Genomic DNA, 72,089 nt, shown 5'->3' on the forward strand with positions numbered 1-72,089 from the left:
TCATATATCATTTTTATTATTGTTTTTAAAAAGATATAAACATTTCGTTGAATAACTTTCAATCTGTATAAAAGTGATTAGACACTAATTTTACCATATTCTCAACTATAAGAAACAATATCTTTAGCTAATTCTACATACAAAAGCATCAGAAACCTAACAAGCATCTTTTTAGAGAATGAAATTTCTCTAATAATAAACTTTCTTCAAAGTGATATATTTTTCATAGTATGAAGGCATGAATGGAAATTAGTTGGCGAAATGTTATTTTGAAACATACGCATATGACATGATGCTAATTTTCATATGCATATTAATTTTTATTTAAATATATGTATGTCTATATGTATGATACATATTTGAGATTTTACTTAGACATGTTGATTCATTTATGGAGTTACTCCAAAGTTGTTTGTAAATATTTTGACTGTTCGAGGAATAGTATTTTAATGAAAAACTATCCATCATATAAGAGCCCAGATATGAATATTCTATATTTCTGTATTAGTCTGTGTTCTCAATAAGTGTTCTTAATCAGTGTTTTTAATTGAAGTATAAATTATATTTAAGGTTGTTTTTCTTGCTTTTTGTTCCAAGAAGCCCCACTTTAGATTCTTCTAAGGTTATAACAGCCTCTATAGAAGGCACAGTTTATCATCTAGCTTTTATACAAATGTGACATGATTTTATTATATTTCTGCCACTGGATTTTATCACTTTAATAATCCATTGCAATATTTATCAAATGGCATGATGAATCATATTATATTTATCATATCGTACAACAAATAAGATGACATACCAATAAATCACTCCATTTTAGGAAGTGTTAAAATTATTCTGTCAACTTGCATTAAAATGGTGAATCAGCATATAGCCTCTTAATCAAATCTATAGTCTTGCACAAATTTATACCTTAGAATAATGGAGATTAAAACTCAATTTAATTGTTTTCTAATCTTTTGCCAAAATAAACTTGTTTAATTGTACAAAACATTAAGTTCCAAAATCAAGTAATTATTTCTTATAAGTAACTATGTTAAGAGTAATACAATTGATGTAAGACTAATAAAACCGTGCAAACTGAGATGTCTGGTGAACATTTTTCCTGTTGCAAGGCTGTATTGAAGGAAAACCTTTTAATAATTAGAATCTACAGGAAAATATATAGAAATATGGTTTGATACTTTTTAGACAAGAAAATGGGTTCGCATATGTTAAGGGATGTAATCAGACTAAGAAGTGGTGTTAGAAATTAGATTTTCGGACACTTATTTCAGTATTACTTTATGCAAAATTCTTCGTTTTTGCTTTCTTTAAAATTTACTTAATGAATTTTAAAGATTTAATATTTTATATAAACATCAAAAGGTGAACAAGCTGATATATACGATCAATCAAGTTAACCTAGATGGTAGCAGAATCTTTTGAAGTCCAACTGCTATTATTTTGGCTGCATATTTGAGGGTAATAATTCATTTTTCAACTCTCTTTTTTGCTTTAAATTGTATTTTTCATAAACTCTTGTGAATTAGAGACACTTCCTGTTTGAATTGAATGTTCATGTTCCCCCAAAATTTATATGTTAAAATTCAGCCAACCAATGTGATGATATTAGGAAGTGGGGCCTTTGGAAGGTAATTAGGTCATGAGGGTGGAGTCCTTTTTTTTTTTTTTTTATGACTGAGATTAGTATTTTTATAAAAGAGGCCACTGAGAGCTCTTTCTGCTCTGTGAAGATACAATAAGTCAGCAACTTGCAGCCCAGAAGAGGGCTCTCACCATAAAATAATCGTGCTGACACCCTGATCTTTCCATCCTCAAGAACTGTGAGAAATACACTTCTATTGTTTATAAGCCACTCAGTCCATGACAATTTGTTACAGCATCCCAAATGGATGAAGACACTTCCCATGGATATTTCCAATTTATAATATTATCATGAATCTAGGATACCCAAGGTGTATGACCAAACCAGGAACCCCAAGGCAGTAGCTGAGCACAGTGCTTAAGGGCATAGATCCTATACTCAGCCTTCTTGGTTTGAATCCCAGATGTGCCACAAATCAGAAGGCAACTTATCTGTTATATAGTCTCTTAATTAGTTCCCTACTGTTAAAAAAAGAAAGATAGTGAATACTTTAACACAACTCATAGATTTGTTTTGTGACTAAATTAATTATTCATATTAGAACCAGAGGACAATGCCGATGTAACAAATATCAATTAATAGTAGCTATTATTCATAATAATAATAGAGAGTAAGACATCTGTTTTACCAAATGTTTGGAAAACATGGTAGAATTTGACAACTGAACTTAAACAACTTTGGAATGCCTTAGTTTCTTTATTTTTCCTAGCTATGGTGCAAACCAGAGCCTTGGAGTTATTTAAAAACAAAACAAAAAACAAAACTGTGGTTTACCTTGAATACCCATAAATAGTTCAGGTAACATACAATTTACAAAAAATTTTTTTTTTTTATATTCACCCTTATTCTGTAATGTTTAATTGTATTTCGTGTTATAGAAAAGCATCTAGAAGACATGGTTTCTTCTAATTAAAAAAGTATGAAATGTGTCTTTCTGTTGTAGAGCTTTACAAATCTTCCAGTCTTCCAGTTACTAAAATTTCTTTTGTCCTTCTTGTCTTATGAGAAACAACTAAAAAAAAAAAAAAAAAACCCTCAAAAATGTACACTGCTGTATATTATTAAGCACATAGTATTTTAGGATTTTTATATTTAGGAAAGTTCGGAATTTTCAAAGGGGTGAAATGTCAGTGTTTGGGGTTAAGCCCTAAATTATTATTTTCTTTATTTATTTAACAAACTTAATGAGCTTCTATCGTGACAATAATTTAGATGCTGGAGCTACAGCATTGAACAATAGACAGAAATTCTTGTCTTCTTAGAAAGTAACTTTTTTATGGTAACATGGTCACAAAGAAAATAAAACACATAAAATGATAATAAATGCTAAGGGGAAAAATATATATGTTGGGTAGGAGGATACAGATTGCAGTTTTAAATAGTGTGGTCAGCGAAAGCTTCACTAAGCAGGTGACATTCAAGGAAAAACTAAAAGTGAAAGTGAGGACTGGCCATGCAGCATAGCATAGTGTTTAAGAGCACAGCGTTTGCAGGTGTTTGATGTGTTAGAGGAGGAGTAAAGAATTCTGTGTAACTGGGCTGTAGCGAGCCAAGACAGTGAGAACAGAAAGAGGTAGACAGTTAATAGGGCCAAATTATGCAGTTCTTTGTAACATCTAAGACTTTTACTTTGAATGAGATGGAAAGCCACTAACTAGGCATGCATCATGGCTTATATCATAAAGGATCACTCTGGCTGCTGTGAGAGGCCATGGTGTGTTCTAGAAACACCAAGCCTTCTACTTGTGGGCTAGACTCTATCGTCTCTTCCCTAACTCAGGAACGTTATTCCACCAACTTTCCCCTTTCTTCTGCATCATCATCTATCCTCTTTTTAATTAATAATTTTCTTCATATAAAAACATGCAACAATTATTCTTCTCTTAAACAGAGCACCTTTCCAAATCATACGACCCCCTCAAGTTACTATCACCAGAGCAAAACTGAGGTGGTGTAGTATACACCCATTGCTTCCACATCCTTTCTTTTGGAGATTCCACTCCAGTTTGTCTTCTCCTTTGCTACTTCAAGGAACTGGTTTTCGCCAAGGACAACCTTGCTTTTCATACATTTCAACTCTCAGATTTTTTCTTAACATTTGACGTGGGTAATCATTTACTTCTTCTTGAAACATTTTCTTCACTTGGATTCCAGGACAGTATACTCTTGGCTCTACTTACCTAATTAACTGGTGCTTCTTAGGCTCCTTTACTGATTCCCCACCTTCCTGATTTCTAAACTGCAGAACGACAGATCTAAATTCTGGCACTATTTCCACTATCCCATCTCATTCCCTTGTTGTTCTCATGTTTAACTCTCATTTGTGTATCGCTGACTTTTAAGTTTTTATCTCTACCCTTTATTTATCTGCTGAATTCCAGAATTGTATATTCAATAGCCTGGTTGATATTTCCACTTTAATTCTAATAAGTAACTCAACATTATTATTTGCAAAATTGATCCTCTGATCTTCCCCCAAACCTAGTACTCCCATGATTTTGACCATCTCATTAAATGAATTTCATATTTCAGTTATTTAAACCAAAACCCATGAAGTCATCTTTAACTGTTATTTTTATTTTGTCCCATATCAATTTATCAGGAAATCCTGAAGGTCTACTTTTAAATTAAATATAGAATCAAAGTATTTTACACTGACACTACACAGGTGCAAGGCACCCTCAGCTTTCAGTGGAATATTGCCATAATCTCCTATCATCTGAGTCTCTTAATTAAGAGCAGATGAACCTAAATAACAGGTTTATTGCTAGCTTTTTCTTTCTGAAAGATTATTATTATTTTGTTGGTCTTATGTAATTAACTTAGAAATTATGCTATCTCATTAAAAGTACCTGTATTGTTTTTTATGATCATTAAAAACATCCTAAAATCTTGGGAGAAATTTCTTCTTGTGAATAATTTTCAATGGTGAGATCTTACTGAAGAACAAAGGACAAATTCAGAAATGTTTGCTAAAAGAAAGTCTAAGCTGAATTTACAGAGAAGAGGGCTACTGCCTTATTGGGATTTAGAATTCTTTGAGAATCTTGATGTCACAAAAACAAGTGGATTCTGCATAAAGGAAACCTTATATGTATTTTAGCCACCCAGTTTTTATAATCCACTTAGTTAAATGTTGCATTCCCTGAGTCAATGGTAGGATAATGGTTCATAATTTCTATCTACATTGCTAAAATTTTAATTTTGTCATAACATTTGACTAGTTTTTATTTATAATTACATTTTAGGACATCTGATTTATCTGAGTTGATAATTTAATCTATTCAAAATCTTCAGTTAAATATCAACTGATTCTAATAATTGACTATTATTATTTATTTTAAGTTGCTTCATCATAAATGCTTCTTAAGATCTCACATTTGTGAAAATTGTTCTTTAGATTCTCATAAAACACTTTCGTAGTTGGAACTCCTCCATTATTTTTAAAGATGAATGGAGAACTTTGAAGTTGATTTGACCTCTTTGCTGCTTTGGCATCCTCCTGAATTACTACTGAGTTTCCTGTAAAAGCCATTATCTATCTCATCAGTAACTATCTCATTTATAATGTATTAAATATAAAATATTATGAACTAGTAAAGTTATTTGGCTTCATACTGTGTAATTGCCCTTTTAAATTTATATTTCAATTGAGTTTATGTGCTTTGTGACATTTAGGATATATTTATATTTTTAAATATTTCTTATTTTAGTCAAAATTTGATATTTTTAAAATGCAAGCTCCTGCTTTGATTTATGTCTGCCTTGTGAGCAATTTGCTAATTTTCTAATGGAATTTTTGAGATCATGGATAAGTTAAGGAATGATGTTGCCATTTAAATTCCCTAAGAGAGTTGGAAGATACTGATAGTGACACTAGTAATGATTTACAAGTTTTAGGGAACAAAACAAAATCCTTTAATAAAAATGGAACACAGTGTATTTTTATTATTATTAATTAAAAGCTAATTTTTTAAAATGAAAATAACTGTAGATTTTTAAATTCTTGATGTCAAGTTGTTACTTCATTCTGGTAAGTTCAGTTTAGCTTTATCCATTTTTTTTCCGTGCTGGAAAAAAAGAAAAAAACAATTTTAGGTAACACACTTTAATGTCAAAGAAAGCCTGCTAATAGTCATCTATACAGTATATATTCTCAAATCCATATGAGATCGCATCCTTTTTTACTTTATAAGCCAATGGTTTAGGACATAAAATAAAAAAGAAAATGATATTTCTCAAGCCACTTGTGATTTTGTTCACATAGATTATCTTTTAGAATTCTAGGGGTGTCTTGGTAGATTTAAAGATTGGTTTGTTCTGTAACACCACAATCTAAAAAAGTTTTTCTTGTCTTTTAAATCTAATCTCTGAGGCTGGATAATAGTCATTCTTTTCAAGAAAAATCTTTCTTGGATTTTTTTTTCCCTTGCGGCACATTAAATATAACGGAAAAGAAATTCAAAACATTGTGTAAAAACTCTTTAATTTTCTTTCCCTATTTGTAGAACAATGCTGGTGTGAACTAGTGCCACTTCCTGGTGGCTCAGCTAGTATCAAAAATGTGTAGCTTCCATGGCTGAAAGTAACCAGTGTAGACAGAAGAATGTGGGTTTATTATCAGGGACCCTGGGGAAGGTGGTCATATATGCAGACCGGATGCACAAAGACTGGGGGCAGAGAATGTCTGAGCATCATTTACACAACTAGGAATTTCTGAATGCTGTCCCTCTACTTTTAAATCCTGTCCAGAGTTAAGTGAAGAAGAGTAAATACAGATTTCTCGAGGACAGTTTCTATTTTCTTGCTAGGGTTGCCCCCTATATAACAAGCATTGAAGAGCCTATATGTGATACTTCTAAAACAATTTATACTTTCTTACTATTTATAACTGAAATTAACATTTTATGTAATTTAATTCAATTTTTAAACCAGGTTCCACTCCCCTCATCTCAGTGATTCTCTAAATTAGCCCGATAACGTTGACAAACAAAAGAGCATGTAAAATTCGATCACTACTCTACTAGTGACTCTTCATGAGTCCATGGAAAGAAAGTAAAATTAGAAGAAAAATAAAAATTTATTTCATACTTATAAAGGCCAGACTTAGTGCCAGAAATTTTGTATCATTATTATGTTTAATAATGCTATGAGGCAAATGCTCTTATTTTTATTTAAGAGAAAATGATAAAACAGGATCAGAACAGTTAAAAAACTTACCCTGGATATTACATAACTACTTGATGGAAGAGCTAGAGATTCAAATTCAAAGCTGTCCAATTTTAAATTCTATGCCAATCCCAAATCATTTACCATTAGGAAATAATTTTAAGAAACCTCTCATAATGAAAAACTTTCAAAAATAGGTTATTGAATTAATTCTTAACATGCATATTTTACCAATATGTTGTCTTTTATGACTGCAATTTTACCTACATTGGGATGTTTTTCCAGTATTGTTTGTAAGTGTGGTTTGCATATCCTTTACTCTTATTCAGCACCTGCTTGAGATCAAACGTATCCATTTGCTGAATGATTAACTTGGGAAATATAGATTGATACCTATGTATCAGATTTTTTTTGTCTGAATTGCTATCCAAAAATAACTGACCTATAAGGTAATTGCATGGGGCCTTTACTGGCACAACTGTTTTTAACCTTAACATGCCAGCAAGTAAATCCTCTGTCCCTGTGACTAAAAAAAAAAAAAAAAAAAAAAAAAAAAAAGCCATATTAGCCCACAGTTGACTATGGCTGGCATTTTAGCATAACACAGAAAATTGAAATTAGAATCCTATTGACATTTTCTAGTATATGTATTCTTTTTATAGAGGGTGGAGCTGCTTCACTTATACATTCTAAGGAACAAAATTTAGTTTGTAATTAAAAGTATTTAACCCACATTAAGTCTTTTATGCAGGCTATAAAATTAATTTTATTACAGAAATTGCATTACACATAACAGCTGATGACCTTATCTTACTGAAGTAATGTATTTTTCATTAAAATGAAACATTGTGTTTCAGAAGCAGGAGCCAAGAATCAGGCCTTGAATTGAAAGGGCCACATGTATTATGTACAATAACCGTCTTTCCAAAGAGCACATAACCTGGCATTCTCAGTTTATTACTGCATCGAGATGAGCAGATTTAAACTCTAATTAAAGAGATGCCATACATTGTCTGTTTACAGCTTGGGTGACTTTAACTGTTGTACTGTCAAACTAGCCTTGGTAAATTATAACTGTTTGGTCTTTTGTGCAGCTCTGATGTCTAGGTTGAATTTATCACAAAGTTGGAGTATTAACTATATATCTACTAACCAATATTTCTCTGTTTAATTCTGGTCATACCTAGGTACTACAATGTTTTATTTACTGGCGGTGCAAAACAAATTTTGTTTGTTTTTATTTTAGTATTGCCGATCACCCAAAAGTCATAATTTTCTGCAGTATGCGCTAAGCATGGTATGAATGTCAACTTAAATAATTAAGTTCATGAATGGAGTGATTATATTTTAAATAGTTTCTGTTACGTATAGAAAGCAAAACATGTTTTTTAGTGCTTAGGGTACTTTTAATTTGTATGTAAGTTTAATAAACTGTTTTAAAACAGTAATAAATTTTCAATATTAAGATCCTTTTTGAAAGACTAAATTGAATCACTTCATATGGTTTGGGTAGTATTTTCCCTGAGTTATTATTTAAAAAATAGAAATATTATACAAGTGACTGAGTAGGAAAATCATATGATTATGAAACACTAAAATTTAAAAAGACTTTTAGATGAAAGAACAAAAAAAAGGTAAATATTAAAACAACCTTCGATTTTGAGATGTGATAAATAAAAGGTAGGACAAAAAAGAAGTAATCAAGAAAGTAGATTGGCAGGAGATAAATGTAAATAGAGTTTTTATTTGAAATCAAAGAAAAACACTAGTTACCGATTTTCATTGATAATCATACTTGCCTCCCCCCAAAATAAAACAAAAGATTATAATTTCTCCATTTCTTAGAATGAATAACCAATGCAGATTTACTGCTCATATCTCTGTTTTCCATCTTCACTCTCTTCTCTTGGAACACTGCTTTATTTTTCAAAATTGAACAATACTGGAAAATATTTTTCCTTTTAGCAGAGATAGGAAAAAAAGTAGAAAATTAATGCAATATTCATATGGCAGAGTTTATAGAGACAGTATCATAACAACCTATATTTTCATTTTGGGTTCTGAGTTGGGTCATTTTCTTCTGTTAAGAGTCTGAGTTGATATTTTTAAATTGTCCCATTTCTTAAACAATAAAGTTATTTTAAAGAAATAAATTTGGATATCTTTGGAGGATTTAAGACACCTTTTGCATGATGGGATCTTAGTGTTTGATTTAGTAGTAAAATTATTGGTTTGTTTAATATCTTAGCTAGTGTAGTACAGCATTAAAGAGTTAGAAACACAAAGATCTTGAAATACGTAATTGGAGTAGACAATATATTCTGAAATTAACTTTCAGTGTACTATTTTAGAGATAAGTGAACTATTTTCACATTTCATATTTAAATTAGAGCTTTATTCATTCTATTTTAAATAATTTTATCCTGCAAGTGAATTTTTTTTCCCCTTAAAAATCATAATTGATGATGCTCTAGTGTCATTAGAAATTTAGTTTTGAGAATTATGTTTGATAAAATGAAACCATGAAGAGTTTATGGTAAAATATTAGTTGATCTCAATTGTTTTAAAATAAAGTCTGACCAGGAGTGCTCAAATTATAAAGAAGGGGCTAACCACAAAAGAAAATTTCTATAAAAAGTCCTAAAAATCGGCTTCACCAAAAACATTGCCATCAGGAAAATGCAAGAATGGAAATAGGACCAATATATGCCTGATTGTTGCCCTTAAACATTTCACATCAGGGATGCACTAGAATGAGGTCATATAGCCTAATCTTCATATTGACATTGTAAATGGTTTTTCTTTGATATAGAAACATGAAACATTTTGATTTCTCATGTTTAGGGTGAAAAAAATTATAGCTAGAGGAAGCAAGTGACCCAGCTCTTAGCTCACAAACAATGTAATGAAGTCCAGCTGTTCTTATTGGGATTTTTATGGCTTTGGCCAGAATACTGATGAAAACAGCCCATTTTAGCCATCAGGCTTATGCCCAGTTTATACCAACCATCAGAAAACAGTATCTACTTTTGGTATCAACACTATTTCTAGTGGCTATCAGTTTTCCTAACGTAGCAAAACTAGACATTTACCACACAGTCCTGATACAAGATTCGAGCATGATTGTATCTAATGCCTTCTACAAGCAGCTTGTGCAAGGCCTTCCGAGAGAAGGGAGAATTGGAGGCTGGATTATATCGCAAAAAACAGTATCTCGGCCTTTGTGGTGGAGCTTATTTTCCTTAGAATATATTACATTACCTTTTTTCATATCTGCAAAAGTTGCTAATTTCTGCCATAATTGGGGTTCAGATCTATTCCATTTGCTAATCGAATTACGTAAAACTGCTTTGAGTACTTGTTTACAGAGTTTTTGGTCACATATGTCTACTTACTGTCTATTCAGAGGTCACATTTATAAGTGAAAGTGTTTTAAGATGAGATGTCAGTCTGTATTTTCATCACTTTCACCTATTTGAGGGACAAGTCATCTGTTAAATTTTGGTTTTAACCATCTAGAATAGATCTAAATAGGCCAAGGATGTGTAGGTATGACCTATAGCCCTTTATGCAAATAAAGCAGAGAAAACAAGTCATTTGTTTTCTTTGGAGTACTAGATTTGCCATATTTAAAGAATCCTTAGAGAATATTTCTAATCTTTTGCTTTTGTCAATATTATATGCAATTATCCTATAGTTCATTCTATTACTATTTCTTTTTAAAAATATTCTTTAGTGCTGGAGAGACTGGTTTGCTTATGAAAAAAGTAGCAATTCATTGAAATTTATATATTTTTTTTAAAAAAGCCTTTTTAGAACAATGTAGCAGAGAACAAGGAGCGTTAACAGTCCCTTTCAAAATACTTTAAGTGAAAATTCATGAGAATTATTAAAATTTTATTTCTACTTTTTATAAAATGAAATATGTTCATATATAACTCCTCTATAATATATGCAAACTTCATTCTTTCTTAAGCAGACGTTACTCAGATGCTTACTTGATGGAAATTAACAATCAATATTTCCAAAACATAATATAGATACTTAAATTTTTTCCCAGCTCTGCTACTTAATAGATACATGAATGGTCATGTAACTGAATCTATCTGAACCTGTTTTTTTCTTTAATTGGAGAAAATAATACCTCAATAAAGAGATATTGGAAAGAGTAATATTTGATACTATGAATTTAGTACAGTCTCACAAATTTAAATGACCAATGAATGGTGGTAGTAATAGTAATAATAGTAATAATTATTATTACTATTATAGTAATAATTATCATCATTACTATTATTATTATTATTATTATTATTATACAAAACTATTCATTTGAGTACTTTCCTATTCCTAAATATCTACCAGAGAATTGAATGAAAATGAGAAATTTATTTACATTGCAGAAGCAGAAACTAATTGAACTCTTCAGGTATGCCTTATTCCATTCAGCTGAAACAGAAATACACCAACAGAAAACATGTCAAATCTGAGGCTGCTGGAACTTTAGATTCTCTTTTTTATGGGTTTTATTCTCTCCAAATTTTGCTATCACAGAATAGAAAATGGTACACACACGCACACATGCACGTGTGCGCACACACACACGACCAGAAAACTAAAAAGAGAAAACCTCAAGAATAGCAACAACAAAAAACTCAAATGGAGAGGAATGCACATGCATGTAGAACATACTTTCTTTTCCCAATAAAATTAGAATCAAATCATTAATATTTGTGACCAACAAAAATAACTGATCTCACAGTCATTAGTTTCCTTTCTTTACCTAAAGTTAATTGATTCAGTGAACAAACATTTATCAATTGTCATAGTCTACAAAGCCTGTGCTATATGGTCAGATAAGTAAGAGCCACTCTCTACTCTAAAATAGACTGATATAAAAGATAAAGAATTCTAATTTATTGTGTTACATGCCATGCCAAAGTAGGTATACGAGATGGTGTGACTACTGTTACTACCAGAAGTTAGGGAAGGCTAACAAGAGAAGGTGGAGTGAGTCCTTAAATATTAAGAAGTTCAATGGTTAGAAAGCTCCTTTTAGATTTTTTTTTTTAAAAAAGCAGCTTGTGCAAAGGCATAAAATGGCATAATGTGTCCAGAGAAGAATAGGAAGGTTAGGGGATGAGAGTATCAGATGCCTAGTGAGGACTGAGGAGCAGAGACAAGAGTGTAAGTGGCCATGGTAAAAGAGGATGAGATCTATGCTACCAGTGAGAGAGCTCTTAAATAGAAGAGCTACCTGATTGAATCTCACCCTTTAAAAAATAACCTTTATGTTACTATGGAAGAGATTGTTCAAGAGGCAGTGACAAGTTGACAGATACTAATTAGAGTTGGAAGAAGTGACAAGGCTTTTGTCCTTGCCTCCTTCAGTTCACTGTTTAAATACTGCCACTCTACATAGATATACCCTGATCATCTTATTTATATAACAGCCCTGGCTACTATTTATTCCCATTTCATATTTTATTTTTCTTTTAAAAAATATCATTACATAACAGTTGAATTAAGATTTTCCCAGCAGAATATAGATTTTTATATGTGTTGAGTTCATTAGCATAACTTCTGTGACCAGAATATCATCTGGGACATAGTAGTTATTCAGTAGATACTTTTTTGAATAAATGAATAAGTTTTCTAAATTTGAGTTTATGAAGACCTGAACTATGGCAATCACTATAGGCATGGAGTACACAGAAGAGACTCAAGAAGCTTTTCTAAATTAAAATCTGCAAAACAAGCTTGGTGATATGGTAGATCTGATAAGGGAAAAAAGAATAAAGGATAAGATTTATTCAGTCCAAGCATGACAGACAGGATGAGTTATGATTACTAAGATGGACTGTAGTAGTAGGAACAGGTTTGGGATAGAGATAATGAATTCGGTATAGAACATGTTGAACAACAGTTGTCTGTGGGCCAATAGAATTATAGTATTGAGATTTGGGAGAAAGATCTGAGATTAAGGTAAAGACATAAATAATCAAAAATTGATAGAGATAGAAGACACTAAGGTGAAAGTCATGCAAAGAGCATAGATAGATAATATAAATTCTGCAAATTTTAGAGCATTGGGAAAATATTAAGAGTAGGAAAAAACTGATGATAATTTTTTTTATTAAAATTATTGGGGTGACAAGATAGATTTCAAATGTACAATTCAATAATATGTCACATGTATGTTACATTGTGTGTTCACCACCCAAAGTTAAATTTTCTTCTCTCACCAAATATTTGACCCTTTTTACCCCTATCTACTTTCTCTCATTCCCCCTTCCCTCTGGTAACCATTAATCCACTGTCCATGTCCATGAGTCTCTGTTTGTTTGCCATGTTCGTTTGTTGTTTTCAGTTTATATCCCATATGTGAGTGAAATCATATGGTTCTCAACTTCTTCTGTCTGACTTAGTTTAGCGTGATAATCTCAAGATCCATCCATGTTGTCACAAATGGCAATAGTATTCTAAAATAAGAGTTCTTTTCATATGGCTGAGTAATATTTCATGGTATATATGTACCAAATCTTTATTCAACACTTCAGTTGTTTCCATGACTTGGCCACAGTGAACAATGCTGCTACGAACATTGGGTGCATGTATCTTTACAACTAAATGTTTTCAAGTTTTAGGGTAAGGGATTGCTGGATTATATGGTCATTCTATTCTTAATATTTTGAGTAACCTCCGTACTGTTTTCCACAGTGGCTGTGTGAATTTACATTTCTACCAGCAGTGTGTAAGGGTTCCTTTTTCCCCACAACCTCTCCAACACTTATTATTACTCATCCTGTTGCTAGCCATTCTAACAGGTGTGAGGTGGTATCTCATTTTGGTTTTGATTTGCATTTCTCTAATAGCTAGTGAAGTTGAGAATCTTTTCATATGTCTATTGGCCATTTGTATGTCTTCTTGGGAGAAGTGTCTATTCAGGTCCTCTGCCCATTAATTGGATTGTTAGTTTGTTTTTATTATTATTATTATTATTATTATTGTTGTTGTTGTTGTTGTTGTTGTTGAGTTGTATTAGTTCTTTATACATTTTGGATATTAGCCCATTATCAGAGATGTTTGCAAATATCTTCTCCCATTTGGATGGTTGCCTCTTTGTCTTATCCACAGTTTTTTTTTTTTTTGTTATGTAGAAGCTTTTTAGTTTGATATAGTTTCATTCACTTATTTTTGCTTTTACTCCCCTTGCCTTTCAGGTCAAATTCATAAACTTCTACATCCGAGGTCCATGAGTTTAGTACCTATGTTTTCTTCTATGTGACTTATTGTTTTCTGCAGTCTATATTCAGTCTTGCATACATTTTGAGTTAATTTTGTATGTGGTAACAGTGTATTTTACTTCTTTTGCATTTGGCTTTTCAATTTTCCCAGCACCATTTATTGAAGAGGTTTTTCTTTCATTGTATGTTTTGGTTCCTTTGTTAAAAATTATTTGCCCATATATATAGGTTTATTTCTGACCTCAATGCTGTTTCATTGGTCTGTGTATTTTTTTTTTTCTGCCAATAGCATGCTGTTTTGATTATTGTTGCTTTGTAGTGTAATTTGAAGTTAGGTAGAGTGATATCTCCATACTTTTCTTTTTTTCTCAGGATTGCTTTGGCTACGTTCTTTTTTTTTTTGTGCTTCCATACAAATCTGATGATTTTTGTTCATTTCTTTAAAAATGCCTTTGGGATTTTAATTGGGATGCATTAAATATGTATAATGCTTTAGGGTAATGAGGTCATTTTAACTATGTTGATTCTTCTAGTTCATGAACATGGAATATCTTTCCATTTCTTTGAGTCTTCTTCAGTTTCTTTTAATAATGTCTTACAGTTTTCAGTGTATAAATCCTTCACATGCTTCATGAGGTTTATTGCTGTTTTTGTTTTTTGTTTTTGGTGTTTTTTTTTGAATTGTTTTTTTTTTTTTTTTTTTCATTTTTTTCCTGAAAATTCATTGTTAGAGTATAGGAATGCTATGGATTTTTGTACATTGATTTTGTATCCTGAAACTTTACTGTATTTGTTGTCTTTTATTTCCTTCTCTCACCTGATTACTCTAGCTAGGACTTCCAATACTATATTGAATAATAGTGATAAGTGACAGCCTTGTCTTGTTCCTGATCTTAGAGGAAAGGTGTTCAGTTTTTTACCATTAAGTATGATGTTAGCTGGGGATTTGTCATATATGGCCTTTATTATGTTGAGATACTTTCCTTCTATACCCATTTTATTAAGTGTTTTAATTATAAATGAATGGTGTATTTTGTTAAATGCTTTTTCTGCATCTATTGATATGTTCATTTGATTTTTATCCCTTATTTTGTTTATGTGGTGTATCATATTAATCAATTTGCATATGTTAAATCATCCCTGTGCCCCTAGGATAAAGCCCACTTGATCATGGCATATAATCTTTTTAATCTTTTGTTGTATTCGATTTGCCAGTATTTTGTTTAGGTTTTTTGCATCTGTGTTTATAAGTGATATTGGTCTATAGTTTTCTGTTTTTGTGTTGTCTTTACCAGGTTTTGGTATCAGGGTAATGTTGGCCTCATAAAATGAATTAGGAAGTATTACCTCTTCAATGTTTTGGAAAAGTTCGAGAAGAACAGGTATTAAATCTTCTTTGAATGTTGATAGAATTCCCTAATGAAGCCATCTGGTCCTGGACTTTTACTTTTTTGGGAGGTTTTTAATGACTGTTTCTATTTCTTTACTGTTGATTGGTCTGTTTAGCTTTTCCAGTTCTTCATGATTCACTCTAGGAAGATTGTATATTTCTAATAACTTGTCCATTTATTCTAGTTATTAAAAACTGATGATAAGTTTTAAATGGGTATTAAAATTCCATCATTTCAAGCCAAGGCTTTTGTAGATTCGAAATTGAAGGAAACATTGAAAGTCTTTGAGACTGACCACAGTTCATTATGGGGACATAACCGTTTTCTTTAAAGCAACAGTATGAGAAGGAAAAACATTACTTTTTTTCCTGACATGTTTTGTGTGTGTTTTTTTTTTTTTTTTTGCATCTTACAGTGAGTAAAGTTATTAAGTATTTAGATCTCAAAAATGTGTAGAGTGACAACTAAGCTCAGTCTCTTTGGTGTGACAATAAGAAAATGATGGTATCTATATAGTGCTTGTATGTCTCTCACCGGTGACCTGTTAGGGCCAGCATCTGAAGGGGTTCTCTCCTGTTTCTGAAGCCTATCCTTCCTATGATTTGCTCTCTACATACTTATTTCCTGTTTAAAGACTGCCCTTTGTTCTATATTTTACAACATAGAAATAATTGAACTTTTAATCTCTCTTTAACTCATGTTAACAGGTTGCCTTTCTCAAGTGTACACTTCTTTTCTCTTCTCTAAATCAGCCATGAACATTCCATTAACAGCAATATGATGGTTACTACTACTGAATGCTTATTAAATGAACATTTAGAAGCCATCCACTTATTGGGAAGCTTATTCCAACTTACACTCTGAAAATATCTCTTCCCTTAATCCCTTCTCTTATTCCATTATTAGTGAGGGGACTAAGAGTGATTACTATAGTGATGGGAAACACGTACACACACAATAATATGCAAGAATTTGTTAGATTTTCTGAGAAATATGCAATAATAAGCCAATAATATGTAATAATAAGCCAATAATATGCAAGAATTTGTTAGATTTTCTGAGAAAAAGACAGACACTTTTTCTAATTCTTTGCTGAGGAATGTGGGAAAGCTGCTGCCATCTTGTAATCATGAAAGTAAGAACCTAAGTATGAAGCTAAGAAGACTGAGAGCTTCTAATAAAGCCTTCATTAAGCCACATGTAGATTTTTCAGTTATATGAACTAAAAATTGTCATGTTACTTAAGCCAGCTTGTATGGTCTTTGTTTTTTCTACAGCCAGCAGAACACTAATCATTATGAAGTCTGATAACCCTTTTTCTCTTTAATAGCTATGTAGTTTGATATTTTAGATCAAAACTAATGGCTACTGGCATAGTTTATATGCCATACATTAAAGAATTAGGAAATCTGTGGTTTGTACCCTCATTACATCTAGCCCTTTTCACTAGGGTTTATCAGGGTGCCACAGGTAGTTACCCGGTCCACTACTCAGATGAATACCATTTGAACTTCTTTCTATTGGGATCATTCTCTTTGTTCTTAGTAGATCTAGTCTCTTCAGCTACCTACTTTATAAAATTTCATCTTAGCGATCATCCTTTGTTTAAGAATGGTTATCAGCTCATATTTAATCTGTGAGGCTATTTACAAAAGAACTGGTATTAAGAGTTCTTTACTCATTTTGAGAATGAGTCGAAACATGCAAACATATTCAGCAATTCAGGCGACCTTGACAAAAGAGCAATTTAAAGTATTTTTTTTTTGATAGAAATCACTGAAGACTTTCATTTTTGCATTCATAAAAACATCTTTCTCAAATCACTTTTTATTTAGTATGCTACTTATGAAGGTATTTTGCATTACAGCCCAAATGTAGAAAGCTTATTTCTCCTTTTCTGTTGAGTAAAACATGGTTGATTATGTCTGTTTTGGGACACTTTTTAGATGTAAATTTGATTTGAACAAAGGAAGTTGATTTGAGTTTTCTAGTCTTTATATTTGTCTCCTTGTGTAATCATCATTGTGTTACTATTGCCTTTATGTAAATGACATTCTGTCCATCATGAAATTTAGTACATGAAAAGTCCCTGATGCCATCAGTCTGCATCCTCATTTACTCTTATATGTGAACAATCTTGGATTTACCTGCTCTATGTCCTGTGTGCCCTTTCTTCTCTATAATAAATGGATGTTAAAATAGTATTCTAAAATAAGTTATCTTTATCACATAAGAACAGATTTTGGCATTGGTTATTCATAGGATTTCATTCTTGTCAGACATTTATATGGCAAATATTTATTAAACACTCACAGAGGTCTGCTTGAAAAATAATATTTATAATGCATTATGCACACTATATTATAATATATAACATATGTATAATATATTCTGATATATATCATTAATATATAGATATATGTATGTATATATATGCTTCTAGGAGTATTTTTTTAAAAGATAAACGTCTTTCAACCTATTCTTCTTAAGAACTCAGATAAGACTTTTTTCAACTGTTAATGTCCTAAAATATCCAGTTGTGCTTTATTTCATGGTGGCTTCTCTATTTTAGTTAAAGAAGGGAATTCCATAATGTGAACTTTCATGTGTACAAATGTTTACATTAGAAACATAAGTGACCGTATAGAATAAAAACATAGTAGAAACAGTGATAGTGATAATTTTGGAGAAAATTTATTACATTTTATGCTATTTTTATTTTATCAATTTTTAAGATTAATATCTTTTTCATAGACTCTCTTGGTCAGTTTCATGTGTGTAAGTATTTATAATAACAATAAGAAATATGAATAGGACTTTCTGGTTATGTTATATGAAATCTGCTTTCACTTCTCAGATTTGTGAAAAAATTAAAAGTTATTGATCGAATGTACGCCAGATGCTTCCAAAAAATTTATAGTATCCACAAGCATGTGAAACCCTGAGGAAGAATGGTAGAAATGTGCTGGAAAATGTAAAACACACACAATCTAAAGAAAGAAATAAACAAATGGATCTCTCAAAAAAATCAGAAGGTGATTTCCTCAAAGTCATTAATTCTGTATATCTACCTGCCTTATAGGCATGTGCCTTTCAGTGACCAGATGGATAAAGCAAAACAGTCATAATCTTCAATAGCAGGCAACCCTCATTAATAAGTCTCTGGATCAAGTACCTAACAACACAATGCCACTAAATTAGAAATATGTTGAAGATTTAGTTTTATTTCTAGAGATGCAAAGTCAATAGTGAAAAAGAACTGGGCTTAAAACAACTTGTGGATGAAGGATGCCTTAAGTTTCTATGTAGCAAGAGAAGAATTAAGTCTGTTCTGGACAATCCAAAGATAAAATATACTGTTTATTGTAAAGTAATACCCTGCTCTCTCAAGCCAGCATTTACACAGTGAAATGAAGCCTATGAAATTCCAGGAAGGAGAATCCATTTACCTTCTGTCATCAAACAATAAAATTATATAAGCATTGCTCATTTCATTGAATAAACAGGGGAGAAAGGAAAACTATAAAATCAACCAGCATGTTTAAAACATAGAATATAGCCTTTAAGATATTGAAGAAAATCCTTCTGTTGAAAATAAAAGTAAATTATAGGTGCTTTGTAATATCAATAAAATTCAAATAAGTTGAGGTTCATGGAAGAGAATAAGTGAGATAAGACAACAGACTGATATAAAAAGTGGGCTGTCTATGATTTAGGTGGCAATAAAGATTATAAAGATTATACAATATAAGCAATAATTATAGAATTAACGCCAGCATCAGAAGCAATAATAGGTGGAATTAAATTGTAGGAAGAGGTGATGTAGAAAGCATACTTAAAGAGGTCTCCTATAATTTTAAGAGAGTGGGGATGAAACTAAAGTGCAAAATATCCACCAATAGAAGATAACAAGGTAGACAGAGAAGGAAGATCCATATATGTAACTCTGTTGAGTTGACATTAGAACACATGGAATATAAGCAATAATAAAGACATGATGGAAGAAAACTTGAGCTTAGGCACACTATTAGTTGTGAATTAGAAAGGCCTTTTGTGTAACAGGAAACAATAATAAAGTCTTGGAGAGAAACAAACAACTTTTATTTCTAATAATAAAGAAAAATTGTTATAGCTGAGGCAAAAATGAAAGAATAAAAAGAAAAGAATTAAGATTTTTGTAAATGTCTCTTCAATACTAAGTAAGAGAAGTGTATACTGAACTGACTACTAACATTTTAACTTAGATGATTACCCAAATAATAAAAAATTAAAACTCAATATTTGTTTATGTATGAATGAAGCAATAATCTAGCCTTAGCTGTTCAGGGTCTCAGATAATGGGTCCATTGAGTATCAAAATTTATTGGATAAAAACAAAACTCCACTCAGAGTATAGTGTATACTATTTATGCCATAATCTCTATATGAATATGACACATAGACTATGAATGAGACGCAAGACATATAGTAGGCTTATCTTATATAAACGCACACACACTCAGAGATTCTCTCTCACATACACATAGACAAGATAATCATCTGTTAAATTTAATGAGGAAAAACACAAAAAAAGCAAAATTAGGAATAAAGACCACATAAACAAAAATAGAGAAAATAAAAAAGTGTCCATGTATATAACTAAACTAACAAATTTGAAGATACTGATGGCATTATTTGCTAGAACAAAAATTTACCATACATTGAGCTGAACAAATATTGAATTATAATAATTAACTGAAAGTTTAAAAGGTGTTAAAGAATGTTCTCATTTGATATAGTATAATAAATGATCTTTATTTCCAAGAAACTAAAAATAATCCTTACTGACTGGCCTCCAACTTTGATTATTTCCCCATGTGTACCACATAATGGCTGAATTATTCATAGACAGTCCTAAGGTTCTGATAGCCTTGTGATTCTGAGCCATCTTCTATTACAGACTTTAGGTTTACTTGGCCCACCTTATGATCAATTAAGTTTTAAGAAGACCCTCCTGACCTGAATTTTTAGGATGATTGACTCATGAATATCTTTAGGATCATAAACTAGCAAACATAACTTGGATGAGAAAAATATCCAACAGAAAAGCACTTTAAAAATAAAATGTTTATTTTATTTAAAAAAACTACCCAAAAGAAATGCATTTTATGGCAAAATTATTTTATTATTCCAGAAGCTGATCATATCATCTTGTTTAAATTACCAGCAAAAAAGTTAGTAACATATCTGAGAATTTTTAACATAACTCAAGAATCGAAATGAATGTATTGGGGCATATTTATTTATTTATTTTTGGTTTGGTTTATTGATGTGTTTTAGATTTTTGTCTATTTGAATTTCCATAGATTACTGACGATAATAGTAAAAATAATAACATCTAGCACTTATTGAACATTGACAATATGCTAGGCTCTGTGATAAGTGTCTTATAAGTATTGTCTCATTTAATACTTGATAGATAGGTATTGCTATTATCTTCATCTTATAGAAAAGAAAATTGAGACTTTTTCATTTATATGACAATTCAGCTATGTCTCAGGCTTATTTCAGAGACTAGTTAATCAGCATTCAGCATAAACAGAACAGATGACCATTGTACTTGTGTGATACTTCCAGTCTAAGTGAGAAACTCATTAGAAAAAAGTAGTTGTGGGCAGACAATTAATAAAACTTTTTTGCTACATGAGCATCTGATCTTCGGTTAACACTCTAGTTCTGCCCTATTGGAAACCTAATAAGCATAGATTGTCAACTGTATAATTCAAACATTACTTATGATAAAAATAAATAATGACCTCAAGTTTGGTAATTGTGTCTGGACTGGTAAGAAATGTAAAGAAACTATAAACTATATCATGGAGATGCCATACTTTGGTTTTTCCCAAGTGTAATGACTCTTGTAAAGGATCATGTACCTTGTGGGAATACTATGTTCTTCAGCCACAGAGTTGTTAAAAGAAGTCCCTGCTTCTATGGGATATAAGGCTATTAGGGAAGACCCCATAACTCAGCTCCTATACCCGAAAAGCCCTGGACAGCTGTGTGGCCTGTTCTAGGAAATGCTGCAAGGACTCTTACTGAGAAGAGCTCTTGATGAGGCCTTGCTGGACAGCTGTGGTTCTTCAATATCTTTCTGCATAGATGGGTTCCTAGTGTGTCATGTGGTAGTCTGAATATTGAGTTGAATCTAAGAAGACTGTCTAATGGGAATTATAATAGGTGAGATGTATGTATGGCAGATGGAGATAAGTGTTTTGATTATAAAAGAAAGATAGGAAATATTCTATAGTGGTAGAAATTAAAACAAAAAAGATAATTTAATAGTGTGTCAGAGAGGATCTCATAAAGAAGGTGACATTTTATAAAATATTTGAAAAGGGTAGGGAGTAAATCAAATGCAGGACACAGGGAAGAGTGAATACAAAGTACATGGACTGTGAGCTTGATGAATGCTGGAACTGTTTTGTTTCCCCACTTTTTCTCCAGAATGTATTTCAATACTTGATAAATATTAGCTTAAAAATATTAATGATTTTTTTTCCCCAAGTCAAATAGCTAATAAGAGGGAAGCTGGGTTTAGAAATCTAGAAGATATGACTTAAGCCTGTCTTTTTGTCAGACATTTCATTTGGGAAATTTGAATAATAGAAATAAAATCTTTTTGTCAGACATTTCATTTGGGAAATTTGAATAATAGAAATAAAATCTCCAAAGTTCAATGAGAACAAGCATTTGTCGGTACATAGAAGAACAAAACGCTGTTTGACACATTGACAGTTACCCATTTGTTTCCCAGGGTTAGGTCATGGTTCAGTTAAGTGTAAACAATTTTTACATCCAAGAGGATGGTTCACTACCTTCAGATATATGTGGCTGGCTCACTATCATCATATACATATATATGATTAATATTATCACATTTGGTTCATTATAAATATTTATGTTTAAAAAGAAATAGTCTCCAATTTCACATTGTTTTATCAATTTGAAATTGAATATCTGCTGTAATGAATTTGAATTGAATTTCAAATTCTGTTTTAAGAAATAAATATGTACTTCTATGAAAAATATTATTGATAAACCAGATACATTTTCAAAAATAAAAATTCACAAGAAGGAAAACTATGTTTTTAGATTTTTACATTATAAATGTGATTTTGCTATTTAGAACTTGCAATTTTTTATTTAATAATGCAATTGCTTTGCATTATTTTTAAGTGGAAGTCTGTTTTATAGTAACCACTAGTGAAATATTAAATTAAGTCATTCTACAAGCCAACTTATATAGAACCATATATATTAAAAGATTTATGCTTGGCCCAATATAGGTATCCTACGAAGACTAGTAAGATCATTAGTCTTTTTGGTAAAAATAGAAGTCATATAAATATAAACAAATAATAATATCTGACATGACTAATTCATAGTTTTTATACTTTTTGATTGATATGTATCTACAAGAAATTATCACTTAAGACAAATAATGTAGATGAAAGAAAGGCATACTTTTAATTTGAGAAATACTGGTTTTTATGAACTTAAACTTTATGATCTAAGAGGTAATGACTACAAATGGCTGCTTTAAATGCCATGGCATTGGATTCATTATTTTTTGTGCATTAAATAATGATTTTAATAAAAGTCTAGAGTTCATGTTCTGAAAGCTATTACCTCTCAGCTGTTGCACATACCTCTTTGTCTAGATGGCAGAGTGAACAGAATTTCATATTTTTCTTAGGCTCATATGAAAGCATTAATTTTCTTCTGCCGCTTTGATGGAATGCAGTGCTCTGGGGCAAGTCAATGCAAAATGATCACATTTTCACTCATAATCAATATAGCTGGCTGACAGTATGCATCTAATTTTTTATTCCAGCATCCAGTAAAGTAAAATGACATGTGGATTTATTTCAAAAGAGGTACTTTTAGAAAACACAGATGAAAATAGCATTTTCTGGAAGCCACTGAGAAAGTTGGTTATTACTGCCACTCCTTCGTTGCAGAGACAGATGTGAGTCTGGCCTTTCCTTTTTTCCTCTTCTATCTCTCTCAATGGGATAATTTGAAAATCTGTAACTTTACTTAAGGAGCTGGCTGTGAATCATAAATGACATAATTAGTTTTTAAGGATAATATATTTAGTCCCCGTAGTGTCTCTGTGGACTCTTTGACTTCTAAACACCCATTTTATGTTTTAAGCAAAGACCGTAGATCTGCATTATGAGCTGAAAAAAATGTAATTACCAAATTGCTGCACGTCCATTTTTTTCTAAGTCACGTATTTTCTACTTGTGAGATTTTCTAAAATATGAATAAGCTAAATTATAGAAAATGTCTCAAAACTGCTGATTTTTACTGAAAAGCAGTGGCTATTTAATATTAAAGTTAAAATGTTAGAATGCGTAGAGAAAATCTAAACAATAAAAAATCTAACAGTAAAACAATCTAAATTTTATAAACTTTATATTATAGGATCCTGTGAATTTCCTACTCATACCAAAAAGATATATTTTACTTGTTCAAATTCAATAAAATTTGATTGTCTTTCTATAAATAGATTTTTGCATTTACTCAAATGGTTAAGAAAATGACTCACCAGAAAAAGAAGGAAAGTATAAAAAGGAAAAAAAGAAGGAGGTGGGAGGGAGAAAGGAATGAAAGAAGAAAAGGAGGGAGGAAAGAAGGAACTCTTAGGGCTGGTTGATTTCAAGTGCAGAAATTGCTTTGGTTCTGTAGCCTTTTGGTCATGTTGCCATGGATTCTCTCACTGATATACTGACCTTTCAGCAATATCGTCAGGGTAGTTTTCATTTGTAGGTGAGAGATAGGGTTGAAGATGATGGTCCTTATTTTCTTTCGTAAGTGTCTGTATTATGTAGGCTTGCAAACAACACTGGGGTCATGGGGTCATGAGTGTATTTTAACCACCAGAAAGAGTATTGAGAAGTTGAACTGAAAATGATTTTTGTAATTGTTTATCATTCAGTTACTTGAAACCCATGACTCTCTGGGCATTCTTTCAACTTGATTTGTTTTAGTGTCTTGGTTCAGACTGATATTGTGTGTCTTGACTGATTTTAGAATACAAGTTAAAAAGAAAAGCATCATGATTGATTTCCAGTTTAATGGAATTGTATGTTTTAAAACATTATCTTTTATATTTTATAAATAATATATAAATATATTATGCTGATAAAGGAGTTAACCAATAAATGTGCATGTAGAATTAAAAATGTGAAAACTGCTGTTTATCAGCTCCCTGCAACTTCAGAACTCCCTGGAGTTAAGTATTTTTTTAAATTGTGTTTATTTTTCCAGTTCTATTTCTGCGCATTTATAAACCTTAAAGATAACACAGCTAGTGTTGTGCACTGAAAAAATAAGATCATATTGTTTGTTATATTAATTTTCTGTTGCTGTTTAAACATTAACCACAAATGTAGTAGCTTATAACAAGACAAATATATTAGCTTGCAGTTACCTAGATCTGAGATCTGGCATGGCTCTACTGGGTTCTCTCTTTTAGGTCTCATGAGGCTGGAATCAAGATGTTGGCTAGTCTTAGTTCTTACATAGAGGCTTTGAGGAAGGATCTGTATCTAAACTCACTCAGGTTGTTTGCAGAATCCAGTTCCTTGTAGCTTCAGATCTGTTATCTTTGTTTCCTTGCTAGCTAGTAGCCAAAGGCTGCCCTCCACTACAGAGGGCCACCCACACCTTTTGATATGGTCCTTTCTAACTTCCAAGCAGCGGTGGTATGTCAAGTTCTTCTCATGCTCCAAATATCTCTGACTTTCCTTCTGCCCTAGCCAAGAGAGATCTCTGCTTTTAAAGGCTCATGTGATTACATTGGACCCACCTACCTGGATAATATAGAATAATCACTCTAGTTGAAGGTCAGCTAATTACATCTATACAGTTTCTTTTGACATGTAAAGAAAGATATTTGTGATAGTAACACCAGGGGGAGGTAATCATGGAGGTCAAAATTCTGCTTTCGCTTTTCAGTTATTGTGCAACTTGCTCTTTTATATTGATTGATAATGTCTTTGAAATATTTCTGTGGATCTAATGTTTCTGTATTTTCTGCTTTTTTAAAATGACATCACTATATTTCTCCCGTGGCATGAATGTGGTATATGGCATGTAGTCATTTTTCTACTTGTGGAAATTTTAGTGGAAAATATTTAGCTATTATATATGATATGAGGCAATGTAGGTTAACAGTTAAAAAATAATCAGATTACAGAAGTCTAATTACCTGAGTCAATTAATTATTGGCTTCACTGCTCAGTATGTGAACTGAGTCAGCTATTTAAACTCTTTGGACATTGTTTTTTATTTATTTGTATAAAGTGAAAAATAATAATTATTTCACAGGATTATTAGGGCAATCAAGTAAACTAATAGAGGTAAAATGATTATCCTGGCACAAAATATGCCCTGAAGCAGAGTCATTATTATTTCTAGAAGTAGAATTTGGATCAATGCACTTTTAACTTAGGAAGATAAGACCTAATTGCTTTATGGAAAATGCACCCCAGTAAAGAAGACATTACTTTCGTATTTTTCCTATCTTTCTAATACTGGATTAGGTACTCCTCATTTAACAAGTATTTAGTAAGTACCTTCAATATATCAGATACCTGTTAAACATCATGGGATATAGATGTGAACAAAACAGGTATGGTTCTTGCTCATTCAATTTACAACTTAGTAATTTGTCAGTAAGCTAAAAAATTTAATTAGAAGTTTTGATTAGTGCTGTTTATAAAGGGATAGGGAATCAAGGAAATATATACAGGGAACCAGATTTTGTCCGGAGTCTAGCCTTCCTTGAAATAAAGTTAACTTGAATTAAGGAAGAGGATAAATATAATAAGGTTACTTTTCAAAGGAAATAAAATTATCCAGGTCTAATATTAAATTGGATATAGATATAACAATAAAAAAATTCACCATCATAGATGTGAAAGGAGATTATCAAGATAACAACTAAATTTCCATTCTGAAAAACTATATAAATAGTAGTGCCACTTATTAAGATAAGAGAAAATGGAGCAAGTACAAATTGAGAGTTGAAGGTCATGTTTTTGGACATAGGTACATTGAATGTGAGACACCAAAGGAGAAATATAAAATATACAGAACTCAGAAGAGATCTGGGCAAGAGATAGATATTTTAGAATCTTAGTTCTTCTGAAGTAGTAATTAAAGTCACAGGGATGAAAGATATTACGTAGTTCTTAAAAGTCTAGAGTTGCAGCATTTAATACAGGAACCACTAGCTGCATATGGGGTTGCTGAGCACTTGAAACATGGCTAGTCTAAGATTGAAATTATACCAGATTTCTTAGCAGGAAGTTTATCAGGAAATATAAAATGCCTCTTTAATAATTGTTTATATTGATTGCATGTTGAAATAATAACATTTTAAATATATTGAGTTATTAAAATTAATCTCATTTGTTTATTTTTACTTTTTTGGTGGACTACTAGAACATTTCAAGTTATACATGTACCATTTGTAACTCACATTATACTTTTATTGGATAGTGGTGGCATAATGAGGAAAAAAATGTGCCAATATTTGAGCTTTGAGAAAATCAAATATTTAATGTCTTGGTAGAGAATACTTAACAGTAAAAGATATTATAAAAGAGTGATCAGAGTAGCAAGTGAAAAATAATACTTAAGAGTAAAGAGTGTGTTTTAATAGAAAGTGTTCTTTATTAAGTATTGCTCAGAAGTCAAAAAAGATGCAGATACAGATTAAAAGTGCAGTAGATTTAGAGACTATGGATTTTCATGAAAGTAATGACATTTATTTTGCTGGAGAGAGATAAGTTGAAGCCAGTTTTCTGAATTTTGATGAACAAACTGAATGTGAAAATTTGAAAATTAGGATAGACGAATCTTAAAATTTTAGTTATAAAGAGAAAGTGGAATGAAGGGACATGTTTTAATATGAAGAGATTTGAACATATTTTAAAGCCAAGAGAGTTAGTTATTTAGCAAAGAAGGAAAGGTTTCAGATATAGGAGAAAGTAGAAATAATGGTTAATATTAAATTCTGTGAAGTGGAGTAAGAGAGACCTCCTATGAGAGCACTCAGCAGGAAAAAAAGAATGTAAAATATCTCAATAACTGTTTACATTGATTGCATGTTGAATTGATAATATTTCAAAAATATTGAGTTATAAAAATTAATCTCATCTGTTTGTTTTACATTTTTAATGGAGCTACTATAACATTAAAAATTATACGTGTAGCATTTGTAACTCACATTATAATAATTATAATAAAATTATAAAATTATAATAGAAGTATTATCCAATACTGCATGTTGCTTGCCTAATTTTCAGTACTCACTATGAAGTGTTCCATAAGTAATATATCTTCAAAATATATTTACTACTTGAAGAAAACATGAGTGTTGAATGTATGTAAATTTGCTGTGCAGATTATGATCACAATGAAGTTCTTAAATGTGATATGTTTGTTAAAGAGGAAAAAAGGATTTGGGGGCTACATACTGCACAATGGAAAGAAAGAAAAGAGGAACATTAGTACCATTATGTTAATACACTGATTGTGTTTTCATATGTAAATACTATACTGCAGATCCTGTGGATGCCCAAAACCACTGGAAGCTGAGAAGCTTAGTAGAAATATGTTGACACCAGGGCAGCACTTGCCAAAGGGTTAATAAAAAAATGAACAAAACCCTAGCTGCCTTCCTTCTGCACTCCTTAAAGTCTAGGCAGTTGTTATCACTGGTTTTTTTCAATATCCATTATGATTTTATTCTAGGCCCTAACTAAGCTAAATCATTTTATAAATTTCCATTTTAATAATGTGTCATAGTCAAGTTGGTGCTTTTGAAACCATGCAAATGCCAAAGTTGTCTGCCAGGACCAAGCTATCTATAAGCCTGAATGAATATGAAAACAATCTAATGTTTGGGAATGAGTTAATGGTTAGACTTTTCTCATTTTCCCCTTCCTTTACTTAGTGTATGTCCCGCTTTTCCTGCTAAAACATCTTCTCTGTTGGTCTTAGATAGACCTGGTGGGAACATGCAAAGTCCACGAACTGTGTTGTCTGAACAGTGTTCTCATCCTATTATCAGTCAGTGTATGCATTGTCTTCCAGAGAATGAATTTGGAGGAAAAAGGAGAAAATCTAAGAGATGCTATATTTTGAATATATAACATTGAGTGAGCTCTTCAATTCTCCATAGACTGATATAATCATTTTAGGGTATTATTTTATTTAATCCTGAAACCAACTTTTTGGGTAGATATTATCATCATCAGCAGCAGCAGCAGTAGTATTATTATCTTCATTTCAGGAATGAGAAAAGAAAGACAGAGAGACTTTAAGAAACTGACTTAAAGTCTCCCAGTTAATAAATATTGAAACTGGGATTTGAGGTCAAGTATCTGACTCTAGATCCATAGCTTGTACCTACTAAGTTACTCAGATTTGTTAAAGCCAGAATGAATGTGGAAATAAGCTGTTGGCAGTTTTATGCATATAACAGAAATAGGTAACAGCAATTTTATGAAGTAGATTGAAGGCATTAAAATGTTCTTCTAAAGCTATAAATGAAAGAAGGATGGATAGTTTGAACATTGCCTTGAGTCCTAGCCTTAAATACTCACCCTTATACTGTGCAACTGTGGCTTTTTCAACAAGTTAAACCTCTATTAGTTTCAGTGTCCTCCTCAGCAAAATCAATTTGTTGTCAATAAGGTCCTTTGGAGACATAAACTGATGACATTTTTTAATGTTATTGGAATATTCCAATTAATAGGTTTCATGTTAAAAATAATCTTCTTACTACGTCGGCTACTTGATAGTAGATAATGAATATGTAAGTGGAGATGGACACTATCACACATTTTCAGTGAAATTTTTATGAGAGAAACTTCTTTAATTTTCCTTTTAAAACATTTTAGCAAAGATGATGGATGACTAATTAGACGTTAATTGTTCATGTCTACTTATTAGGAAATTTAGAAAGGTTTCTTAGAGCATTGATTTAATAAGGAATGACACTGAATCTTATCCATAATTAGCTTATTACATTTGGCTGCTGTTTGAATCTGTGCTATTAGAATGAGTTAAAGAGATTAATCATTTTCAAGGACCAAGTAAATGCTTATACATTATTCTAGAACACCTTCCAAACTTACTGAAACAATGATGACCCGATTCTATGTGATATCTGAAGTTAAGGGAAAAAGCAAGAGATCTAGCTTTTAGGTAGATCACATGCTTTCAGTATTAGTTATTAAAAAGTTACACAGTTAACAGCCTTGTGCTTCTTTTAATGGGAGAAATTTCATGGTGTTGAGAAATAGAAAATCCATTTTTCAGTGTGTACATCAAAAAAGAAACTATTCTATTCATTCCCAACATTTGTTGGATATAAACCTTCCTTTCACTCCAGATCGACAGAGAACTGCCAACAGCAAGGAAAACAATCAAATGAGAGTGTTCAGCTTCGATAAAGAAATTGCAAAAATATATTTAAGAATAATTTAACAAATCTTTGTATATCTAATATCTAGCTAAAGAAATGGAACATTATAAACAGAATTGGTGTCTTCGTAATGCTCAAGGTTAGAGTATATTATTCTCAGGCATATCTTTATATTTCTGCTACATAGTTATGTATTCTTAAGCAGTATATTTGTTTCCCCCACCCCCACCCCCATTGGCAGAGTTAGCAAATGGCAACCATTTTCTTTGCTTAAGTTCAGGACCAATTGAGAAATAGATTGCATCAGGTAAACATGTATTGTTTGATGGCTGGCTTAGAGGGTGAGACTTAGTTGTACAGAAACAATGAACTCCTGAGTTCTGAATTCCAGAATTAGAGTAACTAAATCAGAAGAATTGCAGCCTTCTCCTGTGGAGATAAATGAAACTGCCCATAGGAGCAGACCAGAATGCATCTATCTCTGTGAGTTCAGCAAACTCACAAAAAGAAAGAGCATTGAGGAGAGTACCTGCAGATGCGAAGGAAAGAATATGGAAATCATCAGAGAAATCCTTTGCCCATAATTAACTAGAGTTATCACCACCTATTTCCAGTAAGGAGGATGAGAAAGTTTATTTCACAGCCCTACTGTATAATAATTTTAATAATTGCATAAGTTTATGTCTAACATGAAGTTCCAATAGACAGAATTTCATTTCAGGTTTTAGGCTTAATCATTATTTTATTTGTATTCAGAAAATCTTAATGAAAAATTTTTTGAGATAGCGTTTTATTACTGGATTAGTAAACTGGGCAGACTGTGCTTTACTTGTACAGACAAGATTCATTAACCTGGAGTCGGAAAAGGCAAATGTGTAGGACTGCTGACAAAACTCTGTCTTACATGTTTTATTTTTGCCTTATTCTGCTACAGATTCCAGTTCGATAACTTAGAGTCAAGGATATTTATTCATTGTAACAAGAGCAATTCCACAAACCTAAAAACAAAATAAGCTCAATCTGTTTAAAAGTATATATTTGTATATTAATTCAAAATAAAAAGTATGCATTTATATATGTTGTATATTAATCCAAAATAAAAATATATACATATATATGTCCCAAATTTACCACAATGTACATAACTTTTGAATATTACTTAAACTCGAATAAAAAGTCTTCTCTTTCCCACTGCTTCCACACCACTCATCATTAGTTTAATTGAGCTGCTGAAGTGTTTTGAGCCATTCCTTATTTGCTTCCATATCAATCAAATAGACTTACTCTCTTCCATGGTCTCAAATACTACCTTAAACTTGAAAAGCCATTTCAAATCATAATTTGAATGAGAAAGTACAAGATGAACCAAATAAATCCATAAGCATTTGAGGAAAACATAACAGCATTCATATTTTGGAAAAGGGATATTAGGTTAATAATAGAATTGTATACTTTTTATGATGATTTTTAACTTATTTATGGTGGGAGGATAATAGGACAATCCTTGCTGTCTGAGGAATGGGGAAAATGCCAAAGGACTTGCTATGTTTTATGTATAGTCCGTCCCTTGTTTGCCCCCATATTGTCATTTTTGATGGAGCCTGGCTGTTCTTGGTATGATATCTGAGAATTAGGTGGCCACTCTATGTGGTTGCAAATATGCCTGGCTATGTGTCCATCATTATAAGACAAAATAGGTAGTAGAATTAATCAAAAATCATGTTGAAATATCAGGTTTGTGTATATACCACATTATATCTGTATGGCTTTTATAAATATTGTATAAACTTTTGAGGCTCACAATAAAGTGAGTAGATGTTACCTTCATTTTACAGAGGAGGAACTGATAGGGATTTTTCAAGTTGAGGTAGTTATTATTGTTATTTCTCCTTTCATAGAAATGAACAAACAGAGGCACAGAGATTTAAGTGATTTACTCAATGTTACATGACTGGAAAGTGAACCCACTTGAAGGCAGTGTGCATAACCATTACACCATATGATAGGAGCAACGAGAAGGCAATTCTTCATCCATGTCAAAGTATATTTACCATTTTATTCAAGACATACTCTCAGCTCTAAAAGCACTAAATCCAGTGACTTTTCTCCTCAGGCTTCATTTTATTTGATTTCACGGAAACATTTGATGTACTTGGACAAATTCTCTCCCTAAAACTCCCTGTCTTTGATTTCCATGTTGAAGAAAATAATTTTAAATTTGCATAGCATTTTATAGTTAATTTATATACACTATTTTATTTTACGTGTGTAGAGCTTGAGCTGAATGAATTAGATACTCTTAAAGTTAATATTTATTTTACTAATATTGAACCATCTCTAAATGTGTTAATTTTGATTGGATTTTATTGAGATAGAATTTAGAGTATTTGTTGCCATCTCGTTTGAGAAAAATATGTTTGTAGTGTTCAGAAATGTATGGGTTACTACCACAAAACAAGGATATAATATAATGTATTTAGGGATGTATTATATTAGAAAGAAGAACATAATATATTCATTAAATTCTCTGTGTACCTAAGTAATATTGGTAATGTATAATTTATTTCTTAGTTTTCCTGATTACATTATAACAGCCTACTGCCATCTACTGGGTTCTGTTCAGAACTGCCATGCTAGTCTCCAAATTAGAACTACACATTTATAAATTTAGAATCTGATAGCTTGATATTGAGACTTTGGTGATTTTTAATCTCTTTATTATATTACATATTCTTACATTATTTAATGGAAAATTGGTTTAGTTGTCCTAATTTAGTATAATTTTTCATGTAATCTCATAGAAAAATTGGAATTCAAATCTCATGGATTACCTAGAATATCATCACTATGATTCTTATGTTCATATCAATACTTTCTTCTGTTTTATTTAGACCTTAGATTCTATTCTTTGAAGTTTTTGTCAAAATATTCTTATACTTCTGTATTTTGAATTATATATACCACGTTTATTTACATTATTTAAACTGTGAGGTATAAAACGAAACTAAAATAAAAAAATAAAATATACAGTGTGTTGGTGGTGATGCCTTCATGGAGAAAAATAAAGTGGAAAGAAGGAAGCAGGAAATGCCAGAGAAAGAGGAAGTTTGCAGCTTTGAAGAAGGTTGGGAAAGGCATCACTGACAAGGTGACAAGGCAGAGAATTTGGGGGAGGGGTGTGGTTCACGACAGAGGGAACAGCAAGTACAAAGACCCTGAGGCAGAATCATACTTGACCTGGTCAAGAAATGGCCGGGAGGCCAGAGTAGCCAAAGCAGAGTAAGCATGAGGAGAGCAGTAGGAGGTGATATCAGGAAGGTCATGGGGATCCAAACTGTATAAGATCTTCAAGTCCATGGTGAGGGCAACAGATTTCTCTCTGACGAAACCAGAAGCTAGTGAGGGGTTTTCTTTCAAAGAAGCAACATGCTCAAACTTCTGGATAACAGAATGGGACCAAGGAGAGGAAGGACAGAGGCAGGGGAAAAAATTAAAAAAATAATAAACAAACAAATTATGAGGTAAAGTTTTAAAATAGCCAAAATTTCTAACAATTCTTCATGGCTAATGAAGTAATAATAACATATAATATTATTTTATTTATAAATAAATAAAATTATAAATAGAATTTAAAAATGTTTTATATTAAAACAGGATAATTTCTATTCATTGAATAGAAATTACTGTATGGTTCCAAGCAAATTCTCCTGATAAAATTTAACTAATTTTAAGTGGGAATTTTGTTTTTATTTGTATTTCATAAGTGTTATTTGGTGTTTAAAATAGAATTAGAAGTCTGATTAGGTTACCTATAGATATATATTTTATTCTTTGATTTTAGTTATGTTAGATAATATAGTAATAATTGTTACTACTTATATATATTATATTTTTCAAAGCACTGCCTTATACCTTCTTTCATAAGTAATAACTGACATGGAGAAAATGTTCTCCAAAATCATTAATAATGCTGGCACTGAGTTTTCAAATAACCAGCAATATTGAAATTATCGCCAAAGGGTTCTCTTACTACTCATAGTCAAACTCATAAGCATAACAGAGTCTACAGTATAATAAACTATGGTGCTGACAAGTGCTTCATAAATGGTTTTATAATTAATAATAACTTCCCTGATGAAAATGCTTTTTTATTATTAGAATGCTTCTCTCAACTTGCAGAGAAAACCATGACTGCGTGATAGCAACAAAATTGAGTACGATAATGGAATAAAAATTTTTTAAAAACATAATATTATAGCAGTATGTGGTTTGAAGATTTAGAAAGGTAGAGAAATGCACTATTTCAGGTACTGATAATAATACCATACATAATTTGTGTTATAAAATATGCATGGCAAAATGGTATCACCCTAAAGAACTTCTTTTGCAGAAGCCCTTGTACCATGACTCATTCATTCATTTCTCATTAATTCCACATGTAGTCATTTATCGAGAATGTGTTGACTGCATCCTACATTCTATGCTTTCCATTTCTCCTTGCTACTGGTTCTTTATCTAGCTCTCTTCTCATGTTACTATTGATAATGCAATAGCTTTTAAATTGGTCTTCAGTCATCCAAACTTCTAGTTCTCCAGTTTATGTTCCTGAGACCCCAAAATGAAGTTGAAGAAAGGAAGGAGGAAGGAGTTAGAATTGAAAGCTTGTCATTTGCCAAATACTCCTCTGAGCCCTTTATGCAAATTTTTTCAACCCTTGTGAGATAGACTAGTCCTAATATGCAGGATATGAAATTTAGAATATAGTATAGAATTTCCATAGCTAGTCTAAGCTCACATAGCTAGAAAGTGTCAGAAACAGGATCCATTCTTAAGTTGCCATTCCATCTATCTCAAACTAAATAGATAAGAAAGCTTCCTAAAAGTCATATTTCACTGTCAGGTTATATATTAATAGTAATAAAAGTTTATTTTTACACCACACTTTTTGTCTTACCAAGCATTCTTTCTAATGTTTTAAGTATATTAACTCATTTAATCTTAAGGATAACTCTACTAGGCAGGCACTATTATTATCCCCCTTTTTGAGAAAATGGGGCATAGAAAGTTAAATAGTATGACCAGTATTACAAAGCAAGGATATAGTAGAACAGGGATTTGAACACATGTGTTCTGGTTTTACATCATGTTCTTAACCACCACACAAGGCCTGATTGTTGCTTAGCATATATTTTTTTACTTGAAATAAAAATTGAACAGTCTAATGACTGTGCGTGATAAATTGAATTATATAAAATAAACATAAAATGGAAATAAAAATGATATTGATGCCTTAGTATTAAAAGTCAAACAGGAAAGTAAGTGGTATCTGTTTTCTATTTATAAACTATGAAAATTTAAGAGACCGAAGTTGTCTTTAAAATCTGAAGTGTGGAATTAGGATAAAAGAAACTTTGAAAATATAGATGGAAAAGGTAGTTATGGGACTGACTTAGATACTTAAAGTTGAGATTCATTTTAGTCATATTGAACCATCTCTAAATTTGTTAATTATGATTGGATTTTACTGAGACTGTGTTTATTGAAATTGAGTTGTTAATTTATTTAGGCTTATTTAACATGTTAAATTTCATATGTAACATTTTCAAATAAAAAGTCATGTTTAACCTTCTTAAGTCATATATGCATGTGATATATGTCATTGCAATATGCAATTCAGAAATATATGAAATTTCTAAGAATTTAATATGTCCTAATATAATGTTATCTATCATAAATAGTTATTATAATATTGTATATCACAAAAATAATCAATTTACTTGAAAATTATAGTATGCTTAAGAGAACTGGAAAAATAATGAAATAAAAAATAAATTAATAAATTCATAAGAAACAATAAATTTTCCTGGTTTGAAAATAGTCTTAATAATAAAAATACTGTGTTTAAATCTCACCCACTTTGATAAACATTAAAACCTCTCATTGTTTTGGGGCTTGCAACTCCTGCTCTGCCACCTACAGTTGTGCCCGTGACCCTAGCTCTCACTCCATTCTACCCCTTCCCGACTGCAGCAGTGATGGTAGCCATGACAGTGAACACTGCAGAGGTGTCTGCCATCCTGTGACACCAAGGGCAACACCCATGATGACTGCAGAGACACCAGCAGCAAAGGAAATAATCAACAAAACAAAAAAGCAACCTATTGAGTGGAAAAAGATATTTGCAAATAATACATCTTATAAGGAGTTAATATCCAAAAATATATAATGAACTCATACAACACAAAAGTAACAACAAAAATACAATCTGATTAAAAAATGGGCAGAGGATCTGAACAGACATTTTTTCCAATGAAGACATATAGAAGGACAACAAGCATATGAAAAGATGTTCTGTATCACTAATGATTAGGGAAATACAAATCAAAACCACCTGAGATATCACCTTACAAGTGTTAGAGTGACTGTCACCAAAAAGACAAGAAATAACAAGTTTTGATGAGGATGTGGAGAAAAGAGAACCCTTGTACACTGCTGGTGAGAATGTAAATTGATACAAACATTATGGAAAACAATATAAAGATATCTCAAAAAATAAGAATAGAACTAGCATATGATTCAGTGTTTTATTTGTAGGTACTTATTTGGAGAATATAGAAGCAGTAGTTTAAAAAGTTATACGCACCCCTATGTTCATTGCAGCATTATTTACAAAAGCTAAAATTTGGATACAACCTAAGTGTCCATCGATGGATGACTGGATAAAGATGATGTGGAATACTACTCAGCCATAAAAAAATATGAAATTTTGTCATTTGCAACAACATGGATGGACCTTGAGGGTATTAGATTAAGTGAAATAATTCAGACTGAGAAAGACAAATACCTTTTGATTTCACTCATATGTAAAATATGAATACAAAACAAATGAACAAAACAAAACAAAGATGGACTCATAGAGGTAGGCAACAGATTGGTGGTTATCAGAGTGGAAACGGAGTGGAGGGAGGGTGAAATAAGAAAAAGGAGTCAAATTGTGTGGTGACAGATGGAAACTAGACTTTTAGTGGTGAGCGCAATATAATATATACAGATGTTAAGTTATAACATTGTACACATGAATCTGGTATAATGTTGTAAACTAAATATAGTTGGGTTGCTATGCTCATAGACTTAAAAATAAATGAGAAAGAAAAAGATAAAAATAAATTTTATTTTCTCTTGATAGAAAAACAGCATTAATTATTAAGGATTTATACAATTATTCTGCATTATGTCCAATAAATGGATATATGGAAAAGGTTTTAATGAAGATTAACAGAGATCCAAAGAGCTGAATTCTAAATGTATCTGAAAATCATCTTTAAAATTATGGCAAACTCTGGGAACTAAAAAAGGAATGAAAGTATTAAGATTGAGTCATAGGAGAATCAAAGTACTTGAAGTTTAGAATTGTATTTTTCACCATTTTAAAATTACTGTATGCTTATAAAAATTGAAAGTTAAATTGGAAAAGGAATATAAGTATAGACAAGTTATGTAGAGATTATTGTTTTTTTTTTTCAATTTGGTTCTAAGCTTTTTTCCTAGAGAATTATGTTTGTTGTTGCTAAATTGTTTTCATTCACCAAGAAAGACTTTTTGTGCTAAATACTTTTTGTTATACTTGACTATTATGATACTGCAGTTATTATTAACCAGAGAAGAATCAAAGCTTTCTTTAATTTTTAGTGTTGGCAAGTCTTTGTGAGGTAGTATCTAATCACTCCTGATTCTTCACTCTTTACTCCCAACTTTCACCTACATGAGGCAATAACACAGCTCTAGTGCTGATAAATTACAAACCTGAGATATAATCATACATGTAATGTATGATTAATAACATACATTCACACACATGCATGCACACACACACACACACAAATTGTATAATGAAGACTTATCTTTGGGTGCAATAGGTAGAGTAGGTACTAATAAAGCAACATCCAACATGTATTCCACTTCTCTCTGAAGTCTTGAGCCTAGTTTGAAAGTATGGTTGATATCAATGTTTATAAATTACTTGCTTTAATTGTTAAGTAACAACAACATATTATAAAAAAATGAATACTTGAGAGTATTAAAAAAAAGATAAAAAAGAGTCAGCTCTTGAATACAACTGTTTTGGTATATTCTCTTATGGTCATGAATTCTAGGCATTTTTAAATTAAATTTTACTAATTAAAATAATAGTTTTATACAGTTCTTTTATAAAATACTACCATGATCATTTGAATTTTACTACAGATATTGAACTATCTAAAGGCAAACAGCTTGAGCACTTGGAGTTTGACACTTGTCTTAGGTGAGCTTTGCTGTTTTGTGACGAATTAAGATGACTTTCAATTCAGTGAGGTTATGATTTATGATAGTTCCTGGATTTTATTCAAATGAATTTTAAATGACATTCTCTCAACGTGATTTATGCTTCTACACTAATACCTCGTGCCTCCTGCAAAGAATCAGTGTCCATCTTTGGAGACTGCTGTTCCTGAAATGATTAGCAAATCTTCTGCATGATCTGTGTATACTAACCTACTTGTAAGTTCTCTGCCCATGTTTTATTAACAGCCTTCATATTAGTAGATGGAGTTGTCTGCTGGATAATGATGGGTTGTTACAAATACTAGTATTAGAAGCTTTAAATGTGATCTCCACATACTATTTTTGTTAACAAGTAGTCATAAGTAGACATAAAGTGCTAAGATTTAAAGAATCCCATTTTGAAAGAAGATTTTTCAGCAGTAACAGTAAACTAGATCTAGATCAGTAAACTAATCACCACTAGATTTATAAAGAATAAGAACACTATGTTTAAATTAAATTGCTTTTTCAGAAATACCATTAAAGGGGCAATTACAATCTATTTTATTTCAAGCCCCTGACTTAGCATTTCTACTTCTAAGGAGTCACTTCTCTTGCACAAATATAGGTACCAAGCAAAAGGAAAAGAAAAATGAGTGTGACAACAGGAGATGATAATAATTCAAATCCACTTTGTGTAATACAATTAATTCTGCTTTTCTTATTTCCCATATTTTAATTATCTAAAATGTTTTCAACCTCATCACCGTGGAAAGAGTCTCAAATAGACTTTGTGGATAATGATTTGGATTCAAATCCAGGCTCTAATGTTTATTAGCTGTGTGAGTTAGAAAAATCCATGTTTTCATCCCCGGCTGTTTGTTGTATAAAACTGATATAAAAATAGATCTCTTAATATGATTATTTTGAGATGCAAATGTAATCCATATATAAAGTATTTAGCCAAATAAATATGATTATTAGTATCATTAATATTCATATATCCAACATTGCTCTACGAATTTTAAATAAATAAATAAATCTTGATTGCTTTCCTAATGGCTCTTTGTAGCATTAGCTGTGAGAACGAGCTCTAATCCAATTCAGCACTTCTGTTCTTGTGTCTTTTAATTCATTCACATGGACATCTTCTTGTAACAGTATCAGCAGCTGTAGATGATCACGGCCAATCTCTTTGAGGTGGCATCAGGGAGCACAACATAGGATTTCATGTACACTATACCATATAGCATATAGATTTCAAATTATGCCATTCCAATGACTCCAAATTTATTGGAAATTTACACATAAAGTTTAATGTAGATTTTTTAAAGATCCATGTATGTCTATTCCACTGATTTTAATCAAGTCCACAAATAAGTAATGTCAGAACCAGGTCTAGAGTTTAAAGAAATAAAATAACATGGACTCTGGAGCTGACAGCTTTTCTTTAAATTCTGCCCCTGCCTCTCACTTACTATGTGATCTTGGGCAAGTTACTTAACTTCTCTGTGCCTGTATTCCTTCATAATAATGTTTCAAAAAACTGTCACTAGGATTCAATGAGTAAATTTTATATTAAATGTGCAGAACAGACTACCAGATATAATGCAAGCACTGTGTGTATGTCTGCTGTTATTTCTGATCAATTAAGTATCCTTCTAATTCCCTTTGCTTATAGATGATCTTAATAGAACCCTCGAGAAATAGAACGGATTAACATGTATAACTCTATTCCAGTCATTTTGCCACATGATTTCTGCATTATTCTACTGAATATTAGTAAACCACTTCAGAGATATTAATGTCCACATTTTCCTGATAGACTTACAGATTTAGAGCCAGGAGGTAAACATAGAATTTTTTTTTCAGTTTCTAAGTTTATTCTATTTTCATAACTTTATCTAAGTCTTACCACGTAGGAAAGATTTTGGACACCACTGTTTTTATAAATGTTTCAGTTTCCCAGATCTTAATCTTTCTGTTACCGGATTTGAGCATACACAAATAATATGCTAGCATTGATTTGACCTTCACTTTCTTTGAAACCACAGACATTTGAGCAACATCCATAAACTTTTTAAATAGTTTCACAAATGTCATACTGTTCCCAGCCACCACTTTTCTCACCCTTAATTTAGCTGGCACTTTGTTTTTCTTTGACTTTAGTAACATGTGAATTTAATAAAAATTTAAAAAGCAGAATCTTCTTTTGCAGATACTCAAGTTTTGCCCTTGAGAAATCATCATAGCTGGTAGATTTCTTCTACAAGCCTCTAAGGCTTATGCTAGCAATTCAAAAAATAAAGAGAAATATGTAATGAACATTATGTGCTAATGAATGACTTTAAAATGCTGCTTTTAGAAACTATTTGCAATATTTAATAATAATTGTCTATAAACTAAAACTTTTTAAAAAAATCTAGTTTAGAGTAGAAATATAGGCAAGTGTTTGGCATTGAGATAAATATTTAAAATATATGAAAAAGCTCCACAGGTATGATCTAATGTCATAGCACATGTAGTGTATAGTGAAATCAGTTCTGGAAAATATCTACTTATTCATAGTTTTATTTGTCAAGAGGATAATATCATACAATTTTCTAGTTCATTTTATGGCTATTTTAACAAATAATAAATTGCCTAAAAGAATTGACCTCTTTCAAGTTTGACCTTACCCCATTTAAGGATACATAAAATCTATTTAACTTAATTAGGGTAAAAACTTTTCAGTGCTTACAGATTGCTTATAGTTATTGATTGATTCCAGGCAGAAGTTTTATGCAATACCAAATTCAATAAGAATATCTCCATAGGTCCCATTGAAAATCAATCAGTAATGATATTTTATACTTATGAAATCTAGACTAATAGTCAAGCACTTTATCTCAATAGTGTGTCTGTTCTCGTTTCATACAGAAAATTTCACATTCTATAGTTAAGGTATTTTATTTCCCTCTTCTACTAGTTTCAAAATAGTCATTATTTAACAAATAATAGATGCACTAGATTTTGCAGTAATAAATTCTACGTTCCCTGCTCTTGGTGAATTTATATTCCAGTGGGGGAGATGGATGTCAACAGGAAAGGACTCCAAGAAATTGTAAATGAAAACTATGATAAGAATTTTATAAATTTTATAAATATTTGATAAATAAATTTCATTCTAAAAGAGGAAACTGACATAGTCTCAGTTTTAAGGAAAAAATTATCTGAGACCTGGAAGAAGAGTACTAAGAAAGAGCAAAATTTTTATTTCCATAAAAATAGGTAAATGCAAAAGTAGATGACATTATTCTTTACAGTCTATTGACTGTGCGTGGGTGGGGTATGTGTGAGGGTCGGGGAGTGAGGAAAAGAAAGAAGGAGAGAGAGAGAGCATCTTCAACTATAGGTAAAATGGAATATTGCTTGGAGAATACTCCAGCAAACTTTATCAGTTACTTGTAGCAATGGTTTCCAAGTGTTATCTGTTATACCCTCTATGTAAACGATAGAAATGTCTCACTAGAGAATTTCACTCAATTTGAGGTTTTAAGAAGATATGTATCAAAATGCTGCTTTATTTGTTAGTGATATAGGCTGCTTTATTTGTTAGTGATATAGAAACTCGTCAAATAGTATGGAATGATCATGGGCTGTTTCTTCAGATGATAAAGACTGATTAAAATCTGATGGAAATGAAATTTCCAGGCCCTTTCAAAATCAAAAATTTCGAGATGAGAAAGCATGGTATAACTTCCTAACACCAAAGACTGTGGTCACTTTTCTCGTTATTGGATCCCACTTGGCTCAGACAGTTGTGGGATGCACAATAAATTTGTAGCAAAGAAGGAAACTTCTATGTATTCGTTTTTAGAAAGTTTATTAAATTTTTTTAAACTTCCTGTAGGTATAAATATATGAGTTTCTGAAAAATATAACTCTTTTCTAATCTTAACAGGAAGAATTTATGGTTAATATAAAGAAATGTCAAGTGCAAACACTGTTACTATTATTAGTATGAATATTACTAGTACTACTATCAATAACAACAGTATTATAAAAATGGATACCATTTGACTGAAAAACTGTGCCAGTTTCTGTGCCACATAGAGAATGTTAGGGTTCTTTGATCTTTTCAAAATATATGGCAAAAACTATTTATGTTAGCATCTTCTTTTATTTTTATTTGTTTATTTTTGCATGGGAAAGTTTTCTGGCTATAGGGAAAATGGAGAAGAATCTCCTTCAGATTTTTTTTTAAAGAAACTGCTTTTGGAAAATGAGTACAATATGGAAATGTCGCTAGAGAGAAAAAATATAATGTATATAAATTGTTTCCCACCATATACACCTGAACAAAATGAACAGTGCTAAATTGCTTATGTCAAGTAGGAGAAGTGTTTTCATTCATGAATAAATAGCATTTATTACATTGCTTTCTGAAATAATAAATGAGTTCGTCGTTGGTTCATGCACCAAATCAGTAATGGATGGGTCAAATGAACTAGATATTGCACTATTACAATGGTTTGTTTGCTCTTCAGTTTAAACAGAAACAGTAGATAAAACATTATTTTTGTTTGTGAATAATTTTTGTATATATTTTTTATTATAGTTTACTTAATTTACAAAAAAAATATTTATGTTTATGGCCAGAATGCCAATAAGATTACAAATATTCCTAATTTTGCCACTAACTCTTCCAAGTTACTAGAATTTAGCTTATCTTGTCAGAATTATAGGTTAATTAACATACATAATTCTTTTATAACCCAATAAAATATAAAGCTTTCATATAAGTATGAAGATCATTCATAGGAATTCAGAGGCAAACTTAGGGTTAACTTTCTAACAATTGTACTTTTAACATTTGCAAAATGTCATATTATCATGGAAAGAAAATAACATTCAAAAAAAGAGCCAACTGTATTTTACATCGGTATACTCTCTGAGAATCTTGAGTAGATATCATCAGTCTTAGAGTCTCAGAACAGAAGGTGATTTTAAAGACCATGTATGCACCACCTGTTCTTTCTTTTCTTTCTTTCATGTTGATGTTTATCACTGTCAGGTCTCATTATTAGTGCTCCTTTGTCACTGATTTAGTTGGTGGGGCAAGATTCAAACTTATATTTGCAGAATTCCATAGTCCTTATTTATTCTGCTATGTAATTGGCTTCTGATATTAAACACATAGCTTATTTATTAAATGTAGTTCAGGTACCTCTTTAAATTATTTTTATGTGAGTTAAAGTACTATATTTATATACATACATTCACATGCATATAATTCTCATTGGAAATACTCAATTTAATTACTTAATGGTTTAATGTCTCTTTTCCTCTATGATTCCAACATAGCAGAGACCATTCTAACCTAAGGGCTTAGGCACATATTAGCCATATAGGAAGCGTTCTTTATATATTTGTAGGATAATAAATTCTATCTACTCTGCATCTCCCAAATAACATATTTTGTTTATTTAACCCCTGATAAACTTCTATAATACTTCTCCTAGGGTATATAAAGTAACGCATGAGTTCCTTCTAAAAGTATACACTTCCTTACCTCAATGCTGTTTTCTCATTCTCCATCCAAACCATAGCAATACTCAACTGCAAATACAAATACTTAACTCTCTGGTACTATGTCTTATGTTTTGTCCTCTACAGTACCTACCAGATTGATAGTTACATAGTGAATAACCTAAACTTCTGTGAGGAGTCCGATCGAAGACAGTGTACCAGATTGATAGTTACATAGTGAATAACCTAAACTTCTGTGAGGAGTCCGATCGAAGACAGCAGTGATAAATGAGATGGACAAAAATAAGATAGAACATTCTATTATTAGGTAATATTTATATTCTAAGGATGAAAGAGAGGCAATGAAATTATTGCAACTCTAAGAGGGGAAAATGGTGGTTACTCTACTAAAAGTCAAGCATATCATTTAATCAGAGCATCAATTTCACAATGAATGGAACAGAATTCTTATGGTAGAATTATTTGCCCAGTAGTAGTAATTTGGGTGATTACTGTCCTTAGTATATCAACTCAGATTTACCTTTTCTAGTTCAATTTTTTTAGGTTTAACATAATAAATATTATTGAACAGTGTGGAAAGAGGAAAATAAGCATTTAACTGTAAATAACAAAGCAACTATGTGATTCGTTTCCAAATTATTATAATCAGGGAAACTAATTACAGTACTCTGTTCTAAAAATGGTAGAGAAATGATTATTAAGCAGATGTACGGCTATTTGTTATTGAGGTTGGACAATTTCATTTATAAACTAACTTGTTTATGTAACAGCTATGGATCAAACCTACGCCATCTGCATTGGTTAAAAAAGCTTATTTGGGACATGTGTTTGCTACAGAACTGAAACAATTCTTTTGTTTCACTAACAATTAGAGATTTTTTTGTTTGTATAATTGGGCCCTAGCATTTTACTCTTTATTTACCTTGCCAAAAACTCATCTGAATGGCTATCCTTGTTATCCACGTATAATTCACTGAGAGCTGTGCAGTGTTCTGTGATAAATTATTTAAAACATTTGTGCCATCAATACTAAAGTATGTGTCTTACAGAAGTCTAGAGGTAGAAGGTACTTTAAAGGCAGACTACCTCTAAAATGTGGTTAAGACCTCAGTCAACCAGACTTTCTGGGTTCAGATTCTGACTTGACTATGTAGTAGCTGTGAAAGTTGGAAAAGTTCTTTAACTCTCTGTACCTCAATTTATTTTTCTTTAAATTAGGCATAGTAATAATATTACTTCATAGAATTGATATGAAGATTAAATAATAATACATAAAAAATACCTATAACACTATATGCCCTATTGTAAGCAACATATAAACACTAGATATTATTTTCTAATTCAACTCCATTATTTTCGGATGAAGGAAGAAAGGCTCTGATGCTTTGAAAGGCATTGATGGCTAATGTAAAAGAACAAATTTTTAATCAATCAAGAGAGTTTAAATTCAACTCCTCTCCTTACTAGCTGTGTGGCTATGTGGATTTTTTTACCTCAAATGTTACCAAATGTAAAATAAGGGAAACAATACTATACTCTAGGAAGTGATTTGTGGATTATGTCTAGGAAGATATGTTGGGTTTTCTTATTTTAATTTTTTTGGATATTTTTAAATCTTTTATGAGATTTTCTCTATGACCCAAGAAGAGAGATTTCTATGGTTTTGTATATATTTTTTTAGATAGTTTTATTTGTTGTCATGGTGGTTATTATTATTATTACTTGCAGAGTGATGAGAGAATGCACCCTGTCTTTTTCTACTTTTTGGAATTTATTTAATATTTCTTTGTGGCCTAAAATATTGTCACTTTTTGTAGATAATCAATGGATACTTGAAAGCAGGTTGTGTTCTGTCCTCTTTTTCAAGGAATAGATATTGGTATACACTATTAGATGTTTATTAGTTATGCTGTTTAGGTCTTCTAGGTCCTTACTTATTTTTATCCCTTTAATTTTACAGGTGGAGAGAGAAGATTAATGCATGTCTTTTTTCTCTAGTTTGCTTTATGCCTGTCGATGCTGTGACATTATAGGCATAATATTCACTGTAAACTGCAAGTTTATAACAAAAAAATGTTTCTTCGACATCTTGGTTTTCAGTTTTATAAATTATATTGTCTAAGGTGTATTTCTGGTAGAGCCTAGAGTTGGGTTTTACTTTGGGAAAACGAATAAGGAAGTCTTTTATTTATTGTATGACAGTTATGTTTGATCCTAGCTCCAGTATGTTATTGTATGTTTTATAGTATTTTTTAATTAGTTTTTGTTTTTCTACTTAGAGTTGTAATTTTGTTCTAAAATTTAATTTTATCACTCTAATTTTATAGAACTCTATGTAAATTGTTAATCTGTTTTTAGATAGTGTCTCTCTTTATCTGAGCATTGACAAATATTATTATATCTTTCCTTCATTGTTTCTTTTCTATCAATTTTATTAGCTGTCTTAGTGTGCACATTTGTAGCATTGAATATATTTGCACATCTATTACTTGTTAATTTTTTTGGTTTACTTTTATTTTAGCTACTAAAAATTAGGGGATCAGCGAATGTATTTTTCTTTTGCCTTGTTTTTCCATTCTGTTATGCCATTTTCAAAATGCTAGTGGATAAAACTCATTCTGTTTGGAACCCTAATACCACATTTCTTTCAATCATTGTGTAGTTAAAAAAAAAATCAATGTTCTCTGTAGTTAAGAATTGTTAACTTTAGGAAATAAAAATAGAAGATATCCACTTAAATTTAAATTTTAAATAAATACAAAATTTTATTTTAGTATAAGATTGTTCCATGAAATATTTAGAATATTAGCCATCATATTTTATCTGTTAAATGTAAGCAGAGCTTTTTGACCTAAGATTTCTAGTTATTCTTGAATCATCCGGAGTTTGGCCTCTAGTATATCCCTAAAGAATTATTCATAGCAACTTTGCATATTCAAACTGTGTGCATATTCAAGCTTTGTATTTGGAACACAGACCAACTCTGTAAAAATGTTTTGTGTTTAAACTACTATATTATTCAGCAATCCCACTCCAGGGAATATACATTCAAAGGAATTGAAATCAGTATCTAGAAGAGATATCTACACACCCATGTATACTGCATCATTATTTATAATATTCAAAATATAGGAATAACCTAAGTGTCAAGTAACACATAAATAGATAACAAAGGTGTGAGATACACACACACACAATGGAATATTATTTAACTATGAGAAAGACGGAAATCCTGCAATTTGTGATGACACAGATGAACATTTAGAGCATTATGTTAAGTGAGAAAAGTCAGAGGAAGAAAATAAGTTCATTTTTGCTTTCTTCTTCTAAGATGCTTCCTGCTTAGTTTATATTCCCTGATATGTTAGCTTCTTTCTACATCTTTTTCTACTTTATTCCTGATGCTTTTGGCAACACTTTTGCCTATGAAGGGAAAGGAGCTAGGTTATTATATGTTTTCCCAAAATAGTTAATGGCTTTTTTTCCCCTTTCGTTGCTCTTTTGAATGACTTCTTAGAAATCCTTATTTTATGCTAAAATGTTTAAACCTATATATTCACTGTTGTACCTGTTAGTGAAAGCTTATTCAATGAAGAAAACTAATTATAAACTTAATGAAATTTGTCTTAAAGATAGTTATTTTTTCTTCTTTAAAAACAAACTGGATTAATGTCAGGAAAGGTGTATAAGAAAACCAATATGCTTAAAGCTGAGTTAGCTTTTTTAAATAAAAAAAATAAAATTACCTAACTCAAAACTGTGAAAGCTATCCAGGGAAGTCAAGTAACATCATTCAGATTAAAAAAGCAAAAAACAAACAAATAAACAAAAAACTCCTCTGTATCCAATTAACGTTTCTGCTGTATTCTTTCTTGACTTTAAGAAAATGTTTTAATTTTGTTGGCTTGAATGGCACTTAAAACTGAGGTCTACTAGGATTGCTTATCTTATGATAACTTATTGTTTATCTCATGATAAGTCCATTTGGTACTCTATACTCCTACTATATCATAGGATTGGCTTTTTGGAACAATTTCTATTTCTATGCTAAGGTTTGGGGCATAAAACCACCAGGGCAAATTCACAGCCTATCCTACACATTAACTTGGGAACCAGAAAACACTTATCATAAATTTGACACTCATTAATTGACATAATATTCATGGAGCACCAGAGTCAATAGGAGATATTTTCTTTCTCTACATTTTTTTTTTAGCTTCTAGAAGTTCTTCAATGAGTAGTATTAATGTTCATGAGTGTCACATAGAGTTCTATGACATGAGATTGTAATAAGACATATCAAGTTAGTTCAACAGAGTCAAAGTGAACTCTTTCACATAAACCTAGAAAAATATTTTACAATTGAAGCCCAGTGTTTAATATTATATATATATTTTTTATGATCTGAAGAAAAATCTCTAAAGCAAGCATTTGTAATAAAGTTTATCTATCTAAACACAGAAACATTTTTAACTTATAATTGAAGTTCCTGTCTGAGATCTACACTTCATTGCATTACCAATTTTGTGATTTTTCCCTCTAATAATCTTAGGTATTCAGTTAAACTAAATGATTTATTTATTACAACAATGTTTTAGACTGTAAAAATAATTATATAGGAAACAATAACATTGTCAGCATTTACTACCAAGGAAAAAAGAGTACAATAGGCCAAACTCTTTGTTATTAAGGTTAAAAGTCCTATTATCTGTTGACATAAGAATGTCTGAACCTAAAAAAAAAAAAAAAAAAAGAATGTTCGAACCTGTAGAGAAGTTTTATAAAAATTTATTTAAGCCAAACAGAAGATATACCTGGGATCGATATTTCAACAGACTGAAATAAATGCTTCTTAATATAACAGTTTTGAGTTTCTTTTATGCATTTAAGATTAAGGAGAGAAAGTAAGGAAGATGACAGGAAGGTGGGAGAAAACGATGCAGGCTCAGATTATAGGTTAATTAAAACTATATGCTCTTGAAGGTGGTCAAGTTTTAGAAGGAGGGCTCTGAAAGGTGGTCAGGTGTTAGAAGGAGGGGTGTGAAAGGAGACATTTTAAAAGGGTATTACCTAGATGCACAGAAACAATGGACAGGACTAGCTTTAAGCACAGATAAGCCTTTTAAAAGATGTTATACACCTGAGGCATGACTACCTACCAAGACCTGCCTAGTTAGGAATTTGTGATCAGATCACCCTAGAAAGTTACTTTCTGTAGAACTTTTTATTTCTTTTTTTGTCTACATGTCTATCAAACAAACAATAATTTGAAAGTAGGAAAATCAATATAGACTAGCCTGTAATTTGTAATTGTTGCAGGAGGATTGCTTCAAAACAAGAAAATATTTAAATTTTATTATCACCACGTTTATTGAAAAAGTTGTGCCTTCATGGCACTTACTAAACTAAGTTTAACTGAGGAATATTGAAATAGAAATATAATTTCTATACTCTGTGGGGTTAGAAACCATAATCTCCTGACTTTCGAGGGAATACAGCATCTCATGTATATTATCCCTAAATTTTGATCTACAACTGGATATTCATTACTCTTAAGCATTATTACTTGCCTTCTATTTATACATATAGAATAAAAGGTGTTCAAGTTTAGCACCTGGAGTTGTTGAAGCATATTAATCTCTATTTATATAATTTCATTAATTTGGGAAAACAAGATTTGTTTGGGACTGAGCATCTGTTTAATATTTTGTGAGAAGGCCAACTCCTTGCCCTTTCTGGATTTACTTCTGGATATCGACTGATATATGATTAAGGTCGAATAGAGGAGGGACTCTGTGGTGGTCAAATTACATCATCAAAGATTCTGAGTCATAATGAAGGAGCTCAGACACTCAGGACTTTTTCAAGCAAATTTTTCCTTAAAGATGATATGTTACTATGATATTATATTTACTTATGGGAGAGTTTACCAGCCTTCAGAAAGTTTTGGATTAACCCACTTATATCAATCACAATACCAGATACACAGTAACTGGAGATCACTTCTAGAAGTTAGAAAATCTGTTCACAGACTTTTTCACAAAGTTATGTCCCATTTTATTCTCTGAGAGTTATAAAATCAACAAATAGGGCTCATTTTGTAGGAAAACTGTTTTTTGAGATATATTTTTATTTTTAATTTAGCAACACTTTGTTTATTATTATAATGAAAGGATCTGAGTAAATTGTCACCAGATTGTATTACTGAAAAATATGGACTAAAGTAAGATATAAACGATTATCTAACATATAATTTTATAAAATATAAATATTTAAACAATTTGACTTTTCTGGAACAGTTAGACAAGTCTACATGGAAAGTAAATAAATATTTCTTATCCTATAACTAAATAGCTATGAGATTTGTTGGGTATGATTTGAGGTAAAAACAAACAAAACTCACAAAAAATAACACCAAAATAGTAAATTGAAATAAATAGAAGAAAACCAATCAGTGAACATGGTTCTTTATTCTACATAGGTTTTAGGTTTATAAATAGATAGAAGCAGAAAACTTCTTATCTTCTAGATTCTTTGGCTGATCTAATAATTAAATTGACAAAAGACATTAATAGGAGAAAAACAAATTTTATTCAAAAACAAATTTCATTCATACGGGAATTCCAAAGATATGAGACCCAAAGACAGTCAGTTGAGGTTTATATTTCATCTTGAATTAAGAGGTGAGTAGAGGTGTGGGGCTTCGAAGGGGAAGAATACAGTTCATAGGAACATGAGAAGAGCAAATGTTTGATAAATAAATGTTTGCTATGCCATACAGATAATTTTTCCTGATAAAAAGTTTCTTTGATATCAGCTCTCTTCTGATTCAAGCTTTCTAAATTCCTTTTGGCAGTTAAGAGCAAGGTAAACATCTCTTCCTAAGACTTTTGGGCTTTGATTGTCTTTAGGTAGAAATAATCCACATGCTATTGTGGCATATTTGGGGGTCACATATTCTGTTTCCCCTCAAATTCAACTTCATATAGATTATGATGCAAATTGCCATGTTACTGCACTGGAAAATCCCTGAAACAAAATCCCTGGGTAATTTCAAAAGCACAGAGGATAAAATGATCATTTTAAAGAACTGCATGTTCTCGAAGCATTTTTATGATAGAAAAGGATTGAGAAGTGACACTGAAGTGAGTGCCATTGATACAGTTATATATATGTATTTGGTTACTTGTGCTTAATAGAAAATGTGACCTTCATAACAAAGATCGCTTCAGATTTCTCTTATATAAAAAGAAGACATGAAGTGAATGATCTTAAACAGAGAGCTGCTCAGTCTCTAGCCTTTGGAGGAAGAGACATAAATCTTTCTCCTCAGACCAGTGACATTATATTAATTTATAGCTACTCTTTTCGGATTCAAAATCTACTTTGGGGTAACCTTATAAGAAAGTAACTTGTCTAGCTGAAAATATGAGATCTTTAATAACTAGTCATTGTGTCTAAAGAAAGTTGATTTACAGGCTCATTCTTTCCCTGGGAAAAAAGCTATCTCCAAGGATATTTATGTTTGCATGTGTATGGGAATGTGAATATGTTTGTGTTTGTATTTATATGGATTCCCTGGAAGAGAATCTTACTCATGTTGGAAATCTACATACAGCCTTTTTGGTTGGGTGATCTCAGCCAAAATTCTTCTCTCACTGACATTTAGTTAAGTACTATAAATTGCTGCTTCTTTTAATAGTCACTATTGCATTATACATTTATTTAAAAAATAAAAGAAAATTTAAAAATACTCATTTAGTGCTTCAAATATAGATGTATGTCACTCCTTGGAAATCATTTGCATACTTTTCTTCAGAATAAAAAGAGGAGTGACTATTGCAATTGTGATTTAAGAATAGACATAGTGTACATCAATAACTTATGAATAGACATAGTTTGTAGCTTCTGGTCTCTGAACTTCTGAGATACCAATAAATTCATTGGTGTGAAGTTATACTCTATGACAACAAATAATAGAAGAAAGCAAAAGATATGTCATTTAAAAAAAATAATCTCAAGATCTGAGGACTTTTTCCTCCCTGAAATTTGAAAGCGTGATTTCCATAGTTATATTTTCTGTGACTTTGGAAGTGTAGTTCACACCTCCATCTAATGATGACCAAAGCCTCTGTTCTAATGACATGAAAAATATTCTCTGGCATTTATAATACCAAAGTAAAAAGCAAACAATTTGCTGCTACGCATTAAGGAATGAGATGACATACACTGTAGGAAAATCAAACTTTCATTTCACACAGGGGAATTCCAGGATGGATTTTGCTTTAGTATTCATATTGTAAAGAAATGGTGTTCACTTTTTGTATTTTGATGTGTCTTTGTAATCTGAGGCCAATTAAAATGCTCTACTCTATCTCCTAGAATTTAATGCCAATAACACACGGTAATGAGTTAATGCCTTATATTTGCGTAGCGTTTTAGAATACACATAGGTGTTTTGCATTTATAATTTTATATTTAAGACGGAACTGAGTTTAGGAAAGAGAGCTTTTCTTATGCTCATTTGAAAAGTGATTAAACATGCCCAGTGAGGAGGCACTGTGACTGCTAACTCCTGTAATTGTAGAGGTTTATGTGCTAAAAAACATGTTTTTTTCACGACAACAGAGAATAGCTTAAAATATTAGGACATGTGCCTCTAGAGCCAGTGACATCAAGGACTGAAGTCATTTCTCAAATGCTTAGAAATATTTTAGAATGATAATTTAATTCTGCTTGATATCAATTAACAGAGAATTAATTATTTCATGATCCATGTCCTAGCACAAGAATATTTTTATATCTTATCCCTATATATCTAGATCATTTGGATATATTTTAGTTGTAAGGCTCTCTTATGTTAAGACACCTGGTGCATCTGAAATGTAAAAATAACATACGCTAAGAAATAAATTTTAAAGAAAGATATGAGAAGGTTCTTAGCGACTAGTCACTGGAGAATATATTAAAATGACAGCAAAATATCTTCAACCTCCAGATTGAAAAAAATAAAGTAGATGGTATCCATTTAGGAAGAGATGTGGAGAAATGGGTACCTTCAATATGTTTGGTGGTAGTATAGAGTAGCCGAGTCAATTGTCAATATCTAGAAAAAAATGAACACATACCTAGGTTGTGTCCAGAAATCCCACGCTAGAAACTCTTGCCCACGAGAACAAGACTTGAGATTTGGATATTTATTGCCCTGTTGCTTATAATAACAAAACTGTTGAAACGTGTTTACTGCTATAATCTAATTTGATTGCATATTTTTCAATTGAAAGGAAAGACATATCTACATTAAAAAAATTGAGACATTTCAAAATGTTGAATGTAAAAGGAAAGATGTAGTATGTTACATAGGATATTATATAGTTTATGTAAGTTTAAAGAACTTACATACTATATATATACGTACATAAAAGTATACATATACACAAATATATATGCATACACACATACATACACAAACATACACAAATATGTCCCAGGTATCATATCTGCTTTCAGGGAAGAAAGACCAGCAAAAAAGTAGCACCACTAGCCCTCCTGCTGAGGTCTTCTTACATTTTACTGGACATGAGCAGATCACATGGCAATCCCTATTTAGAAAAGAGCCTGCAAAATCAACTTTCTTCAAAAGAGGCACAGGATTATGGTCATTGGCTGGAACTAATCATAATTCATTTATGTACCAAACAAAATGAGCATTCTGTATGGAAAAAAAGATTTAAGCAGTCAATAATGTGTGGCCATTAGTAAATCAATCTCTTGAATAGCGTTCTATTTTTTCAATATTTAGTGATGATTATTCCCCTTAAATCCCCTCCTGATTTCAAGCTCTTTGTGCAGAGATCATCTGTTTAATGTTTCCCTCATATTCTTAGAGCTTTCAGTGATGGGCATGTGGAAAGCACTAAAAAAATACTTGATTAAATAACCGTGAGAAGAGGAAACACGATCTTGCACATGAGAAATTTAACTTACTATTTAATAGAAATTTTCTGGTCCATAGTCATCATATTTTTTTTATCATAGAATTCATTTATATAGTATATTACATCATTTATGCTGAAATTTAAAAATTAATTTTTACTATTTCTTTTGCATAACTGCTTGACATTGAAAAATCTACCTATGATAGATTATTATACTATTAGATTACTGTGTAATGTCCTTTTATCGCAGTGAATTTATGAAAGAATGAGGATGCAAGATCAAGTTCCAGCTTATCAATTCTTGTATTAGGACTTTATATATATATTTATATATATATAATTTGAAAGACATCTTGAAAACCTAGGTAGACTTTCTTTTTTCTTTTTTAATTTAACAGAGACTTTATATATCATGTTTTTTCCTTGGGTTAGATTTCCTGAAAAAAAGAGCTGTGATAGGAGGAACAATGGATACTGCCAGCACTTCTACCTGGGAGAGAACCTCACCTCTGGCCCTCATTACAACTCAAAGTCCCCTGTAAGTCCCTGGTACCGCCCTCCACCCTCTGCCTCCCATCTCCGCCCTGCCCTGTGCAGCTGACCTGGCACTGGTGCTTAGAGTGAATAGGTCCGTCACCATAAAAGTCCACTCCCTGACACAGCCCCTTTAAGAGGCATCTGCAGCTGCAGTTGCCACAACCTCTGTCCCACTCAGATGCTGGAGACCAGGAAGCCTCATGTCTTTACCCCCCTCCTACCTTCTACCATTGCAGGTTGATTAATTATTTCTCTCCCTAGTTGTAGTGCTTCTGTTCATCGAGATCCCAGGCGACCTTGCCTGCTGCCTGATTTGTGTCTCTGTAACAACTTTAATTTGGTTGCAAGAGGGACAAATAAAGCCTCTATCATCTACTCTATTTTTCCTGTCCTCTTACATTATAGTTTGGTGGTGATGAACTCCTTTAGCTTTTCCTTGTCTGGGAAGCTCTTATCTGTCCTATTCTAAATGATAGCCTTGCTGGATGGAGTAATTTGGGTTGTAGGACATTGCTTTTCATCACTTTGAATATTTCCTGCCAATCTCTTCTGGCCTGCAAAGTTTCTGTTGAAACATCAGCTGATAGTCTTATGGTAGCACCCTTGTAGGTAACTAATTGCTTCTCTTTTGCAGCTTTTGAGACTCTCTCTTTGTCTTTAACCTTTGGCATTTTAATTACGGTGTGTCTTAGTATGGGCCTTTTTGGGTTCATCTTATTTGGGACTTTGTGCTTCTTGGGCTTGTATGTCTATTTCCCTCTCTAGGTTAGAAAAGTTTTCTGCCATTATTTCTTCAACTAGGTTTTCAATTTCTTGCTCTTTTCTCTTTTTGATACCCCAACATTCTGACATAAATGTTTGTACGCTTGATGTTGTCCCAGAGGCCCCTTAAAATAACCTTACTTTTTTTTTTTTAATTTTTTAATTTTTTGAGAAGGCCAAGCCCTCCAAGCCTGTGTTCTCATCTGGCAATTGGGTTTAAATGAGATAATTAATTAATTTATTTTTTAAATTTATTTAACTTTTAAAAATTAAGTTTATTGGGGTAACATTGGTTAATACAATTATCTAATCTTCAAGAGTATATTATAATTTGACATCTGTACATTCCGTTGTGTGTTTACAACCCAAAGTCCAGCTTCCTTCAACTACCATATATTTGATCCCCTTTACCCACTTCACCATCCCCCTACTCTTCTATCTTTAACCCCCTCTACCCTGTCTACCTCCCCGCTCCTCCCCCATCCCCTACCCTATGGTAACCACTAGTCTATAGTGCATATCCATGAGCCTCTGATTGTTTCTCCTGTTCATTTGCTGCTTTTAGGTTTTTATCCCACATATAAGTGATATCATGTGGTTTTCAACTTTTTCAGTCAGGCTTATTTTGCTTAGTATGATTATCTCCAGGTCCATCCATGTTGTCACAAATAGCAGTATTTCATCTCTTCTTATGGCTGAGTAATATTCCATTGTATATATGTACCACAGCTTTTTTAGTCAATCATCTATCGTAGGACACTTTGGTTGCTTCCATGTCTTGGCCACTGTGAATAATGCTTCTATTAACATCAGTGTGCAAATATCTTTTCTGTTACAGATTTTCAGGTCTTTGGGGTAAATACCCAGTAGAGGGATTGCTGGATCACATGGTAGATCAATTCTTAGTTTTTTGAAGAACCTCCATACTGTTTTCCATAGTGGTTGTACCAATTTGCAGTCCTACAAGTAGTGTATGAGGGTTCCTTTTTCTCCGTATCCTCTCCAACATTTGTTATTACTTGTCCTGTTGATTATAGCCATTCTAATAGGTGTGAGATGGCATCTCATTGTGGTTTTGATTTACATTTCCCTAATAGCTAATGATGTTGAGCATCTTTTCAAATATTTGTTGGCCATTTGTATGTCCTCTGGGGAAAAGTGTCTTTTCAGGTACACTGCCCATTTTTGATTGAATCATTTGTTTTTTGCTGTTATTGAGTTGTATGAATTTTTTGTATATTTTGGATATTAGGCCCTTATCTGAGGCATTGCTTGCAAATATATTTTCCCTTTCGGATGGTTGTCTCTTTATCTTATTGACAATTTCTTTTGCTGAGCAGAAGCTGTTTAATTTGATGTAGCCCCATTTATTTTAGCTTTTACTTCTCTTGCTTTTGAGGTCAAATTTATAAACACCTCTTTAAGTCCAAGGTCCTTGAGTTTAGGCCCTATCATTTCTTCTATGCATTTTATTGTTTCAGATCTTATATTCAGGCCCTTAATTCATTTTCAATTAATTTTGGTGTGTGGTGATAGACAGCAATCTAGTTTCATTCTTTTGCAAGTGACTTTCCAGTTTAACCAGCACCATTTATTGAAGAGGCTTTCCTTTTTCCATTGTATGTTTTTGGCTTTTTGTCGAAAATTATTTGCCCATATAAACATGGGTTTACTTCTGGACTCTTGATTCTGTTCCACTGGTCTGTATGTCTGTTTTGCTGTGAATACCATGCCATTTTGATTTATGTCGCTTTGTAATATAATTAGAAGTTGGGCAGAGTGATACCTCCAGCCTCGTTCTTTTTTCTCAAGATGGCTTTGGCAATTCAGAGTCTTTTGTGCTTCCATACAAATCTGATGATTTTTTGTTCTATTTCTTGAAAAAATGCCGATGGAATTTTGATGGGGATTGCATTAAATCTGTATAATGCTTTAGGTAATATGGTCATTTTAACTATGTTGATTCTTCCAATCAAAGAGCACAGAATATCTTTCCATTTTTTTGTATCTTCTTCAATTTCTTTCAATAGGGTCTTATAGTTTAATTATATAGGTCCCTCACATGTTTTGTTAGATTTATGCCTGCATATTTTATTCTTTTGTTGCAATTGAAAAATGAATTATTTTTTCCACTTTTTCTGACGCTTCATTATTAGTATAGGAATGCTATGGATTTTTGAACATTGATTTTATATTCAGAAGCTTTATTGTATTTGCTTATTGTTTCTAGTAGTGTTCTTATGGAGTCTTTAGGGTTTTCTATATAGAGAATCATGTCATCTGCAAATAGTGACAGTTTGACTTCCTTGTTTCCTATTTGGATGCCTTTTACATCTTTCTCTTGCTTGATTGCACTCACTAGGACCTCCAAGTTATACTGAATAACAGTGGCAATAGTGGACAGCCTTGCCTTATTCCCGATCTTAGAGGGAAGGTTTTTAGTTTTTCACTATTAAGTATAATGTTGGCTGAGGGTTTGTCATATATGGCCTTTATTATGTTGTTACTTTCATTCTATATCGATTTCATTAAGTATTTTGATCATAAATGGATGCTATATCTTGTCGAAGGCTTTTTCTGCATCTATTGATATGATCATGTGATTCTTATTTTTTAATTTCTTTATGTGTGTATCACATTAATTGATTTGCATATGTCGAACCATCCCTGTGCCTCTGGAATGAAGCCCATTGGATTGTGGTCTATAATCTTTTTAATATGTTGTTCTATTCAGTTTGCTAGTATCTTATTTAGGATTTTTGCATCTGTGTTCATGAGAGATATTGGTCTATAGTTTTCTTTTTTTGTGTTATCTTTACCAGGTTTTGGTATCAGAGTAATATTGGCCTCATAAAATAAGTTGGGAAGTATTGCTTCCTCTTCGATTTTTTGGAAAAGTTTGAAGAGAATAGGTATGAAATCTTCTTTGAATGTTTGGTAAAATTCACTGGTGAAGCCATCTGGTCCTGGACTTTTACTTTTTGGTAGGTTTTTGATGATTGTTTCAATTTCCATACTACTGATTGGTCTATTTAGATTTTCTAGTTCTTCTTGATTCAGTCTAGGAAGGTTGTATTTTTCTAAGTACTGGTCCATTTCTTCTAGGTATTAAATTTGATGTTATATACTTTTTCATAGTATTCTTTCATGATCCTTTGTATTTCTGCAGTGTCTCTCATAATTATCCCTCTTTCATCCCTGATTTTGTTTATTTGTGTCTTTTCTCTTTTTTCTTTAGTGAGTCTAGCCAGAGGTTTGTCTATTTTATTAATCTTCTAAAAGAACCAGTTCTTTATGGAATTAATTTTTCTATTATTTTTGTTGTTGTTGTTGTTTTTAATTTCGTTTATTTCTGCTCTAATTTTTTTATTATTTCTTTCCTCCTGCTGACTTTAGGCTTCATTTGTTCTTCCTTTTCTAGTTTTTTAAGATGAAGTGTTAAGTTGTTTATTTGGGCTTGTTCTTGTTTTTGGAGATAGTCCTGTAATGATACGAATTTTCCTCTTATGACCGTTTTTGCCATGTCCCCAAAATTTTGATATCTTGTACTATCATCATTCATTTCTATGTATCTCTTGATCACTGTTTTTATTTCTTCTCTGATCCAGTTATTCTTCAGTAGCATGTTGTTTAATCTTCATATATTTGTGGTTCTTCCTAATTTATTTTTGCAGTTGACCTCTAGCTTCAAAGCTTTTTGATCAGATAATATGGTTGGTATGATTTCAACTCTCTTATATTTGTTGAGGCATTCTCTATGTCCCACAATGTGATCAATTCTTGAGAATGTTCCATGTGCACTAAAGAAGAATGTATAAGCAGTTGTTTTGGGATGGAAGGCTCTGTAAATGTCATTTACATCTAGTTGGTCTAATGTGTCATTTAAGGATGTTATTTCCTTATTGATTTTCTGTTTGGATGATCTGTCCATATCCGACAGTGGAGTATTTAGGTCCCCTACTATGATAGTGTTTTGGTCAGTTTCTCCCTACGGTTCTGTTAGTAATTGCTTTACATATTTCAGGGCTCCCTGATTGGGAGCATAGATATTAATAAGTGTTATGTTTTTGGTGCATGATTCCTTTTATCATTATGAAGTATTCCTCACTATCTTTCTTTGCCTTTTCTATTTTGAAGTTTATTTCATCTGTTATTAGTACCGCTACTCCCACTTTTCTCTGCATGCCATTTGTTTGAAATATCATTTTCCACCTTTTCGCTTTGAGTCTATATTTGTCTTTGGAACTGAGATGCGTCTCTTGGAGGCAGGATATGGTTGGGATTTGTTTTCCGATCCATTCTGCAACTTTGTGCTTTTTTATTGGTGAGTTCAGTCCATTTACATTTAGGGTGATTATTGAAATATGAGATCTTCTTAAAGCCATTTTATCTTTTGCTTTCTGGTAGCTCGGTGTTTCCATTGCTTCCTTGTCCTTGTGCTTTTGTTTTCTTTAATTTGGTTGGCTTTTGTGGGTTTTCCTTCTGGTTCTTCTTGTTTTATGTTATATACTTCAGTTCTGAATTTAGATATGTGGTTACTATTATGAATATGTAAAGGATCATTTTTTATATATATATATATGTATATATATATATATATACACACACACACATACATACATATATATACACATACACATACATATATATATATATACACACACACACACACACACACATATACAGTCGTCTATTTTCTTCTGTGCGTGCCTTATCTCTTTTCAAATTTGGATCTTTGAAGCCTCCCTTTTTTAGTCATTGTTATCTCAGTTTGTTCCTATGTATGCTGAATGTTCATTACTATCTTGCTATAGCACTTCGCTTCTTATTGTTTAAACTTATAATGCCCTGTTTTTAGTAAGGGTTTCACTCCTCTGCTTCTATTTGTCTCATAGTCACTTTACTCCTAATTATGTATTTTTGTTTTGTTTTGTTATTTTGTTTTAGATGAGCTGACTCTTTTAAATATTTCCTGTAGTGCAGGCCTCGTAGTGGAGAATTCTCTCAATTTTTGTATGTCTGGAAAGGTCTTTATTTCTCCTTCATATATAAAGGAGAGTTTAGCTGGATACATTATTCTAGGCTGGTAGTTCCTTTCACTTAATAGTTTAAGTATTTGATTCCATTCCTTTCTGGCTTGTAAGGTTTGCGCTGAGAATTCTAATGATAATCTAATGGGTTTTCCTTTGTAAGTTACCGTTTTCTTCTCCCTGGCTGCCTTGAGAATTCTGTGTTTGTCTTTGATTTTTGATAATTTTAATACAGTGTATCTTGGTGAAGGCCCTTTTGGGTTGAGATAATTGGGTGTCCTATTGACTTCTTGAAGTCCAAGTTTCAGCTCATTCCTTAGATTTGGTAAATTCTCACAACTATTTGTCTGAAAATGCTTTTTGTCCCTGCTCCTTTTCCTTGCCTTTGATAATACTCATTATTCTTATGTTTCCTCTCCTGATGATATCAGCTAGTTCTTGAATTTCTCTTTCATAATTTTTCATTCTTCATTTTCTCTCTTCCTTCTAATTTATTTCTAGGTTTCTGTCTTCAATATCACTGATCCTTTCCTCCATTTGGTTGACTCTATTTCTCAAACTTGCTATTTCATTTTCCAACTCTTGCCGTGTTGTTGTTGTTGTTGTTGTTGTTGTTGTTGTTATTGTTTTTAATCTCCGGAAGATCTATTGTGTTCCTTTTAAGGATTTCGAATCTCCTTGCTCTGCTCATGTAAGTGTTTCTTAAATTCCTGAAATTGTTGATATGACGTTTTTCGGAACTCACTGAGTTTTTTCAGAAGTACCATCCTGAATCCTCTGTCATTTAATCAGCATATTTCTATATCCTCAAGTTCATTTTCTGGAGATTTTTCTCTTCTTTCTTAGCTGCCTTGTCACCCTGGTTGTTCATGGTGTTTAATGGATTATTTCTCCAACTGAGCATTGATAGAAATGTATTCTGCTTTTTTTCCAAAAAGAAAATTTATTATATAAAGGTTTCTCTTTAGACTGCTGCAAAGAACACGCTTTTCTTTTGGTTTCTAGTAGGTGGCGTCTAAGCCTCTTGGATCCCTGCTTTATATAAAGCCTTAATAATGCTTTTTTATTTTCTTATAGATATTTAATCATCCTTGCTACCTTCAGTTTCCATTCCTGTCAGTGTTAGCAACAGTTTCAGTAGCGTTTGCTCAGATTCCCCTAGGGCTCTGTGATGATCGGTCTTGGAGAATGGGGGTAGGAGAGGTCCTCTGGATTGGGAGTTGGGGGCTGCCACTCATCTTTGGTTTTGCAGCTACAGCAGGTAAAAATCAACTGTTGTTTTTCTGCCACCCCCTCTTCTTTGCTTTCTGCCCTGATGACTGGGTCCGGCCACCAGCTGTGTGGAACTCACAACTCTCCCATGCAGGGCTATTCAGGGAAGTCACTGCACCTTCTCCCCTCCCCTTCCTCCAAGAGGGAGCTCCGGTGGGTGTGAGAGGTAGCTTCTTTATTTTTCCCAGTCTACCACCTAACACCCAAGGTTCTGACCTGTGGTAGCTCTTATACACAAATCTCATGCTCAGATGTGCTGGTGTATAGTTTGGGTATTTTTTGTTTAGTTTTAGATGTTCAGCTTATTGTTGTTTCAAGGGAAGAGTTCGGAAGATGTCTCTCACTCTGCCATGTTTCTTCAAAGTCCTAACCTTATTATTTTTTTTAATTATTTTTTTTCTTTTTGCTATTCTGATTGGAATTTTTTTGCTACCTTATCTTCTAAATTACTGATTTAGTTCTCTGCTTCATCTAATCTACCGTTGATTCCTTCTAATGTACTCTTTATTTTAGTTATTCTATTCTTCATTTCTGATATTCATTTTATGTTTTCTAGCTCTATTTTTATATTTTCTTTCTCTTTGTTAAAGTAATCACTGAGCTCTTGTACTCTTCCCTTAAGTTCATTTAGCATCCTCATAACAAGTGTTTGAACTCTGTATCTGATAGATTGCTTGTCTCCATTTTGTTTAGTTATTTTTCTGGACTTTTGCTCTGTTCTTTTATTTGAGTCATGTTTCTTTGTCTCCCCATTTTGGCTACCTCCCTGTGTTTGTTTCTATGTATTAGGTAGGCCACTATGTCTTCCAGTCTTGGTAGAGTGGCCTTATGTAGAAGGTCTCCCGTGGGGCCTAGTGGCACTGTCTCCTTGGTCACCTGTGCTGAGTGCTCCAGATGTGTCCCTTTTTTGAGTTGTGTGTGCTTTCCTGTTGTAGTTGAGCCCTGGTTGCTGTTTGCACATCAGTGGGAAGGATTAACCCTCAGGCTGATTAGTTGTAAGGACTGGCTGCAGTAGAAGAGCTGCCGTGCAGGGCAGGATTGGCTATAGCAGGGCTCTTGTGCTTGCCCAGTTTTCCCTTTGGGTGTGGGCAGGTGGATGCTGCCCCAGTTGGTGCTCTGGATCAGTCCGAAGCAGACCACTGGCTGTGCCAGCCCCAGGACTTTCTGGCATGAGCCACCAAGGAATCTGAAGAGGATTGCCACCCATGCTGGGCTTGGAGGTACCTCAAGAGACCAAGTCATGAACCAAGACTGGCTGCCACTTGTGCCAGGCTTAGGGCTGCTCATCAAGAGGTATAGAGCACAGTGAGGCCAAATGCTGCTTGTTTGCATTTTGTGAACCTTTGAGAGATTATAGAAAAGTCTACAGCATCAGCCAAGACAGGCTGTTTGTTTGAAAAACCAATGGAAGTGACTAGGAAGCATGTTGGGTGGGCTGCCATCTCAGGGAATCACCAGGGCAAGGTGACTGGTATTAGCCAAGTTGATAGAGACTTAGATATAATACCTTCCTGCAGCTGCAGGTCAGGAAGAGGGAGGGATCAACAAAGAAACAATGCCTTCTGCCAGTACTTCTGTCTGGATGAAAGCTGCCCCTCTACCCTTTGCCCTGAAGCCAGACAATTCAGTCCCTTCCTATATGTACCTGGCTCCTTTTATCCTGTTGCCCAAGCCTTGGAGCTCAGAGCAAGTGAATCTATCAGGGAGTAAGTTCAGGCACAGTTGCAGAAGTGTCTGCAACTCCAGCCACCTTCATCTTACTCAGCCACAATCTCCACTGGTATCCACAGCCAGAAGTTGTATAAACTTATTTTCCTGGCACTGGAGCACTTGGCTGGGAAGCCTGGTGTGGGTTGAGATTTGTCGCATCTCTAGGGGTACTTCCACAGCAGAATACCCCTCTTGATTCTCAACCACCACATGTGGGTGTGGAACCAGCCTGTTCTGGGCCTCTGACCCTCTTACCAGTCTTGAGGTGGTTTCTTCTGAATTGTCTTAGTTGTAGGACTTCTGTTCAGCTAGACCTCAGACAATTCTCATTGATGGTTGTTCTGTAGTTTAGTTTTAATTTTTATGTGGTCATGAGAATAGTAAGCACAGTGTTTACCTACTCCACCATCTTGACCAGAAAATCTGTGCTCTCATGTTTTAGAAGGAGGAATCTGAAAAGAGGCATTTCAAAGGTCTGTTAACCTATAGGCACAGAAACAATGGACAAAATAAGCCTTTACTAAAGAAGTTATATGCCTGGGGCATAACTACCTACCAAAATCTGCTCAAATAGGAATTTATGATCAGATCACACTGTGAGGTTACTTTCCATAGAAACCCGTTTTTCATCCACAACATATAAGACATTTACGTTATTCAGTATTGAGCCTACTTAACGTTGTCACTTCTTGTGCCAAAAGAGAAGCCACAAAAGAAGGATTTCATGAAAATTATAAGAAAAATGACTTTGTGCTTTATTCTTTCTGTGTGGATGAGAAGAGTAAAGGTAAGAGAAGGAGCATCACTAGGAGTCATACATATGTAGTGGAAGCAAATAAGCCACTTGAAGAGACATCACTGTGTATGGCTTAAAAGCACAGACATTAGAGACAGTCTGGTTGTAACACTTAGCCCGGCTGAGCCTCTGTTTCCTCATCGACAAAATAGAGCTAAAGAACACTTGCTTTACATAGTCCTTTTGAGAAATAAGCTGATTTTTCTAATATAGTTAAACAAAGCCTGTGTATAGTAAAAGTTTCACTCTTTAGTGTTTATAAAATAAAATTAAATGATATAACTAAAAGTCACTTCTTTAAAACAGTAATGCAAAATATGACTAGCTCAGATTTTTAGTCTAGGCTGTAAAATTGATGTTGACATTCCAGTAATTTAGGAAATATGAAACAGAAATTGTGCAACCAAATTTCAGTTAAGATTTCATTTCTTTCTCTATTGTCTTCTTCCCAAAAGAACACTTAAAACTTCCTGAAAGTAATCAAATATACCCTGAGCTTTCCCATTCAAATATACATTTTCTTTAGAAAATCATATTTTGTTTTGTTTTGGTAAGTTGGCAAATGAGTTGTGTAACTTAGGCCTCTAAGTCATCCACCCTTTCAATGAAGTGTTTTAAATGCAAGATACAGATACAAACAAAACAAAATACCTAGTAAAACTAGCATATTTACTGCACTGCACTTTATTTTAATCCTTACACTTGTTATTTAATGTTATTTTGTGGTGTTTATGTGGTTTTTCTAGTTCATTAAAAGTAATTCTAATCTCTTTTCATTACCTACTACCTAAGTTGCTACAGTTTTGTTGTCAAAAATTTTCAGACTTGAACTATTTCAGAACTGGTTTGCACAGCCCAGTCTTTCTGATATAACCAACAAAATTCACTGAGAGATATTTTGAGCTTCTTATGGCACCTTTTCTCTTTATCTCTAATTTTCAAGAGAAGATTTTTTTCTGTTTCCTTTAATCACTATGTCAGAATAGAAAACTGTGGCAGAGACATTCTAGGATGAAACCTAATGAGTATCGCCTTGAGAGTGAGTAGAATTTGTGAATGCTTCTAGCCAATACAATGTGGGAGAGGTGGTAGGAGTGATATTATGTTATGTTAGGTGACAAAGGTTAAGGGATTTTTCAAATGTTATTAAATTCTCTAATCAGTTGGTTTTGAGTTGAGATTATCTTGGATGGGCCTGCCCTAATCAGATGAGCCTTTGTAAAAGGATTTGGAGATCAGAGAATCTCTGTCCTTCTGAAGAAGCTAGCAGCCATGTGTTTCTCAGCTGCGAGAAACCACATGAGCTTGAAAAAAAGACCACAAGCTTCTAAAGAGACCTCAGCACTAGTTCACAATTTTATTGTAATCTTGTGATACCCTGAGTAAAGAATCCATGGAAGGCTTGTCTAGACTCTTAACATATACAAACTGTGAAGTAATAAATACGTTTAATTTTAAAATGGTAAGTTTATGGTAATTTGTCATACAGCATTTGAAAACTAATAAGATAACTATAATCACATTTATTAAATTTTGAGAAGCATTTAGATGGCCTCCACACTTTACAAAAAGTAATTAAGGTGGAATAAACTATGATGACAAAAAGACCCAAGCATATAGTAGTTCAACTATATTAAGGCGATTGTTTGATTGTTGATCATATAACAATTATCACAGCAACAGGAGGGCTTGGATCACAGGTGCTCAGGACCCCACGGGTCCAGGGGCTCTGCCATCTCCAACTTTTGGCTTCCAAGGTCTCTCTTGGAGCTCCCCCTTCAATAGGTAGGGAGGGCAAAGGAACAAGGAGAAGTGTGTGGGGCAGGTTTCATGGGACATACTTTCCTTCCCCTCACATCTCACTGACTGGATCATAGTCACATGCCTGGTCATATAAGAGGAGCAGAAGAAAGTGATGCAGTAGTGTGATCACTAAAAAAAAAAAAGCAACATGGATTTTAGTGAATGACTAGCCTTCTAAAACATTTGTAAGGTAGTGATAGAAGCCTTATTGACAAATGAGGAAACTGAGGCTCAAAACAGTAACTTAGCTAAGGCTAAATAAGTAAATGGAAGGATAGACTTTGATAACTACTTGTCTTTAAAGAAGATGCTCTTTTTACTGGCACACATGGCCTAAAAGGAAATAATGTCATAGATGCATTTTTTACTGTCTTTTTCATCTCAAAGATGTTTTCCTTCTATTCAGTAGATGGATGTGCATAATATATATTATGTTACTATCTCCCTTCTTCTCTCATGTTACCGTTCTTTTTAATTGTGAAACATAATATTTATGTAGGTAGAACTAACATGCTACTTTTGCATAATTTATTAGAATTTTACAAGCATTTTCTGGATATTTTTTGATAATTTGGTAATTTACTAAACACAAAGTTTTCTTCAATTAAAGACAGGGCACTAGGGGCTGAAACACAAACATGTCTGATATATTACACTTGCTCTTGAGAAAATAGCCCATGAGGTAATCACCATTGTTCTCATTTTTCGGAAAACAGATCAATGAGCCTAATCATTTTTTAACTTGAGTTGAGGCTAGAACTTGTCTTATAACCTCCAATTTATTTTTCCTAGTTACTATGTGCAATTTATATTTTGTAAGGAGATGTACCATCTCTCATATGACCCCTTATCAATTTTCAATTTGAACACAAATATATTTCAATAGTACAGACTCCAGGATTGATTTTTCCTATGTTAAAGATAAATTATTACTTTACAGATATCTGTAACTTGTGCTGTTTATGAATGTGTTTATGGTAATATAGGGCAATATTATTTACAAAAAATATATTATGATACAAAGTTTAAAATAGGGAGCTGATATTTTATTTGGCACTTAAATATGTCATATTTAAAATCACTGTAATGAGAAGAAACAAGTTTGCATTTTGCCATTTGCTACGTAGGGACCTTGGGAAATAAATTAAAATGTACTGAGTTTTAGTGTTCTTATGTATAAATTTAAACTAATACTTTGTTGACAGCGTTGTTGGGAGGTATTATTGAGATAATACTTGCTGGTGGCTTACACAGAGTTCAAATATTAGATTCCCAATCTCCAAAGTGAGTAGTACTGAAAAGAAGGAAACTCAATCTTTTTTCTGCCTCTCTACAATTCTGGTAATTCAAAAGAAAAGCCCTCTTCCATGTTTTCAAATCATCCTTCAGTCTAAACAATTTCATTGATATAAAATGGCTTAAAATGAAAATTATCCAGAGGCTGGAGACAACAAAGAAAATGAAGTGGGGGCGGGGGGGAAACTTGATAGTGATTAGGAAATGGATAAACTCATTTCTATCTCTTCTGTGATTTTCTTGATTGGGGGCAAGTTTGGAAGGATGGTAGAAAAAGAAAACATCTAAAAAGATCCCAGTAGGAGTGGAGAAGGAAGGTGCAAATCTATCTGCATGTATTATATATGTATGTGTGTGTGTGTGTGTATCCATCATAGCATGTAATTTTGTATTTATATCTCACGAAGGATTCATGCCAAACTAAAAATATATATATGTGGTAAAATATAGAAGACTAAAATGACTGGTTGAGAAAAAATAAGACATGGGAAAAGATGGTTGTGACACAAGATAAATCCAAGAGTAAATTTAATGTAGGAAAGAAATACAGAAAAGTCTTAGAACTAACATCTCTAAAATCTATAATGTGGGTGGGGGAACACAAATCTATAGAAAAATTTGCTAAACGGGTTTTCAAAGAAAGAAGTTAGTTAATCTTTAACAATTTGAGGAAAAATGCAAACCACTCAGAGTTTGTTTTCTATTTCTGTCAGAACAAATTACCACAAATTCAATGGCTTAAATTTTATAAATTTATTATTAACATACAGTTTTTGAGGTCATATGTCTCACTTGGGTCTTACTGGTTTAAGATCAAAATGTTGGCAAGGCTATACATTTTTCTTGAGACTCTAGGGGAGTATATGTTAGCCTGCCTTTTCCAATTCTTAGAGGCTGCCTTCATTTCTTGGCTCAAGGCCCCCTTCCTCCATCTTCAAAGACTATAATGGCAAATCAGGTCCTTTACACATTGCACTTCTCTGATCATTCTGTCTTCACATCTCTCTCTGACCGAAGCCAGAATTTTAAAGATTTTTGTGATTAGATTAGATTCCTTTAGGTAATTCAGGATAATCTCTCCATCTCAAGGTCAATATCCTTAATCAAATCTGAAAAATCATTTTGCCAGGTCAGGTAACATATTCAGAAGTCAGAGGATTAGGGTGTGGACATTATTGTGCCTACCATAAAAGTATAATTATGGCCTTGCTATCTTACTACTGACAGTTAGATAATTGAGGAAAAGATATTAAAGTTTTAATCTTTTATAGAGAAGTATAATGAAGCTAAAAGACTCATCAAGTTATGTAATGCCCAAATAATTGTGGATTTTTAAACTTCCTACAAGATAGTCATAATATTTTGTTACTTACAGATGTGGGCAATTAAAAAAAGTAGGAGTTGTAAAAAAATATCTATTGAACTTGAGTTAAAATAATAAAATATAAAAATATTTTATAAAATATAAGAATATGTTGATTTAGATTTAAAATATACATACTTGTACTCGCCATATAAATGCAAGGAGAAACGCCTCATAAAATAATATGAAATGCAAGAAACCAGGAAGGTATTATACTTTAAAAGAGAATGTGATGTGTAGAATGATATGGCAGGTTAGAATTTTCAATAAGGTTATCAGAAAGTTGCGATCTAGGCACCTTTTTCGTAATCTTCCTGGAAGATTACTTCAGGCAGTTCAAATTTTTCAGTCAAGGAGGAAAAAATAATTCATGGGACGGCAAAATAGGTAGGTGATCTAATATTTACTACCTGTCCTCAGAATCTAATTACTTGTATCATTACAGTGAAATCATGTAAGAATTCTGAATGCCAATCCTTCTCATTTTATTGCAAATTACAGTCTATAATTACAGCAATAAACACTTCTCAGATACATCTTTATTATTATTATTATTATTATTATTATTATTATTATTATTTTAGAATTTTCAAATAAAGTTTTCAAAGTTCAAAGCAAAGAGTTACCTGAAAGGAAAATCCTTTAATTGATCAATGGTCCACCTGGATAAACAGATTTACTTATGTGGAATTTGCTCTAAGAATGAGCCAATAGAGACTATTTTGGCAAGAAATGAGGCTTGTCTCTGATTTCCGATAAAGATTTCAGTTGAAACAGTGTGTGTTCACTTAATCTTGTTAAATGTAGCACAAAACAGTAAGTGTATTAGAGCGTGTATTTAAATGATAACAGACCCTGCTGTTAAAGCTAATAGGAAACCATTCTCTTCTCATTGAGTTTCCACTTCTGAGCATACCTTTAGATATCATCATTTACTATGACTTCTTATGGTTGACTACAATGTGCTTTTGAGATGCATTTTTCAGCCTTTGTCTTTCTTATTGCTAAGAAAGTTTTCTTTTTCGTGTCCTCAAAAAAAAAATTTGAGGACATCACTCTACCCAAAAGTACACTTACTAATTCAAAATGCACAAGTATTTAAACCTAATTAAATAACCATAACTGAAAACTAATAACTGAATTTAGTGACGATGATAATAAGTATTAAAATATTGGGACTAACTTTTTCTATAGAAGATTATTGTCTGCATTTAAATTAATCATTGCACCTGAAGCTTGCAACGTCTCAATTTAAAAAAGAAAAAAAAAAGTAGCTTTGCTTCTGTGCATATCCTTTTTGAGGTGGGTTTGGTTTTGGGGATAGCAGGTTGAGAAGGGCAGTCCAGCAGAGGAGTAGTAGAATTCTTAAATTCTTCATCTTTTTTTCTCTAGGAGTTTAGGTTCACTCTGCCTTAAGGCAGGGTGATGACCTCTCAGGATCCCTTCCAGCCTCAAGTACTTGTGAAGTAAAAAGCATTTATAAAAACTTTAGAAAGATTCTTAAAATATATAGTTATAAAAGATAATGTGTCCCTGAAGCATTTTTGCACCAAGAACCAATATTGTTTATTACCTCTCTGTTAAATTTAACAAGAAAAATGTCAGATAAAACATTGAGAAGTTTATTTCCAAACTTACATTAGAACTAATAAAAATGGCTATATTCTCCCAAGCATCAGCTAGATATTCATCTAAGGCTTAAGAACTTATTATAAAACTACCATTATTGGTTCTTCTTCATGGTTATTAAAGAGTAAAATGCCATATGTCTGTCTTGTTAAATTTTATTCTAAATGATTTGATCAATAAAAGTGATATAAATAGCCAACTTACTGCATCATTTTGGCTTTTTTTCCCCTCTCATAATAAAATGAGCTATATTTTATTACGCCCTGATCAGACAGCTTTTTGACTATATCAACTGACATTCAGTAATCAAGTAAAACTAAGCCTCAAAACGTATCTCGATTTCTTATGGGGAACATAAGTGAAAGCTGAAGTACATTTGTGTAGAGTAATAATGAAATGCTTGGATATCAAATATTAAGAATAAACTAATTCTATTTTTACATTACTGCATTAGAGTACAGGAGATGAATAAATAATGTAATCTAGGATCAATTACAGAATTTCCAGTTTTGTGGGTAAAAAATAAATAAAACTTAAGGATAATAATAGCTAGGTGACTATGTTCTAGGCACTATTTCATTTGCTTTATTTGCATTAACTAATTTAATCCTCAAGCCATCCTGTTATTATCTTTATTTTACTGATGTGGAAGTCAAGGCCAAAGTGGTAAAATTGCTGAGCTGACACTAATAGTAAGTGTTAAAAATCAAAGCTCAAATCCTCTTTGTTATTTTATAGCCCATTCTTAAATTTCCACGTTATACACACCCTGACAGTGACTACCTGTGCCTTTTATCAGATTGTTCTCTATTAACCAGAAATCTTCCTTCTTAATTCCACAAGTTGAAGGGTCTGTTCAAAGTTATAGAGCTAATTAATTATGATCCTAAGGAGAATACTTACATTTTTTTACTTCACAATTTTATTGTTTTTTGTATTATGTTTCAATATCTAGATGCCTATTATCCTTTGAGGGTGAGAAGTGAAGAGAAAAATCAATGAATTGATAATTTGATTATAATGTCACATCCTCATTATTTGTCTTTATGAAAGGACTATGAGATGGACTATAAGAGAAATAATAATTATTAAGAACAATTATAGGAGAGAAAACAAATGGCCTAGATGATAGAGGCTCTGTTCATCCCTCTTGTGACCAAATCAAAGTCGTGACAGAAACAAGGAACAAACAGCAAGGAAAATCACCTGGGATCTAGATGAACAAACCTTACAACTAGGGAGAGAAATAAGAAATCACCATGCAATGGGAGAGGTAGGATGAGGCAAGGACTTGAAGCTGCCCAGTCCCTAGCGCTGAGAGGGACAGAGGTTGTGGCAGCAGCAACTGGCAGCTGCAGATGCCTTTGAAAAGGACTGTGTCTGTGAGTGGACTTTCATGGTGACAGATCTGCTTGCTCTGAGCACCAGCACTAGATTGGCTGTGCAGGGGGCACCAGGGACTTATAGGGGGACACCGAGGTTTCAGAATGAGGGCTAGAGGCGAAACTTGCTCTGTACAGAAGTGCCGGTGGTATACATTGTTCCTCCTTTGAACTCTTTCCACTCCCAGTGTGAGGATGTAGCACCACCACAGCTGAGACATCATCAAGCTGAATAACAGAGGTCGCTCCGCCGAAAAGATTCCCTGAAACTCTGCCTCCCTCAACTTGTGGCCCCACCCAGGCCACATCCAGGTGTGTCCTCAGCAAGTCCTGTCCTTCTTGCTGAGCAGCGCCTAGACTCACACTGTTAGCAGCTGACCATGGTTTCTGGCGTGGCCTCTTGAGGCAACTATAAGCACAGCATCTGTTCATTGCTAGCTGGAATCTTAACAGGTGGTCCTTGAGGGGCATAGGCTGGGGCTAAATTTAGCCTGCAACTGAACTCCTCTCAGACTATGCCACTGGATGCCTACTTCACAAATCCACACTAATAAGACCAAGAGACATAGGAGCCTTAGCACATAGAAAGAGACACAGAAAGGAAACCATAATGGGAAGACAAAGAAGCAGAAACCATATGAGACAAAAGAACAGAGATCCAGGAATAATGGAGTCAAGAAATCTAACACATGCAGAGTTCAAAACACGGGTTATAAAGATGCTCAATAAAATTAAGATAAGCATAGATGAACTCAGTGAGAACTTTAACCAAGAGAATAAAAACATAAA

The sequence above is a fragment of the Pteropus medius genome, unplaced genomic scaffold (assembly GCF_902729225.1).
Source record: "Pteropus medius unplaced genomic scaffold, Ma_sr-lr_union100, whole genome shotgun sequence".
Classification (NCBI taxonomy): Eukaryota; Metazoa; Chordata; class Mammalia; order Chiroptera; family Pteropodidae; genus Pteropus; species Pteropus medius.